Source organism: Ambystoma mexicanum, chromosome 6q, assembly GCF_040938575.1.
Source record: "Ambystoma mexicanum isolate Mex_15411 chromosome 6q, UKY_AmexF1_1, whole genome shotgun sequence".
Classification (NCBI taxonomy): Eukaryota; Metazoa; Chordata; class Amphibia; order Caudata; family Ambystomatidae; genus Ambystoma; species Ambystoma mexicanum.
This window is the reverse complement of record NC_090937.1, coordinates 477,120,939-477,193,027: the sequence shown is the minus strand read 5'-3', so window position 1 is coordinate 477,193,027 and position 72,089 is coordinate 477,120,939.

Sequence of the window (72,089 nt, the reverse complement as noted above, 5' to 3'; positions counted from 1 at the left end):
GCTAGATAGACAAACAACCACAGTCGTTGAATCTGGGATGCTCCGGCCAAAGGCTCTTGAGCTTCATTGGGCGAACACTGGTGCTGTTGATGTGGCTCGTAGATCCTCAATTGAGGTCGTGAACAAACTATTGGCTGACCTCACGCGTCTCAATAAGCAAAGGACACGGAATTGTGATACAGAATCAACGACTGATATTTCTACGACCACAGAACCCCCGCCATGTGTGCCTCCCGTAAGAAAGGCGTCTTCTCCAACTTCTGTATCACAGAATCTGCACAGTGTTCGCTGTCTTACTAAACACAGAAGATTGGAGGAAAGTATCTCACCAAACCTTCGATGCTCCCAAAACAAAAAAGCAAAAAGTTTGCATCAGAATGACCATTCTAATGCAAACCACTCGAGGGAAGTATTGCATTGCGAACAAAGCGAGAGTGAGATATCTGCGTCGGCAAATGAAGAAGATCCACAGCATGTGTCCTTTGACTCCTCACTTATGGAACGACCTTTTCCTAAGATAAGACGACGTGTCTCTCGCAAAAAAAGGCGCATGCGCTGTGGTGAGTCTGAACATGCTGCACCAAGAACTGCCCAACTTCCCCAAGACCTACAGGCGCTTATTATGTCATCTATGTGTATGTCTATTGCACCGTTCCTCAAAATGTATGAGCATCTCAATGACAATCTGAAAGAAATGGTCACCGCTGTACACATACTGACAACGAATACGTGCAGAATTGAGCAAGAGTCTCTCGCTTGCAAGGTGGCGCTGCATGAATTAAAGATGAAGACTGATGTTACTCTCTCAGCCCTGCTGGACAATGTAAAGAATGCTAACATAGACAAAAAACTACTAGCTGAGGTCGCCAAAGAAGCCCTGAACATATTTCGGAAAGACTCTGCTTTGAATGGATTCCAAACTGCCTCAAAGTGTAAGAAGGGCACCTCGGCCTCAGTTGCAGATTCTCTTTGGCCGTGCCCTAGTGTTGATCAAAATAAGTCTTCAAACATCTTGCCACTTGCTGATCCACTGTCACTAGTAAACAAAAACTTGGATCCCAAGAATCTCGTCGTCGGACAACAGCCCTTGGTAGCACCTCCACTGACTCAGGCTGTGTTGGTTGCTACAACTGGTAGTGTCGACGACACTTTGAGCACTAATATTCTGAAAAGGATCCCTCACTCTACAACAAAAACCAGCTTTGCGAAAGCTGTAACAGAAGCTCAAGATTCTTTGAATCCAGCTCTATCAAATCCCCAAACACCGTCAACTTCTACAAGCATCTCCGACCAGCTGATGGGGCCTGTGGCCCCAGAAAGAGTGCAGTTGGATGTTGTCGAAGTGCCGGCTGTGGTCTATGACATCTTCAAGAACCCTTCTGAAGCACTGAAAACTAAGAAAGACACTGTACTCGCTATAAGTGGTTCCACTAAGAAACCGAAAAATCTACCAACACGGAAGGTGAAGGGAGCTGCTACAAATTCACGAAAATTCTTACGGAACCTGAAAACTGTGAATTTCACAGTAACCAGCACTCTACCTAAAGAGAAGCTAACTGAAAGTAGCCTGACAGTAAAAGTCTCAAAGGAGTCTCCAATAGACTTAGAAGCCGCAAACATGTACATTAGTGATGTATCCGACTCACTACTGAATGTATCCACTTATGAAGATGTGGAGACAGTCAGCACTGCCTCTGATGTTTCTACGTTGCCAACATCTGGGTCGGCAACAGCGATTTCAGTGGCTGTTGGGGCTGCCCCGGTAAAGCCCACTGCAGCGAACACGGGGAAGATGGTCCGCGTAGAAACTGCGGAAATGGCGATTACTGATAAGCAATCCTTGCCTACAGCATCAGCTAAAGTGGTGCTTGCCTCATCTGTGGAGACAATGTTGAATCAAGCCGTGTCATTGAGCATGGCCCCGAACAACAGACAACTAGCTGTTACAACGGTGCCAGACAGTGTCACAAAACCCACTATTCCTGCAAAGGACAAAAGCCCAGCAAAAGTCTTGCGAGCCCCAGTCCAAAAAAGTCCAACGAGAGTTTGTCAACTTGTTGAATTACAATGTGCTACTACTACTGGAAACGTGGATCCCTACCCAAAATTTCTTACTCTGGCAGAGAAACGTAAACTATTAGAAGCTAAATGGAACATCTCTCGAGAGGCACAAGACCTGAGCGCACCCGTCCTTAATCAGAGAAGCAAGGCTCTGCTGCCTGATCTAAGCGCTTCCACTGTGCTCTCCTTAAAAAGCTCCTGTAGGGCCAATGTCTCAGAATGTATTGAGCCCGCCTGGCCCCGTAACTCAAACGAGCAGCTGTCCAGGCAGGGTTTTGTCAAAAGAAATGTCCGATCCAAAGGCAAAAAGTTGGGATCCATAAAGAGCAACTCTCAGCAAGGTCTTCACCGCCTTCTACTGGAGCGCATTGTATCCTCGGACGACTTAATTTTAAATCGTCACAATGTAATTTGGCTCTGCCATTTGATACCAAGTTTGAGAGCAATTGCATCCGAGGACCTCATAATTGTCGAATTTTTTGACGAAAAAAAAAATGACGCTGTAATCCTACATTTGCAGTCGAAGTTGAATGCTGATGCCCTACTAGACGCCGGTTCTGTCCTGATGTCATTAGGTTTCGATATATTAAGGGTTGACCCTAGTGTGTGGATGTCAACCACAAAAGAAGAGAACATCATGTCAACTGAGCTAGAAGCAAACTGCGATCATTTAAAGCCAGAAGTGAGGCCTTCTGTGCCAACAACAAATGCCCCTATATTGGACTTCCCAGTGATGGCAGACTGTGCAGTTTTTCACCGTGAAGACAAACCAATAAGGATCACAATTAGGGGATCACAGAATCCTCCAATGATTGACGGCGTAGTTGATGTCCTTCCTTCCAACAGTGTATCCGATTGGTCATGGCTATCTGCCTCCATAAACAAAGTATCTAACATCTAACGCCAAGACGCGGAGCCAAGAAGCAACTGCACTCTTGCTTCTTGGAACACTCGTGGATTCCGACATTTGTTCAATGTCCCGTGGGCAAAAAACTTGGATCTAATTTGCCTACAAGAGACATGGATAAGCAATGTACCGTTACTTGAAGGATTCGAAATTGTCTTTAATCCGTCTATATGCCAAGCTAAGGGCAGACCAATGGCTGGCCTCCTGACGGCTGTCAGGAAAGCATCGGGGTTCAGAATATCTGACACTATCAATGTGTCACCTTTCATCCAGTTAACGACTATATGTAGGCCCGAAAGAGTGAACTATAAGCCTGATAAACTATGCATCATTAATGTCTGTTGGAACCATCAAGCCAAAGAAGCTAATGCGTTCATAGACACAATATCAACAACAATTGATGAACTACTTGAAAAATCTTGCCCGTCCGATTTGATCCTATGTGGTGATCTAAACCTCCTATGTGTAAATGAAAAAAGACATTTAACGCCCAAAGCACCGCAATGGTGCACAGAAATGAAAGCTCGAGGAATGCATATGCTGAATGGACATACGGTGGGAGACATCCCGTCTAAGCCCACCTGGAGACGGTTAAATCAAACCTCAACTCTAGACTACATATTTGTCAGCGAAAACATTCATAAGAGAGTTCTGCGTTTGGACGTACTTGAAACGTCGCATAGTGATCATGAAATGGTACAGCTCACCCTTGAAAATTCGACCAAACCTGTAAGTATCTGCTGGCCACACGCTGTCGATACTGAGTCTAGTAGGATTCGTCTAAACCTCCTGGAAACTGAAGTGGAGTCGATAACAGCGACTTTCGTGAGAAACTCAAAAGGGCTTGAATATCAACATTTGTTGCAGAGTTTCACAGAACACAAAGACAAACTACGTCACTGTGAATTCAGACCAACACATAAATTCGATGTCCTTGTTTTGCAACAAAAAAGACTTATGAGACAAGAAATAAGGAAGCTCAAGGGGCCAATGAATGAAAACACAAAACAAAAAATAAGGAAGGTTAAACAAAACTATAAGATTTGGTTCAAGTCGCACGTAGCAATAATGTTGCAAAACGATGCCGAGCAGATGTTAGCCAAAATGGGAAGAAAGAAATCGGCGCAATTTTGGAAATTAATTAATAGCAACCTAGCGCCGCAAAATGCTATTCAGGCAACTGTTGTGACCGAAGACGCCTGGATCAAACATTATTCAACCTTGTTCACTAAAGGAGTCTCACTGACAAATTTTGTTTTGCCAATTATAACAAAATGGGATTTAGAGTTTGAGAAAACAGACATCCTCTTGATAATCAGAAGTGTTCATGAATCGAGAGCGCCAGGGCCTGACGGCTTAACAAACTATACGATTAAGCGTAATCCGGCCCTATGGACTGACTTCTGTGCAACTTTATTCAAGCGAATTGTCTTGGCTTGTGCTACACCCAGTTCGTGGAAGAGTGCTATTGTGGTCCCTATATTTAAGAAAGGGGACCGCACGAATCCAAAGAACTATAGACCTATAGCGCTCCTCGACGTCCTGGGGAAAGTATATGCCACATTACTCCAAAGAAAACTCTTGAAATGGGCCGCAGACTATAATCACATTGACCCGAGGCAAGCAGGGTTTGTAAAGGGTGTGGGTTGTGGACTAAATCTCCTAATACTAAACATTCTGAATATGGAGACCCTCAGACTCAACACCAAGCTGTACTTGGCAATGATAGATCTCTTGCAAGCGTTTGACAGCATAAACAAGGAGTTGCTGTGGGAAAAACTAACAAAATGGAACTGTCCACCGAGTCTCATTAGCGTAATCTGTGAATTGCACATGAAAACCTCCATCAGGATTCGGCTTGATATGTCTGGCACACTGTCTACCAAAATATATACATATAAAGGCGTAAAGCAAGGGTGTCCCTTGGCAGCTACCATTTTTAACTTGTTCATATCCGATATACAAGAGCTATTTTTGGATGTAAACTCGTTTCCCCAAAAATACAAGGTTCACCGATTGACTATTTGGTATATGCAGATGACCTTGTATTGATTGACCAGACTCCTGTTGGACTGCAACGTAAAATGTCATTGCTAGAGGCATACATATCATCAAACGGCTTGTCCATTAACAACCAAAAAAGTGAAATTCTGATTCTGGAAAATCTACAAGGTACCTGCAGTAGGGGTAAGAAACCCTCCTGGTTCATTGCTAAAAACAAGATCCAGCTTGTCAAATATTCAACATACTTGGGTATGCAAATTAGTGCGAGCCGGAACGATGCTCCTTGGGTCGAAGTTGCTAAACATAAATGCCGTCAGTTAGCATCACAAGCTTCCTTAATTAACAACAAAAAGTGGTGCCCATCTTGATCTATGGAGGAGAAAATGCCTTTGGGGCGTCTTGTGATCTCTGGAACACATTAGAGAACATCTTCTGGTCCCGCGTGCTGAAACTGCCAAAGGGCACCTCAACGGTTTGTATACGGTATGAACTGGGGTTGATTTCAATGCATGCAAGGGTTGCATGGAATCTCCTAAGCTTATACCGCAAAACGATAATGACAGAACCGGTTCCTCAGTTTGACATTTTGCACAAGTCAGTATCTGAAAAAGCAAACACCATCTTTGCAAAATGGACCCGGACGGCGCAAGACCTACTTGAAGACTTTAACATCACACGTGCTCTTCTACTTGACAACCCAGAGGCTGCAAAAAAAAAGTTGTGGAAATTGGATTGGATTCTAACTTGTGATCAAAGAACGTGTGCGTCCTCAATGGTTGAAGTACCTGGTGAGGCAAAAGCATATGACCATCGTGCAAATTACTTAATGTGCCTCCCGAATCAGCATGCAAGAGCACTGTATTTGCGCTTTAGACTAAATGTCTTTCCGACGAGAGATCGGATCGGACTAAGGTCAAAACAAGCTACTTTTAATTTTAACTGTTGATTCTGTAATGAAGCCAAGGAAACTCTAAAACATTTGATTGTGTCTTGCCAGTCCCTGGAGCAGCAAAGGAGCCGCTGCTTTGCCCCTGTGACTTATCTCCATCGCTTAAAGAGCGCAGATGAGTGGTGGCAAGTGCTCTGCGAAGGAGTAAATAGAGCAGCCTTATTTACCCTAGTTAACTTTCTACAAATCTTAAAAACCAGGCTAGAAGCAGAGTCATAACTAGGTATGGCACGAAATGTAAAGAAGCCTTGCTGATATGTCTCGACAGTATCGATTGTCGACGAGGATGGACTAGAGAAGAAGAGTCCCCTTTTATGAGTTGGAGTAACATGAGGAAGACATATGTGTGTTGGCTGTATATGTCTTGTATTGTGTCTTTTGTTTCTTTTTTAAAGGTTGAATAAACCAATAAAAAAAAAAAACTCTTTTTTCTTTCTTTTGCAGGTTCTCTGAATTTTGGAAAAGGAATTATGGTTGCGGAGGGCTGAGGAGTTACTCAGGATGAGAAAAAATGTTTCAAAATTAAGTTTGCTTATACGGAGCAACTGCAGCTTTCAGGGAAGCGCGTGGCAACAACTTTGAGGTGAAAACTTGAAGAACCTTCAGGTACGTAAAATGCTTAGTAAACGTCTTCTTTCTTTAAATATTAAATGTGTTTATTGTTAATATAAATACCTCTTGTCTTGTCTGCAGGTTTTCGGAAAGCTGAGGAAAATACCTTCAGAAGATGCGGTTCTGACTGAAGTTGCTGCGACTACAAATGAAAACTGTTGACTGAAGATGCTGCGGTTGTGAGTGAACCTTCTGAAGGAAGATGCTGCAACTACAAGCAAAGACTGCTGACTGAAGATGCTGCAGCGGTGAGTGAAACTTCTGACAGAAGATGCTGCGACTACGAGCGAAGACTGCTCACTAAAGATGCTGCGGCTGTGAGTGAAACATCTGATGGAAGCTAGTTGCTTCGGAGATAACCTTAGACAGGAAAGTCTTTTCTATTAACTTATTGAACTCTGTAGTTTGCAATAAAACTAATGTCTCTATTATCTCCTTTTACAGGTTCTGTTAGGAGAAATGCCGGCAGCGTTACCGGCTTTCAGCACACGTTCCAGCGGAGGCAGGGCTTAAATAGCTCCCTCTGCAATATGAACATAAAGAGCTGCAACTTATAAAAGGACTTTGCGGCGGCCATGTTAAGTGTATGGAATTATTGTAAAACACCTCAAAAGTCTATGGAAGTTTATGCTGAGAATGATGTAAATGCCATGTTTGCCAGGCTAACACCAACCTTTGACCTGCTGTTGTATCTAATGTTCTCTGCCTAGCCTGAAAGTCTGAATGAGGGCTATGCCCACTGTCTGGGATCATGACAAGCGCTTTGATTTAAGGCTCTATATAAAATATAAATCAAATACAAATACAAATACAAATTTGCCTCAGACACAAGGCTTAGATTGCTAGGGATACTAGATTTGAAGTCTCCTCACAAAATGGTAGGGGAAGCACAAAACACAGAATCAAACAATCCCTCTAGATCTTTCAAGATGGCAGCGTTTGGTGCGGTATAAGAGGAAACATAATGTATTTTTTCCCAGTTAAATCAGTGAGGGTCATCCTGCTCGCAACAATGTTAAGACAGTCACTATGAATCTCAGTGAGTATTAAGGGCTTCTTTACTCCCAAGGGCAGGCCACCCTTAGGTCTGCCTATTTTCCCTTTGATCGCATGCTTTTGAATAGTGACCCACCTATACAGAACTAAAGGCTCTACGAGCCAAGTCTCCTGCAGTGTGATTGCACTGAAACAATCTATGTGGTCTAGGAGGCCATCCTGTTCATATAAATGTCAGTGCCCCCTGGTGTTTCAACTGAGGAGTACAAAAGAATTGTTAGGAACCCTGCAATTTCCTCTGGCGGACAATCCCTGCCAACCATTCCCAATGATCATCATAATTAGTTGACACAGGCCCTCCACCCCCAGCTCCTGAGGGACCAAGCAAGAGCCCCCAAAAGCAGCTGGTGGAGAAGGTAGTAGATGTAATAGAACATGGGATTGGTTGCTATCTTCTCGAACACTAGTGGCTACCTTCTGCCATCCAAGCATGTCACCTCAACTGTCCACACTTGGAAGTTTTTTACAATTCAATACAATACATTCATAACCAGCCCTGAAGAAGAGTTGGAAATGATCAAAAACATAATCAACCATCTCATCAGAAAAGAAATATACTAAAGATGTATCAGATTCTATTTCCTCACATTGATATACAGTTTTAATGTTTTTACTCCCAATGGTACATAGCAGAATGATGGAGTGAAACAGTTCCAGTACCTGTGCACGGTTCAGATAATCTTGTCGATCTTTATGAAAGAGGCTTCTGATTTGCAAAGCCTTTTCTGTTTTTGCACGGACTGGCATGCAGGATCTGGCCGAAATGGAGCACACATTAGTTTGAAGCTCTGCCGTCCTGACAGATTTGCCCTAAGGGTCAGGAATGGGAGTCTTAAATGAAGAGGCAGTGGTCGAAGCAGCAGGGATTTTAAACAATTGTCTCAGATTGTACACGGGAACCAGTTCTCATTGGCTTTTACTGCCAATCGCTCCAGCCTTTTGTTTGTTTTGTCGTGCCCCTCCCCCTCTTTTTACCAACAGTGAGGGCTGAGGCAGGCATCAACAGCTCTTGAGTGTCAGACTTTGTCGCCTGGGTGTGCAAATCAACAGGAGCACTCGGAGGAGCACTCATGTTCTTAATAGAGTATGATGTTTGCACAGCACAGTTGTTTCCGGGGTGTTCCTTTAGAAGTAGCGCCTTTGTTTTGTTCTTCCTGCATGCTTTCGGGATGGCATCCTTGCTTATTGCGTCCTGTGCTCCGATCAAAGTCACATCTATATATGTCTCTTCTTGTGTTCTTGTGTTCTTTTTGAGATACCATTTTTGTTTATTGCAGCATGTTAGTCAGTATTTATCCCATTAACAGGGATGCCTTCTCTGTTGAAGACAGGGAAGACTTTCACAAGCCTGAACCACTATTACCAACTGAATTGGAGACAGTTGTGACCTTTTTGTTATTACTGTCTTCATCAGCATACCTCTTTGCCTGACATATAACTTTCCTTTTTTCTGTGTGTGCCAAGCAGCTAAGTCACCAACAAAAATGGAGTCCTCATTAGATGACAGTGGGACTGCAGATGTTTCTAGAGATTGGTTTGGGGTGCTGATGGGGTTCCATGTCATTTCAACGGGGGATGTTTTCTCGCATGTTTTTTTTTACCGCAATTTTTTTTGGAATAACCCATTGACATTTTTGGGGGGGTACCCCTCATCCCCCCATTTTCTAAAAAAATGAGATGGGATTTTCCCCAAAAAATCGCGGTAAAAAACCCTGCGAGAAAACATCCCGCGATGAAATGACATGGAACCCCATCAGGACGTCGTACCATTGATGGCTTGCATGCTGGCTGATTTGTTGACATCAGCCTCTACATATTGGCCCCGATTTTCGTTAAATTACTGGAATGACCACTTAAAATGGTCTCCAGTTTCTTTTCAGAGCTTGCCTATTTACCAAATGCAGAATCTTGTTGCTTGAAATGGGTCAAAATGTCATTGGATCGAGCGAGAAGTATGGCGAGTAGATTCTCTAAAACTCCAAACATAGAACCAGAGTCACAGCTGGTTGCACTATTTGCACTGGTCAAAGAGGAGTTGAATAAATTTGATGTATTGGAGAGCATTTCATCAAGTAGTTAACCAGCATTATCTGCAAACGCAGCCATAGTCTCATTAGGATTGAAGGACAAGTACAGTTCATCTAAAATAGTGGATGGATGCACTTCCACCAGATTATTAGTTGGAAGGCAGAGCCAGTGGCTGCAGCAATGAAGAAATCATAACCACGCCTTTTTGTCTGGATATTTCTGATGGTTTAAACCTTGCAGGCTGGTTGAACAACCTTAGTGTCAGTGGTTGCATAATTCACACCCTGACCAGCCTCAGCACCTTTCAGGGACCACAGAAGAGTCTCTCCACCTCCAAATCCCTTGTGCATAGAGCTGTTGTCACAGGATTAAGTAGATGGACCAGAACCCCCACCTAGAGCAATCGATACAGACTCAATGAGTTTTTTCCCAGGCATGGGACAGAAACCGAAAGCTTTGCCATCGCCTGGTTACTGAGGTCATACATACAGGGGTTTGTAGTATTGTCGGTTCTTAAGGGGGAGGCAGTGGTCTCTTTGTAGACCCAATAAAAATATGTTATTTTAATCAGAGACTTGAGAGGGAGTGCTACCCTCGTCTCGCTAAACTGGATGGTCTTGTCGCGGGCTTGATTTGGGAATACGATTGAAAGCTAAATCTACATTTGAAATATCCTCGATGATAGTGATGGACAAGTTATTAATACATGGCTTTCCCTCCTGAGGACTAGACAAATCAGACACTGGGCCTCATTACGAGTCCGGAGGTAACCGAGGCGGTAAAACTGCCTGGTTACTGCCGGACTCGTATTACCATTCCGCCTCTGTGATTCCCGGAATTACCGGGGCATTACAACCCCGGTGACCTGGGAATTCCAGAGGTGGAATGGTGTAAATCCCCATTCCTATTGAGTCCCATAGGACTTAATGGGAAAGGGGATCATGGAAACACCGGCACCATCTCGTGATGGTGCTGGTGTTTCCTCATCCGCCTGCAGGCGGGCAGTGTTAAACCTGCCAGGTCAGACCTCGCGGGATTGACGCCTCTGCCTGCAGGAGTCGTGATCACCTGGTATGGAAACAACAGTGGCAGCGGGTTTACCGCCACCGTTGTTTCCATACCGGGTGAGTTGTAATGATGCCCACAGTCTCTCCCAGATGTTTGGCAGTATATTGTTTTCATTGGACAATAAACAAGTAGGGGTGGAAGCCATTAAGTTAATAGGGTTTGCTGTGGTTGTAGATTTGGCCAGTGCGGCAGCAGTGTTACTGTGTGTGCCCATGGGCTTGAGAGTTGTTGCAGCCCCCTCCTGCTTTCTGCTTTGTTATTTTGCAGTTGAGCCTCCAGTAGTGAGTGGAATATTATCCTCACCTCAGTGAGGTGGTCCTTGTTACGACATTATGATTTTACAGCAGGGCAAGCTTTCAAGCTTTGAACCTCGAACACAGAACACAAAACACTCTGCTCACCAGGGTTTTTTAGAAATGAAATGACCGCCATCTTGTTTTTCTCTCGATGCAAGAGATTACCACGATTATAGCCAAAGATAACGGGATAAGAAAAGTAGTTAAAAATCTGTTTGCAGGATTAAGTAATTCCAAATGACATTAGTCTAGAGGTGGGGAGGTTGCTGGAGGACAACAAGCAACATTTAGAAGTTATAGGAGGTCCAGGAATTGAGTTTGCAACACAAAGCTTTCTGTAGTCGAGGCTATAGCCTCGAATAGCCGACATCTCAAAGCAAACTGTGTCACAGAAACAGGGTGTGGGAAACAGAGATGGGAGGGGAGGTGAGGAGGCCATCTAGGGAGTGGGGAGAGCTGGCACAGATGAGGGGTCACTTGGTGAGGGCATGGGAGGGCAGGAAACCATTTGTTTTTGGCCATTTTCCTGATAATCACATTTTTTTGGAGGAAATAACGGACTACATATAGCCGCGGGTATGAGTGGTCCTGTGCTGGCGGCTATAGATTTTGGGGTGTTTGTGTTTTATTTCGTTTTAAAAGTTATTTTATAGGTATTGTGACATTGGGGGTGAAACATCACTGGTCCTGGCCAAAGGCCATGGTCAGTGACAAGGTAGGTATTTGGGAGTCTTATTTATTTTGACTCTGTGTTTCCAGACTTTCTTACATTTGAGACTTTGGAGAAAAAAGGAAGAAAACTGTAAAAAAAGAAAACTCAATACAAAAAGGAGTATGGTTCTTAAAATGGAAAATCTTAGAAGAAAATTATAGTAAAGTGAAAGGAGTACTGTTTGTGTACATATTATTTTAGGTTAAAAAATGGATAGACATACTTAAGAAGATTTTGAAAACTCTTTCACTGATTTCTCAGGTCTTTTTTTTGTTACTTAACATGAAACAGTGGAACTTCAGAAGCAGTATCTTCTTTTATCCATTCCTTTATCCCTTTGTTCTTCCTATAGCTTTGTCCTTTGTCTTGTGCTTTGTAGTTTGTCAGTTTTTATTTTAGCTTATTTTTTTTAAAGTTCTTTGATATTAAGTGGCAGACTCCTCTTTGTGTTATGTATTTTTACAGTTTTTATTTTTCCTCCACGGTCCTGCATTGAAAAGGACTATGGCTAGCAGTAATGATGCGGTGGTGTGTGTAGCTTCAGCTTTAACGCTATGGAAGAAGCAAAGTGCACATCAAAATGGAGCTGACAGTTTGCAATATTTTTTCACTCCATTCTTTAGAAGGAAAAAACACACACAAATGCACAAAAATGTAAATAAAATAAATCTTCTTTCATTTAACTTTTTGTTATATGTATGCATCGCAGTGTTTTTCCCTTTCCAGTTCCTACCTCTTTTTTCCTTATCCCCAAAACGGTCCTTTTCAGGGCCAACTTTTCATTTATAAAAATAGACAATAAAAACACATACTGTATATATGGATCAAAAAACTTTAATTTATCCTTTCAATAGAGAGTGTGTCAACAAAAATTACATATCCTTATGTAGTTCATTTTAGTAGTGGTTAACCCATTTGGAAGCTGTGGGTAACACCCCCCAAGTTGTTGCCACATTGAGCCACACAAGCGTCCTTGGTAGCCATGGCTATAAAACAGTTTAAAAAAAATTAAAAACATATCTACATATAAATGTGGGCTGAAGCCTTGTAAAGATTTATTTTAGGATATACTGAGTGTAGTGTTTGTACACATTAACTGCAACACTTTAACAACTTTCTAATCATCAACAATACATATACATGTAAATACAAAATAATTAAAACAGTAAATATGCAAACAACATTTTTTAATAACAGGTTTATTTGGGGGGAATTTGGTTGCACGCATTCTTTTCATTTTACTTTCTACACACGGTGCATCGTTTTCATTAGCCCAATTGTTTGTATTATTAATCTCAACTATGTATGGAATAACAAAACCATTTAAAAATTCAAAGAAAAAACATTAATTGCAGGGACGTTAAGGTGAGTAATACATTGTAAAGAAAACCTTGACATTCAAGGAAAATACATTAGTTGCAGGGTCGTTAAGGTGAGTAATACATTGTAAAGAAAACTTTGACATTCAAGAAAAAACATTAGTTGCAGGGACGTTAAGGTGAGTAATACATTGTAAAGAAAACCTTGACATTCAAGGAAAATACATTAGTTGCAGGGTCGTTAAGGTGAGTAATACATTGTAAAGAAAACTTTGACATTCAAGAAAAAAATTGCATATAACTGATTACATCTATAATGTAATTACACATAACATAATTTATAAGTTAAAATATTTAAATATATATATATATATATATATATATATATATATATATATATATATATATATATATATATATATATATATATATATATTACACAGCCACAGTAGTGGCTGTGTAGTTATGGTTAAGTTGCTGTTTCCATAGGAAGAGCCCTTTTTGGGTGGCTTATAACTTTGCTCTCCCTGGACGAATCCTCACCAAACTTTGTTTGCAAAGTTTGGTGAGGTTTGGTCCAGGGGAGGCAAAGTTATAAGGGGGGTCCCAAAACTTCTTTTTTTCCCATAAACTGAATGGGGAAAAAACTATGCTGACGCCTACAGCCCAAACCACTGGACGGATTTTCACCAAATTTGGACCAGGAGCAGCGGCTTGGTCCCGAAACCGTGCTTTTGCAAATTTGGTGAAAATCCGTCCATTAGATTTTTTTTAAAATGACCAAAAAGTAGGTCACAAAAAATTAGTGATATCTATGTTCGGTCCGTGCACACACTTCCCTGTTCGTTCCGCGGACAGGGTCCCAATTGGCTGGTCGATGCACGTCGTGTCCGCGGACATTGGACGTGTTCGCTGATTGGGTGGTTGAGAGCGTGTGGTGCGTCAGAATTTCTGGGCACGCCCGCCATCTTATATTCACGGACATCCGCAGATGGCACAGTGAAACTTGGTGGAAAAATACTATTTAGTCAAGTGTGTTGGCGTGTAAGACTGTTTGGGGAGGGCGGGGCAGTAAGAGATGGGTTAAATGTTGTATTTATTTAGGTGGCAGGCACCCCTGTTGTGTTAGTTCTGACCGCAGACAATACGGGTGTCCTGAAATGTTCGCAAATAAACAAAATGGGGGTGTCCTGAGTACGCTATGCCTGTCCGTATTGTCCGTGGGCAAGTTGAAACTGTTCTAAGAACACATCAAGTGTCCTGGGATGTTCGTCAATAAACAAAATGGGGCGGTCCTGAGTACGCTATGCCTGTCCGTATTGTCTGTGGGCAAGTTGAAATTGTTCTAAGAACACATCAAGTGTCCTGGGATGTTCATAAATAAAGAAAATGGGGGTGTTCTGAGGACGCTACGCCTATCAGTATTGTTCGCAAGCAAGTTGAAACTGTCCTAAGAACACACGCAGTGTCCTAAAATGTTCGTAATTAAACAAAATGGGGGTGTCCTGAGGAGGCTGTCCGTATTGTTCGTGGGCAAGTTGAAATTGTTCTAAGAACACATCAAGTGTCCTGGGATGTTCGTAAATAAACAAAATGGGGGTGTTCTGAGGTCCTAAGAACCATATGGCCATGCACCCAAGACTCTAGGCCCTGACCACAACCACTGCAGCATATCACACCCATAGTGGCTTATAAGTTTGGCACCCAAGAACAAATTTATAAGCAACAAAGTTATAAGCTAGTATGGGTGTGATATGCTGTGGTGGTTGTGGGCAGGGCCTATAGTCTTGGGTGCATGGCCAAAGGTCATGCACCCAAGAATATATTTATTAGCACTGAAGTTATAAGCCACTATGGGAGTGATATGATGTAGTGGTTGTGGCCAGGGCCTAGAGTCTTGGGTGCATGGACAAGACCAAATTTATAAGCACTGAAGTTATAAGCTACTATGGGTGTGATATGCTTCGGTGGTTGTGGCCAGGGCCTAGAGTCTTGGGTGCATGGCCAAGACCAAATCTATAAGCGCCGAGGTTATAAGCCACTATGGGTGTGATTTGCTGCAATGTTTGTACTTATTAAAATATACTTACTGTTTGGTTTAGTAACTGGAGTACATATATTTCTGTTTAATTTCTGTGATAAAAGAAAAGATCATGTTAGTATTGGTAGTTTGTAACTACTTATAACTTTGAATAATCGACATTTTTTTTATTTTTTTGACCCTCGTGTTTAGTAGATTACAAACCAGTGTACTGTGCAATTTGCTCAGTTTCTGTGTTTGTTGTTAAAATCATTGGGTCTGTGGGAAAAAAAATCCATGTTGGATTAAAAAAAAACTTTTTTTGTTATGCTACAGTCTATTTGTTTGTTTGTTTTCAGTGTTCACTTGTTGTTTCTGGCTAATTTTCTATATGTTGGCTTGTTGCAGATTTTTGGAGCAGTTAGATACCTATTGGCATATTCTAATTGTGTATTTTTTGTTATAATGAAGTGGTATTTGTTTATCTGCTTGGTTATTGAAATTCTTGGGGCAGTAATATACCAGTTGGCGTATTCTAACTGTCTATTTTTTGTTATAATGTAGTGGTATTGATTTATTGGTTTGGTTATTGAAAATCTTGGGGCAGTTAGATACCAGTTGGCATATTCTAACTGTTTATTTTTTTATATCATTTAGTTGTATTCATTTATCTGTTTACTTGTTGTAGAATCCTGGGCCAGTTAGATACCTATCGGCATATTCTAACTGTCTATTTTTTGTTATAATAAAGTGATATTGATTTATCTGTTTGGATATTGTAAAATCTTGGGGCAGTTAGATACCAGTTGGTGTATTCTAACTGTTTATTTTTTTATATGATTTAGTGGTATTCATTTATCTGTTTAGTTGTTGTAGAATCTTGGGGCAGTTACATACTTGTTGGCATATTCTAACAGTTTATACTTTTTTAATTGAAGTTTTGTTAATGTTTAAGTACAGGTTAGGCAATACATTTTGGTTTTAAGAGGATTAAATAAGCGTGTGTAACATTTGCTGGTAATCTCTGGTTTAGAGTAATGGTACTATCATTACATTCGAACCATCCACATTTTCTTTTTTATATCTGCAGTATAGTGACCTGAATTGGATGTGGCTCCTGTGTGCTAGATTATACCTATTGTTGTGAAGGTTTTCTTAGCAGGTGATACTTGACCATGTGTGAATTCAGTCAGCTTGCAGTTGTTTGTCGTACCATCTGCATTGTAGCGTAGAGGCATTAGTATTACGTATTTACTATGTGTTTGTATTAGTAAGGTGGAGCGATTATCCGAATTGCAGGTAATACATAATCTACCATGGTTTGCATTTTGTACAAGTTGCTGAAATGTAACGGATTCACAATCTGGTATGGATACATACACAAAGCGCTCATTGGGGATTTGTTCCTGTGTCACATTGTTGCAGAGAGTGCATGTATGTTTCCACATGTATGAAATCTGGAAGATTTCATTTATAGGTATGATTTGTTTTCCAGAACTTGTAGTAGGTACATTAGAAATTATTGTGGATCTTCCTGTGAGTTTATAGTGAATTTCACCATTCCAGCACAGTAGTCCAAATGTTGTCTTATTCCATGGACACTATACGTGTTGTCAGGATTGTTTGTTGCATTTCTATGAAGTACTAAAATTTGCAAACACAATTGGTCTGTATTGTGTAAGTAAATGTTGTCAACAATTGGTGGTAATTGAAATAGAATATTCATTGCTACATTTGCGTAGCCACTTACACCAGTTATATTTGAAAATTTAAATGGACCAGATAAGTCTGTGTCCAAGTCATTTTTTCGGAATGTGTGTTGTTTCTTTGAAGAAGTACTTGAGTTACTTTGAGTAATAGGTTCTTCTTTGGTTGTGGTAATTGATGAAGTATTAGTTTCCTTTACTCTCTTTGGAGGATTTGCAGTGACATCCTGTTGCATTTCTGTTTGATTTAGTTTTATTTTACAACGTTTTACTTTTTGTGGAACAGGATATGTTTTTAGATGGGGGTGTATAGTGAATGAAGTCTATTGTATTCTAAAATGAAAGGAATATCAGCGTTTACTTTACTTGAAAAAAAGTTGATTAGAAATAGACCGTCAAGTCTACCTAAGCGTTAAAGTGCTACGTAGCTCATGCCTTCTATAAAGACTGTGTTATCAATATCTATCAATGCTTTGTCTAGGGTAAGACCTTGTGATTTATGAATGGTGACTGTGTATGCAAGAGTTAGAGAAAATTGTTCTCTGCGTACATACATGTCTTTGAAGAGAAGGAATCGAGCTGTTGAGAGTCCTATCCTTTTCACTTCTGAAAGTTTGTCATAGAAAATATTGACAAACTGAATGTTGTTGTCACTTGGGTATGTTTGAAAGCCAACAACTGTACCCAGTGCTCCGTTAACTAGTCCTTGATCCACGTCAAGGTTACTTTTAAGCATTACTCTACAGTTTAAGGATAATTTAAATATTTTTCCAACCCAGCTGTGTTGGAGATTGAATTTTCTAAACTATTTGGTCTTGTTGTGGCTTGCTCACACATGGGTAGTGTCATACCATGTACATCTAGTTTGTCTGTGGCTGTTTCATTAAATTTGGAACAGCTTGCTAGAGTTGGCATTAAGGCCATACAATTGTATTTGTGTGTGCTAATTGTTCCATAACATCCGTAGCACATGCATTATCGCCATAAAGTGCATGAATGTGCCCGGTTTTCAATATTGGTTGTGCTTCTTGAGATAGTATACCAACTCTAATACTTTTTAAGATGTTGGCATAAGTGAGATCTGCAGATTGCTGCATGTTTTCTGTTAATTCTCTGTATTGGAAATGTTGCCAAAGGTTGACATTACCTATGCTGCCAACAGTTTTACGGCAGAGTTTGTGTCCTAAGGTTTTAAAAACAGGCTCACCTTTCACTGGTGTCAATTGAAGATGATCTCCGAAAACAATAATGTGTTTTTCTCCAAAGAGCTCTTCGTAGTTTGTTTTGAGTACTTCTTGTAATCTGAGGTGAATCAAAGCCAACATTAGGTTGGAGACCATGCTCACTTCATCTATTAGTAGCATTTTCATTTGTTTTAATACTCTGCGTAGTTACATTGCAGCTTCTGTAGAAAGTTTGTAATAGTCTGATTTGTTTTGGTGTTCTACTGGCAGGAGTAGTAATCAGTGTGAAGTGACACCGACTATGTTGTAAGCATATAAACCTGCAGGGGCAATGACAACAGCTGACAGTTTGTTGTTTGTCAATTGTTATTGTTGAAGGAATTTGCTGATGATTTTGATTAAGAATTTTTTGCCAGAACCAGCTTCACCACTGACGTACAGTAGTATAGGTTTGTAATTTTGGCAGGTGCATTCTTTATTTTCATGCTATTCACCATGTGCAATTTCTTTTGTTACTTCTTGAAAAATGCTGTGCTGCTCATTGTTTAGTTTTGATTGTAGTATAGTGAAGTCTTCTTTATCTTCATACTGACACATGGTGTTTTCTACTTCTGTCATAGCTAATTCTGCCTCATTTGCTATTAGTGGCTGTCCCAGTGGTTCTTGGCTTCCTGTTACAGAAGGTTGACTACTCTCAGGAGTGTCCTTATCTAGTTGGGCCTGGAGTTCTTCTTCGTGTTGCTGTTCATTGTGCAAAAATGTTTTGTAGTGTGTAAAGTTTACATCGGTTATAGTGCTTTCATTTGCTTTGAAAGAATCTTTGTAGGAGTTATAGTTATCTAGTATTTCTTCTTCTTTTCTCCATGGTTTAAAGAGTTGTAGCAGGGACATGTAATTTAGTTCTTTATGTTGAGGAGTCTTTAATGACAATTTCATATGATTAATTAAACTTGGTTTGGTGAGTTTTACTAAGCTGCCTTCACAATTTGTCACTCTGTATCTACCTTTTGTTTCATCAGGTTTTATATTATTTTTGTATATGAAGTTTTGGGCTATATGGTATAGACATATGGTTTCCAAAGTGGTACTTCTGTTTTGGGTAGTATGTGTCCCGCAAATTGTTTTTCAAAATGTCTTGGCTTTTGGGATCATTTTTGGCTATTGTTTCTATGTCGTCATATGATTTGAGAACTCTTTTTCTAGATTTAGCAGGACCAAGACTTAGCCATACTATATTTTCAGATTTTCCATACAAAGCAGTGACCGGTTAAATGATCTGCTGCTTCATAAGAGCCACATTCCCTATGGGAGAGCATTTTCATGCCCAAGCTGTACAATTTCTGAGACAGTGTTTTGTCTGATGAAAGGTCATTGCAGAGATCTTGAAGCTCTGTTTTTTCTATGTTGGTTAAGTATGCTGTAACATATTGTGCAACTGCAGTGGAATTGTCTGCAATGTACTGCACATCTATGTTTGCATTTCATAAGAGGGCAATGATTGCATTTTAATCATTGATATATTTTTCTTCTTCTGTTCTTTTTATGTAATATGTATTTTTAGGTGATTTACCTTTAACACTATGGGCCTCATTACAACTCAGGCGTTAAGGGTTAACGCCGTCGTTAACCCTTAATGCCTGATTCCAATTTTAATGGCTGCTTTTAGTAGCCGTTAAAATCCATGGCGCTAAACCGCCTTGGTGCTAATTACGGCACAGTAATTTACGGTGCCGTAATTAGCGCCTTCCCCACTCCCATTATGCCCTATGGGGCAAAAATGGGAATGGGGAAGGGTAAATGGGAAATGGGGATTTACCGCCCCACTCACCTTGGAATGGGGCGGTAAATCCGCCATCCACCATGGTGTAAACGTAGTTTACACCATGGTGGTAAAGTTGGTGTACTTACCGCCTGGGTTGTAATGACCCCATATGTCTAACTGAAGACATGAAGTTGTTCACTTGACCTGTTTTTGTAACTGGTCTAGGGAAACCAAAGCGGCATTTGGTGTAGTATTTCCCTTTCTTTTTGTATTTGTGACGACAATATTTTGGCATCATTGTCTTGACCAAATGTAGGAGCATCTTTAATCCATAAAAGCATGTGGATATGTGGTGCTCCTCTGGCTTGGTATTCTTTTCTCCAAAACAAGTGTTGCACTTCTCCGAGGGGAGGAACAGTTTTATTACAAATAAAGTGTAGCATAGCAATGAAGCGATGATGAAAATATCTTGAAACATTAACAGGATCTAGAGAACAAAGTTCTCCAGGTGTTAGTATAGCTATGTTTGTTTTGTTTTTGTTTGATATGCCTAGGAAATCATGTAAATCTTCCCATGCATATTCTGCACAACTTAATGTAACAAACCAAGTGGGTGGGCCAAGGTTTCTCATCATACAACAGACATCTCCATGACATCGGAACCAGTACTCTTTAGTACCACGCATGTTTGCTAATAGATTTGTAATACTTGATTGTAAAACCTCATCATTTTTTTCTTGCACGTTTTGTAATAATTGTGTAGCTGACATATTTTGAAAGTGGGTTCCTGATTTTAATGTGTGTGCAACTCCGTAACATAGAGTTGCTAGTTCACTTTCAAAGAGTAGGTGGAATATGTATTCCCCATTTTGTCTAAATCTGGGATCTTCAGAATACATCCGTAACGAGCAGTATTCTGATGCTGTTATTTGAATAGGTCTATCATCGTACCTTCCTCCTTTGCCAGTAGGAAAGAGTAGAGGAAAATCATGTGCTTCTATTCGTTTTTCCCATATGCTGATTGGTGATCCTCTTGTTTGTCGCATTTGGTACATTTCTAGGGCATCTACTACGGTGTCATTAGAGTGCAATGGATGAATGGTATAATGGTCTAAAGTATTGGATACTGTAGCAGGATGTAGAAGCTCAAATTGACCAATTTCTGGTAACTCTTGAATTATTTCAGTGGTTTCCTTCAAGTTTTCTTCAATATTAATTTCTTTGTAGTATTCATTATTATCTTTTAGATATTGCAAGGCTTGTCTAACTTTATGTAAGTCTACCAGTTGTTGCCAAATGTTTTTGTATTTTGTAGGTACACCATTTACTAAGATAATTAAAGATTGCTCCATTGGACGTTGCACTCCCAGAGTGTGCACATTTTGTTTTAGATCTAATGGTAAATACACTACTTTGCCACGAATGCCTTTCACCAATTCAGAGGGAGGTAATTTTGCTGTTTTTGGTTGAAGGCTTATTATTGCTTGAAAGGGGTGCACTGTTTGAATTATGATGCTCTCATGTACATTGAGTTGTTGTAGGGGTTTTGGTAGTGGGAATAATTCCAAATTATTTGTGATAGCACGTGAAGGAGTTTGGTTGTTGTCAAGTTTTATAGTGCAGTAACTGCAAAGTATTAAGGGGTCAGTTATTTCTTATTTGTTTTCTGCTATAAGGCAGAGAGCTAATTCAAACCATTTAGAATCATCATTGTCTTCTATTTTGTATGTTAGGTCTACAGTTTTTGTGTTACTTTTATAAAAAGTTCTGCGGCAACATACACACACATGGTTTGGCACTTCAGCAGATGTACTTTTAAATTTCAGTATTTCTTTTTTGTATGTGTGTAGTAGAAGGTTGCCATGCGTAGAAATGTTGCTAGTCTGTTGTAAAGCTATTGCATTTTGAAAGTGGCTTTCACTTCCAAAATATTTTTTCTGCATATAGTCAATTTCTTCAAGTAGGTCTTTGGCTGTACCATGCAGAATAATGTTATTTAAATTGGCTTGTGCTAAAGCAGGGCTTTTAGCACAGTACATTTTATAGACTAGATTTCTTATAGTTGAATGATGTGTTGATATCATTTTGATATGATGGAAGGTGGTTTTGCAAATAGGTCCTGAAATGCAGGCTAATGAATGTCCTTGTAGTCCTGTGTACTTGCGCACTGGATAGGTATCCATATTTTGCAGTAGTTTCATTTTGATTTTGTCTTTGCCTTTCACATACTGATTGAGGAATTGGCGTAAAGAATTGAAAGAATTTTTGGGAATGTTACACATTGACGTGCATGGCCATTTGTATACTAGACGTTCTGGTTCAGTTGAATGGAGAGGTAATTCTAAGTTTTCTGGGGATATTTTTATAAGCAGTATTTCTTGTTCCATTATGGTATTATTAACTTTTTCATAACCTCGTCCACTGCTATGTATGGCAATTGTATTTGTTTGCTTTTGTTTGTAGGCTTCTTCATTGAAATATGGTTCTGTGCTTGTGGTGTGACTCCACTCACCTCCACAGATATTTAAGAAGTAATTTTTGTTGACATTTCGTTTATTGAGAAGTCTTTTTTGTAATGTATTCATTAGTTTTGTTAGTGGTTTCATTTTGTTTCACAATAAAATAAACAACTTTCTTTTGAGAAGGATTGCACTGTCTATCAAAGCTTCTAAAATTAATTTTCTATGGTAGGTTTTAAGGGTTGTGCATGAGTTCTCTCCTGTTTTTATAAGATTTTGAAGGACTCTGTAGCGGAACATTTTTGCTAAAATACTTTTTTTGGTATGCTTACTTGGCACTATATCAAGATTTATAGGAACAATTTTAGCAGTAGTGGAAGCTGAATTCTTGTTAATCTTTTTCTGTTTCGTTTTACATTTTGATAGAGGAGGCAAAGTTTCTGTACTTGAAGCTTGTTTTGTTTCGCTAAATGACTGTATTAGCTGTTTTGTTTGAACTTCTTGTACAAATTCTGCTAGAGATGGATGCTTATTTTGGACACTTCTATTTTCATTTGCTCTACTTCTGCGTTGCTTTCTACGGACTTGATTTTTGGTAGGCATTTTTTAGGGTCTGTTGAAAAAAGAAAGAAGGTATGTGTTGGGGTGTTCTGCAATGTATGTGTTCTGTGTGCATGAGTGTTTGAGTATGATGATAAAGATGTATGTGATGGTGTGTGATTTGTTCATTGGGCGACTACAACTAGTTGGGATGGGTTATTCTTGAATTTATGTGCTACTAAACTGGGGTTCAGATGACAGTAGAAAGTAAGCTAGTGGTGAGGAGAAGCACAAATAGTAAATCTAATGGTATAGAATTAAAACAGTTCTTTGTTCTATAATATTAAAATTCTAGGGGCTGAGTTATGTCATTTGTGCATCGAAAAAATGGGGATTTGTGCACCATTCTGCCTGCAAATCCCTGTTTAACAAATGGGGATTTGTGGACAGAATGGTGCACAATCTCTGTTTTTAGGCGCAGAAATACCATGAATGAACCCCACGGTGTGTCTGAGTAATAGTAAAAATATTATGGTGGTATTTAACTTACTTATTTTGTGGAATTAGCAGATTTCTTGTGAGGTGTTGTTTGTACTTCAGATTCTGCTGCTGCTTTTCAGGAGAGTGGTCTTCATTGCAATTGTAAAGGAAAGAAATTATTAATTTTGTGTGTTTATAGCACTGATGTTAATTTAGACATTGATTTTTATGTGTTTGTACAAGTATTCTTGTTTGATATCTGAACATAGTGTGTGCATGCAATTTCGTTTGACTATGTGCAGTCTTTATATTTTACTTTAAATATGTTAGTTCAACATGCTTTGCAAATGTGTGTGTAAAAAGAAATTAAATAGCAGATAGGTTTGGAAGTGACAGTTGATTATAGCAAATGGGAAAAATGACAGTAAGTTCATTTTATAGGTTATACAGGTTAAAAGACTGTTAATCTGTTTATATGCATTTATAAGAATTTTACATGTACTATACAGAAAATATGCATACCTGTACTTTGTGTTCATGCATATGGATATGCATGCAGCTGCAAGTAGAAATCTTGGAGACTTGTACAGTAGTTCTTGTAGTAGGTGCTTTCCAATGATATGACACTTGTACTCAGAGTGATTAACAGCACATTTGAAGTGCTGATCTATGATGATGGAGTTAGATGTAGAGGTCTTGGATGTGATTGGTGGATGGTTGTGTGACTGCTTAGCTGTATCCAATGAGGGAATGGCACAGAGAGTGAAGTGGAAATGGTAGAAGGGCTGTCCATGTTACGATATGTCCACGGACATCGCATGTTACATATGGGGATTTTGGGGTGAGGAGGCATGCAAATGAGAAAGAGCAGAGCAAGGGATTAGTCAGTAAAGTTTAGTGGGTGTGCTGTGTCAGGAGAGAGTTTGTCAGAAAGTATTTTTCCTGAGAGAAGAACAGATAGCTATGGCTGTGTGTTTCAGAAAACAGATTGTCTGGATTTTGGGAAACTCGTGGATACATTGGTTGAAGGTGCATGCAGAAAGCTGTGGAGTAGCTGTAGATCTTGGATTCCCACATGTGGAAGTGCACTGGCATGGAGTGTGTGGAATGAAGTGGCTGGACTTGCTACCTCTCTGTGCTACTTTGGAGACAGAGCATCATCCAGACATAATGATAATTCATTGTGGAGGGAATAGTTTAGGACATGTGTCTGGAATTTCTTTGCAATTTGCAATGAAAGAAGGACTTGGGAAGGTCATGGACATGTTTCCAAATTCTCAAGTAATTTTTTCTCGGATTGAGACAAATGTGGCTGCGTTCTTCTTTATTTGGTCCACAAATGGAGAAAGCGAGGCACAATGTCAATAAGGCTGTTTGTGCCTTTCTAAGAGACGTTGGCATGTCCTCTTTTCACAATGAAAATATTATGTTTCGTAGCACATACATTTTTCGCAGAGATGGAGTCCATCTTACTTATGCTGGCAATCAGATTTTTCTGAGAAATGTACAAAATGCATTGCAACCTTTTTTGGAATTTTAGCCATCCATTTTGCAGTAGGTGTTGACCATTTCAAGTTTTTCAAACACAAACAAACACCCCCAAAAGGCTCTTTTCAGAGCCACCACTTCCTCCCAGAGAAAAGTGCAATGGTTATGATAGGGCAGAACCCCAAAATTGTAGATGTCGCGAACTGTCCGTGGACCTCTAAAAAATACACAGGGCCCTGCTCCATTTATTTGCCACTTCTATTTTTAAACTGTGAAAGGCGGCTCTGAAAAGAGCCTTTTTTTATTTTTGTTGTTTTATATTTTTTGGGGGTTTTTAAACACGACACACTAGGAGAGGAGGCGAAAGGAGCGTAAGGGGGACACCAATCATGGGGATAAGAACGGGCGGGTGGAGAGATGAAGATGTAGGGTGGGCTTTACTTAAGTAGTGGGCAGGTCTTCTCGTGCTCTGAGACCGTAGTCTCAAAAGCACTACAAAGTCTCTCCCCCCTGCAGAGTACTGTGTCACAGTACATACACACAACTGTGACCCTCAAAAGGTAAGGGTCATCAGCATTGCGAATGGCCTGTGAGGCAGCTGGAGGGATACGCTCTCCCACAGGAGTGTTCCTTGTGGTGACAGGATCAGAAACGGAGGATGTAGTAGAGGATCTCAACCTACTACGCTCCCTGCAATGTACAACCTTGTGAATGGCCCCACCGTGGAATGACCTTAGGTGTCGCTTCATAGTTGTCGTACCAAAGCTGTACGAACCAAGCCTCCCGCGACTGAACACCATTTTGCACTCGTTGCAGGTGACTTTGTTCGCACATGCCTTGGGTACGTTACCATGAATGGTAAATAACCGCCACACCCAAGAGTCACAGCGAGTGCTGGTAGTAGGGACTTCCACTACCCCATCCTCTTCATCCTCTTCATCCTCCCCTGCATCCTCACTCCTGTTCCCCTTTACAGACCCTTGGGGAGGTGGTGGTGGTGGAGGGGGTGGGGGTGGTGCTGAGGCAGATGTAGCACCGGGTGGCAGTAGTGGAGCCATGGATGCCATTAGGTTTCAGAAATAAATCTGGAAAATTGGCAGCAAAAATGCACTGTGTTCCGTAAGATAGCCAGAAACACAATGAGGATGAGCTCTGGGGTGTGGCCTTTTATAGGGGCCCTGGTGCGTGCTTCGCGGACACCTGCGCTGTCCGCGGACAGATTGAACACCAAAAAAAGGCTCAAGAAGTCCCAAAAAGTATGTAGAAAGCCAGGATTATTGTCTGGAACTTGTGCTGTGATGATTGCCTGAAAAGGTCGTTTTAAATTGTTTGGGGACACGAACAGTGTCCTCAGTCAGAACACATGCTCAGCATGGGCGCGGTCACATGATGGCGTCGCGAACATGTCCGCAAAGGGAAAGGGTGTCCGCAGGACACCAAATGCACTGAAACTGTTTTGCGCATGCGCGTTGGTGTTCTACGGACACTGTTTGGGTCCTGCAACTAATTAAAAGTGCGACACAAGTGAAACTAACAGTTACGGACAGGCGTTTGTTCTTAGAACAGTTTCAACCCGCCTATGAACAGCAAAAAAAGGCTCAAAAAGTCCCAAAAAGTATGTAGAAAGTCAGGATTATTGTCTGGAACTTATTGTCTGGAACTTGTGCTATGGTGATTTATTATAATAAAATATTTGTGGATTGCCTGAAAAGGTAGTTTTAAATTGTTTGGGGACACGAACAGTGTCCGCAGTCAGAACACATGCTCAGCATGGGCGCGGTCACATGATGGCATCGCGAACATGTCCGCAAAGGGAAAGGGTGTCCGTAGGACACCAAATGCACTGAAACTGTTTTGTGCATGCGCGTTGGTGTTCTACGGACACTGTTCGGGTCCTGCAACTAATTAAAAGTGCGACACAAGTGAAACGAACAGTTACGGACAGGCGTTTGTTCTTAGAACAGTTTCAACCCGCCTACGGACAATACCGACAGGTATAGCGTCCTCAGGACACCCCCATTTTGTTTATTTACGAACATCCCAGGACACTTGATGAGTTCTTAGCACAATTTCAACTTGCCCACGAACAATACGGACAGCGTCCTCAGGACTCCCCCATTTTGTTTATTTACAAACATTTCAGAACACTGCATGTGTTCTTAGAACTGTTTCAACTCACCTGCGAACAATACGGACAGGCATAGTGTCCTGAGGACACCCCCATTTTGTTTATTTACGAACATCCCGGGACACTTGATGCGTTCTTAGAACAGTTTCAACCTGCCTACGAACAGTACGGACAGGTATAGCGTCCTCAGGACACCCCGATTTTGTTTATTTACTAACTTTTCAGGACACCGCATATGTTCTCAGAACACCAAAACTGGCTTTTTAAAAAAAAAACACAAAGGACTAAATTAACACACACATAACATTTATTTTTCATTATATTATATATATGTACAATTTATGATAGAGAAGGGGTAGCAGAAACGGACACAAACACAGGGGATTTGGGGTTTTCAAGAGGATTGATAGGAGAAGATGAAGGGATGGGAATCTCAGCAAAACGTTTTTTTTTTATGTGGTGAGGGTTTGGGGATAATTGACTGGGATATGGAGAGGGGGGACAGGTACATGTTGCACAATGGTATCTAATTTTTTCTTTTATATGGTCCTCCACAAAATCTTTCAAAAGGTGGAAATTTGTCATGAGCTTGTTAATTTTTTCTTCCATGCGCTGGAGAGTTTGTTCTAAAGTATCTTGTTGTGTATTGTTTTCATTGTTTGTATGGTCTGTTAAAAAAACAATATATATATATATATATATATATATATATATATATAAATATATATATATATATATATATATATATGTCAAGTGTACATAAAGTAATGCTTATTAATTTGGTTATATAGAGAAGTGTCTACCATTAGTTTCACTATCTTCAGACATTTCACCATGTGGGAAATTCTCCTCAAGCCATTCTAAAGTATTTGACATTTCTGTGAGGAAAAAAATATATATATTACTTTTATTGTATTTACAATTTAAATTTTAGAAATATATAAAAAAAAGTTTACTTACTAGATTGTGGTAAGTTGTCTTCTCACTTTTCTGTACATCTGCTGCTGCTCCTAGTTGTGCAGTTTATGTGAGGTAATTATGTTAGAAACATACCTTTCTTGTTTTGGTATATTCCATTTTACTATATATGGTATGTAATGGATGTTTGATGTGTTAGATATATAAGTTCTAATTCTTATTTATTACTATATATAATGTGTTTGTGTGTTGGTTTTTCAACTTGTACAGTGTTCATATGGTATGATATAACAATTTAAGATACCCCTGAGTTTTTGGGTAGTATTGGTGTTGTCCGCGTCTGTCCACGGACATTAGCGCAGTCCGCGGACATCAAAATCACTAGCTAGGGGTTCAGTATGTTCTATGTTACATGTATATAAAGTAAGGGAATCCTAGTAAACATCTATCAAATTGACACTATGAATATGTATATTCAGTAAAATAAAATTTGATAAAGGGGGTTATGGTCAAGTTATGCTAATAAAAACCTATGAAATTCAGTAAAAAAACTTTGTTAAAGGGACGTTATGGTTAAATTGCGCTACTGAAAAGCTATGAAATTCAGTAAAAAATATTTTTTAAACCGACGTTATGGTTCCAAGTAAAACCGAAAAACCCCTGAAATTCGCCAGTTATGGTAAGCTAAGCAACCATAACTTGCGCTACCACTGTGCACTGCTAAGACTAACACCCAGGACATCAAAGAAGTACAGTTGTTTTAATCTGGTAATATTGAGCAGTAAAATAATAAATGCAAGCCAATTAGAATCTTGACTATTGTTAAACTTGAAATTAGTAGCTAACAGTACAAGACTCACTACACACATATGTTAGTACAAACAATATATATGAAGAGTCACAATTCATAAAAATTTGGGGCACATGCAGGGAAACTCAAGTAAGGAGGAAAGAAACAACATCACCAGAAAATGACAATAACATTTATTATCATGAATACTAATTAATTGGGTGTTTGAAGCGTGCTTATTCCCCATGTATGTGCACCATGAGCTGAGGCCAAAGCCTAAGGAAAGTACCTTAACAACATAGGACAAGATTAATGTCTATATATAAAGCACCTTTTCCAGTGAAAAAAAAGAACTGGCCTAGATATGTCAGTTAACAAAAACAAGTGGCCCGATATGTTATGTCATCAGTGATGTCATCAATGACATTTGTGAGGTCATCTTTGATGTCCTGGGTGTTAGTCTTAGCAGTGCACCGTGGTGGCATGAGTTATGGTTGCTTAGCTTACCATAACTGGTGAATTCCTAGGGGGTTTTTGATTTTACTTGTAACCATCCCTTTATCACAGTTTTTTCACTGAATGTCATCGGTTTTTATTAGTGCAAATTAGCCATAATGTCCCTATAACAACGCTTTTTCACCGAATCTCATAGCTTGTTATTAGTGCAACTTAACCATAACGTCCATATAAAAAAATTTTTTCACTGAATTGCATAGGTTTTATTAGTGCAACTTAACCATAACGTTCCTTTAACAAAGCGTTTTCACTGAATTTCACTGAGGTTTTTAACAGTGCACCACAATTTGCTGAACGTTTCTCATATCATACTCCACCCCAATGTAGCAGCTTTAGAGTCTGCAAACAGTACAAAGGTCTGCAGACAGCAGGTAGCATCAACAAAACCCAGAAGCACAGGTGACAACACAACCAAAACATACACATAAACCAAACTTAATAATATTTACTACACCCAAATATACAATTTTGTACAATTCAACATTTAGAAATGAAAACATTTTTTGTTCATTTGGTGCACAATATAATGGAATGTACCAAGCACACACCATAACTGTACACCTCATATTATCAGTTTAGTGCAACTCTTCATGCACACTGAGATACACTAGTGTACTTATTTCTTTAATATTACCATTCAATATATAAACATTTCTCATAAGCAATTATCACAATTTTTTATTTTGACAGAAATGGCAAATGTACTTGAGTGGCTAGATGAAAACTTTCCAAAAGAACAACTGAGTGATGACGAAATTTCTAATGGTAAACAATAAATCTTTCAATAGAAACAAATAATGTAACTTGTACAGATTTTATTGAAATAATAATGTATTCTTTTCTGATAGTAAATAAGTCACATGAAGAAACTACACTGCAGATTAATTATGGAGTATCCCAAAAATCAGAAAGACAATCCCAATCTCCAACTGTACACAATCAAATCATGAACTTGTCTGCAAAATTGGATGAACTTATCAACAACTTTAAAGAACTTCTAATTCATGGTAAAAATCATGTTATTAGAAATCCTGATTATCACTGCCCTACTTGTACCTGTTCCCCTTACCCCCAGCAATCACTCCAATCAAATACAGATAACATAAATCAAAGATGATTTGCGGAAACATCTCTCCCTCCCTCCCTCCCCTGATCATAAATGTATACAAACTCCAAATTCTCCCATTTATGTTTCCCATTCCGATACCCCATCCCTTTCATAAATACATTTATGTTTTATACTAAGGAATATCTTGTATATTATTGTGTCATAATGTTTTTATTTAAAATTACAATTGATAGTCAGCAGACTATACAAATGTTCGGGTCCGCATACGCAATGAGTGATGTTCATGGATGTCATGCCTAGTCTGGAAATGTCTAGTCTTGCATGACACACTTTTAATTAGTCCACGAACATTCGTGCTCAATCACGGATGTCAATGCGCCTGAACCTGGCAACTCCTGCTGCCGTGGTCCGTGGATGTCACAGCGGTATCATGAATGTCATCATGTGACCGCGCCCATGCCGCATGATGAAGTGTCTGCAAACGGTGTCTGTACACCGCAGACTTATTGAAACTGCATTTTCAGCCAATCTAGGAAAGTTCAACTCAAAACGTTGCCATTCCCAACTTCCTATCAACATTCTTAACACTTCTAGCTACTTTCTATAACTTTTTATGTCTTTTTTGTTCGCTGACGATCGCGACAGGTCTGACGGCAACAGAGACGTCCTAGGAAAGCATCATGTGACTGTGACCCTACAATGTGATGATGTGTCCGCAAACACTGTCCGTGCTTCACATACATTTTGAAACTGCATTTTCAACCAATCTAGTAAGTTTGAAGTTGAAAGCCTGCCCTTCCAGAGCTCCTAAACCCATTCACAGTTGGTCTCTCAACTTTCTGCAGCATTCCAAGGCCTCTTTTGGACTCGGTAGTCCGCAGACAGTAGAGAAGTCTGTGGATGGTTCCTCTGAAGGGACCCACCGATTACTTTTAGTCATTCTCAATCTGGCAATCCAGGAGAGAGCACCTGCAGAAAGACCTTCTTGCACACTATTAGCAAGCCTGCTGTTTACCTTCAAATGGCATCACTCGTGGAAATCCCTCATCCCAGGGGCCACCTCCACCACCAGCGGGAGGACCTAGACAGGGGAACAGGTGCTCTGATGTAAAGGGGGAAAAGAGGAGACGGAAGATGTGTACCTACCACAAGCACTCAGAAAGAATCATGGGTGTGGTCTTTTTTTACAACTGTTGGAGGGGTACCAAAGGCTCGGATGCCCCTGTTAAATGCACTGAGTGTGGAGTCGCACTCAGTCATGGGCAACATGGGCAGTACTCCGTCGTTACCACCTCCATGGACCACCACACCCACTCAAACAACCTGGGTGCCCTGAAAAAGGCTGTTCCTTTCTGAGGGAGTAGGCTGTCCTCCTTTACCCCATCTTCCTCAACCACTCCAGCCACCACTGTGTCCACTCCTGTGGGGCAAAGGATACCGCCGGCTGCCTTGCAGGCCATAAAAGAGGCTGTTGATCCATACCTTTCTGTGACACACCACTCTGCAGGTGGGAGCAGTTTCAAAGTGCTTTCGAGGCTGCGGTCTTTGAGCATGAGAAACAATGCCCCACCTTAGATTTAAGGCAGGCCCAATATCTTCCCCTGTCCACTTGCCCGTCTGTATCTGTGGCTGGTGCCCCATCCACCTTACCTCCTCCACCTTACCTCCTTGCCGCTCCTGTAAAAGAAATACAAAATAATAAAAATTATATATATTGAATTTGGAGCCACCTTTCACAGCTAAAAAACAGAAGTAAAAAAACATAATCTTATGGACTCCATCTGCTTTACATTTTTCAGTGAAGTAGTTACACTCAATAAGATCATCCAACATTACCATTAACATTTTGTGGAATGCTTATTGAAATAATGGACTGTTATAAACTGGCCAATTTTTTCTGCTTTTACTTTTTATTTACCATAGCTTCTAACAAATATTTCAATATATATTGTAGGTGTTCACATAAACTGCTTCAATGCATTCTGAACATTGAAACGAAAGATCTGATTTCCAACATCAGTCAAATGAACGCCATCTCCATCACTTCGAAACATATTCACACCATAAAACTAGGTATTTTCATTGTGGAAAGATGTCATTCCAACATCCTGTAAAAAAACAAATACAGCTTTATTTAGATTTTGCCTGTTTTTGTTTTTTTTTTCGATTTGTGAACAAAACAAGTTAGAAAACTTTCCACATTTGCCTTTGAGTATTATCTTCGAAACTGGAAAAAGTTCCATTAACCTTGTAAATGTATCCTTCATGGACAACTGTAAGGATATTGCAGTAATATAACCCAAACTGCCTCTACAGTGAAATATAATGATGTCTGGATGCTTCAAAGTAACCATACCCTCACAAAACGGTAGGAATTCCGCCCACTTCAATCCTCGAATTCCAAAGCAAGAAACTTTAAATTCTTCTAATCCAAGATTCACAGATAATCCACACTGATCAGAGTGCACCTTTAAACCAATGAATGCAAGAATCTCCCACCATTCAGACACTATGCTTCTTAATAGCCATAGCCATCTTCACTGCACACAACAAATAAAACACTTTCTACCCTGTGTTCCTGAACACAACAATCACAAAACCTGATTGGCTAATCCCCTGGTGTCCATGGACGTTCATGACTGTCTGTGGTGGCTGTGGTCTCTGCAGTCCTATTTCCATGCCAGGCATTCTTAGAAGACCTTGATGGAATGTGCAGGTCTGCAGACTATCGCAAATATCTGTGGACATCATAGCACAGGGCAGCCCTCTTACCCTTTTTACCCTTTGTTGGCAACTGTCAAACAGTCACACATTCACCCAACAATCACATGCAAAAACTCTCCATGTAACCCTGTCACCTCACTTCAATGCTTCAGATGTACATTTCAACTCAGAGAGTACATGTCTCCTGTTACTCGCAAACCTCCTGCATCAAAAACTACTGCGAAACTCTCCAAGATTACAATGTGCATATTCAGCAACAAAACATAGTACAAGTATGCTGATATTTTTTTAAGTCATTGATTTTAAACACTGATATATATATATATATATATATATATATATAGTTATGGTTAAGTTGCTGTTTCCATAGGAAGAGCACTTTTTGGGCGGCTTATAACTCCGCTCCCCCTGGATGAATCCTCACCAAAAAAAGTATATGAGCCACTCTGAATTGTTTTGCAAAGTTTGGAGATGATAGGGCCGGGGGGGCAAAGTTATAGGTGGGGTGCCAAAACATCTTTTTTACCCATAGACTGAATGGGGGAAAAACTTTGCGCATGGCTACAGGTGACAAAATCTGCGGCCGGTACAGGGGCTTGGTCCAGAAAGCGTACCTTTATAAATTTGGTCACCATCCGTGCATTATGTTTCTTTATAATTATCAAAAAGTGGGTCTGAAATAATTAGTGATATCTATGTTCGCTCCACGGTCACACTTCGCTGTTCAGTTGATGAACAAGATACCGATTGGCTAAGGGGCTGGCGTCATGACCGCGGACACGCAACGTCTCTGCCCATTGGCTGCTGCAAGACGTGTTCTGCGTCGGACGGTTTGGATGCGCACGACATCTTGGATCCGCGGAAAGCAGAGCAACAACCAGCGTACACATGCTTTTTTCATGACACTATTTTGTTGTATCACAGAGCATTGGGAACGGTTCAGACAGTAAGACATGGGTGATCAATGCATTTGTTCTTCGGTCGTCATGATGTAATTTCTATGGATACCTTGTACGCACAGTAAATGTGGGGTGTAATACCGATAGCACTTCAGTCCATGTAGTTGGCAGGAAATTTGTAACACTTCAGTCCATGTAGTGGACAGGAAATTTGTAACTGTTGAAAGCACACGCGTATTGGTAGGCAACATTGAAATTGACAACATGCCGTAAATGCATTACTTTTTTCCAATGGCTATTATTATATTCATTAATACGCTGCCATGGGTGGCACATTCTATGGATGTTGTGGCCAGGGGCTACAGTCTTAAGATATGGGTGATCAATGCATTTGTTCTGGGGTCGGGCATCATTATGTAATTTCTAATGACGTATGTTCTATGGCCTCCTTGTACGCACAGAAAATGAGGGGTCCAATAAGGCCAGTATTTCAACCCGTGCAGTGCACGAGGGAGTTGTTACATTTGTAAGGACACGTGTGGTGTTAGGGAACATTGAAATTGACAACATGCCGTGAATGCATTATTTTTTCCAATGGCTATTATTATATTCATTAGTACGTCGCCATGGGTGGCACATGCTACAGTGGTTGTGGCCAGGGCCTAGAGTCTTGAATTCATGGCCGTCGGCTGAAGGCCGAAGGCCTTACTTCCAAGACTGTAGGCCCTGGCCACAACCACCACCACATGTGCCACCCATGCATACACCTGTAGTGTTGCATTTTGATTGGAAAGTTGTGGGAAGTGCGTGCAGTGTTGGGTGCATGGCCAAAGGCCATGCACCCAAGAACAAAGTGGTAAAGTATTAGACGTGGAAGACACTGCACACCCATCCCATGTAAGATCCACAGACATACAGCTAGGAGTGAAGCCTCTGGGCAGACGTACTGAAGGAGAACACACCTACAGAATAAACCCCACTACCGCACATCACTGAGGTGGTTGTGGGGAGACCCTGCACTCTTGTTATATCTTGTTTCCTCCATCTTTCCTATTAATGTTTTCTTTGTTGCCTTCCTGCCGATTTTTAACAACGTTGGATACCTATAGGCGTATTCTACCTGTCCATTTGTTTCCAACAATGTGATAATCATTTATTTACTACCATGGACTGCCCAGGAGATAGCCAACACCAAAGTGGGCTTCCATGCACTGGCAGGCATGCCCAATTGTGTTGGTGCACTCGACTGCACCCATGTGGAATTGGTAGTCCCCCATGCCATAGAGGCGGTGTACCGCAACCGCAAGCAATACCACTCCATCAATGTGCAAATGGTATGTGACTCCAGCAAGATCATCACACATTGCTGCGCCCGATTTCCCGGATCAACATATGATGCCATGGTACTGCGTAACTCCACGCTACCCCGTCACATGGAGCGACATGCTGGACCACGTGCCTGGCTGCTTGGTGAATAGCACAACTGTCCTATGGCAGTGCTTTGGGATACTGATGTGTGGGGATGCATAAGGGGGGGCATACTGCACCTGGGTGCCAATAGCCGGTGATTGGAGAATGCATGCAGAGCTAAACACTCCTGACCATGATTACACCCTGCATCATCTATTGAACGCCATCCAGACTATCACACCTCATGACGGTATAGATTGCATCTAGGTAACATTTTTGCATGCATACAGGGACATGTGCATGCCCACACCAAATAGCTGCCGCCATGACTGTGCTCCCTGAAGGTGGCAGTTCAGAGTGACACACACACCTATTTGTATCTGCTTGCAGGTGATGGAGGATATCCCTTGAGGCCATGGCTGCTCACCCCTGTGCGGAACCCGCAGAACAGCCATGAAGAGGAGTACAATCGTGTGCACACCCGTACCCGTGTTGTGATTGAGCAAACCTTTGGCACTCCTATATAGGCCTGAGAAGGTGGCAAAGATCACCATGGCCTGTGTCATGCTGCACAACATGTGCGTCCCGGGAAATGTACCACTGCCACCTGACATTGACATGCATGGGCCGGGTGAGGATGATGAGGATGGAGACGGAGGTGAAGTAGCCCCCCCTGCCAGTACGTGATGCACGGAATGGCCATGCTGTACGCTAAGCACTAATTCACAAATACTTCTGAAACACACAGACTATGATAGACATGTGTCAGTGACACACTGGCTCCATGTGTACATGCACACTTGTATTGTTTGGAGTTCGCCACTGAACACCATTACACATTAAAAGTACATGCACAAAATGAAGAATGTCCAGCCATTGAATTTTTGGCGCACAACAGGTGTATTTTTCAAACAGGCAACAATGTGAACACTCCCCCAAAATCCTCAGTGGACTCCCCAACCCACCCTACAAACCCCAAATAACCCCAGTGAACTCCCCAACCCACCCTACAAACCCCAAATAACCCCAGTGAACTCCCCAACCCACCCTACAAACCCCAAATAACCCCAGTGAACTCCCCAACCCACTCTACAAACCCCAGATGTCCCCAAATATACTCTGAAGTTTGTTCCCTTCACCAACGTCCATGTGTCCAAAGGCCATTGTCTGGCCACCCTACTTCTTGGCCTTCTTGGCATCTGGGGGTGGCATGTCCGAGTCCCGTGCACTCCTCCGGGTCATCTGCACGGGGCTTGAGTGGGCAGAGGTTGAAGGGGTCGTAGCAGTGGACAAGTCAGAGGCTGGTCCCACACCTGCTCCAAGGCTTGGCCGCTGCATTTGGAGCAGGGTGGACATCAGGATTTGCGTCACTGCCCCCAGACAGTCCCTCATGAGCGTTGCGGACGCGTTAACGGCCGCAGTGTTTGCAGCGATGGCTGCTGTGGTCTCCCCAATGGCATTAGCGATGTCCCTCCTGGAGTCCTCCCCATCGGCAATATACTGCCGCATTAGATCTAGCATCGACTCCTGTCGTGCCTCCACCCTCGACAGGCGAGCCTCAAAGGTGTCGTTGGTAGTGGGAGTGCTGGTGGCAGGGGTGGTAGTAGCCGGGGTGGTGGTAGCTGGGGTGGTTGATGGCGCTTGCGTGGGACCCACATCCAGGGTGCTGTCCTCCTCGAAGGTGCACATGTCGGAGTCTCCGAGGTCGGAGTCTTGGAGATAGGGATCGTCACTGCCGTCGGCCTCCAAATGGGGTGGGGAGGTGGTCATGGGGCTTGGGGTGGATGTAGTGGACACGACTGTGACACCATGGGTGTCCACATTAGCATCTGAAACGTCTGTGGTGGTTGGCGGTGCAGGTACAGGAACACCTCCCACTGTTGTGGGTGGCTGCTGCTGGTCTCCATGTGTGCAGCCCACACTGGCTGCAGGTGTACCTTCCTGGGTTTCAGCCCGGTCTGGCACAGTGCCTGTTGGTCTGGCCTGTTTCTTAGGCTGGGGGGTGGTGGTGGCAGTGGCCCTTCTCCTTTGCCGTGATGTTGATGCCCTTGCACCCCTGTCCTGCCTGTCATCTTCGTAATCAGTGCCTGGGGGATAGAAGAGATGCAGGTCATCAATGATGGTGTCACATGCCAGCGACATTCTATTGTGCTGTGAAATCTCCATACATTCATGCATCCGTTTATTACAGGGGTGTGGCATTTGGTGTTCTGAGGGGGCATGTAGGCTATGAATGAATGGCAGGTGGCATGCCATTGATATAGTGTCTGTGTGTTGGGTTACATGGGCACGGTCGAGTTATGTTACTCGTGTATTGGTATTGGGATTGGCACTCAGCATGCATTTGTGTGTGGCAGGGTGTGGCACGCATTCTTGACTGGATATGTAGATGTGGGTCTGGGACATGCATTGCTCCACGTCACTTGTGCCACGTCATTTTTCGCCCTACAGGGATGTGCTGGGTCACTCACCTCCTTCTGTGGATGATGCAGCGCCCATCTCCATCTCTCCGAATCCCTCTATTGACTCTGGATCAATGAAAGAGCTGGCAGTCTCATCCCATGGCATCAGCTTTGCTGGTGAGTGTGGCCCCCCGCCTGTCGTCATGGCCGCACTCCTGTTGACTGCCAGGATGTTCCTCACCCTCAGGCGGAGGTCATCCCACCGCTTGTGACAGTCGCGCACTGTACGTGGGGTGGTCCCAACAGCCGACACCCTCTGGGCAACCTCCTGCCAGATGTGCTTCTTTTTCATCTGGGCAGCATGTTTCATGTCGTTTGACCTGATGATGTCTGCATGCTGGGCCAGAGTGTCTGCCAGCATATTGAGCTCAGCGTCAGAGAAACGCTGTTTCCGCTTCCGGGGGTCTTCTTCCTGGTTGCCTTGGACATCCTGAGTGTTTTCTGATGCTGCACAACACGAAAGGACTGCTGATTGGGGAGGATGGCAATGGATTGTGTTTTTAAAGATGGCCGCCACCCCATTTCCGGTTCCTGCGCGATGAGGTAATTTCCGGTTCCGTTTTTGCGAACACAGTATTTACATGGTGGTATTACCGTGCCGGTATTTAGGGGTTGCTCTGAGGCGGTGCCGGTATCGGCGGGTCCCGCGATGCCGCTATCGGGGGGTTGGAGGGCCTTTAGCGGCATGCCGGTATTTCCATTACCGGCCTGGGGGTTACCGGCCTTACCGGCTCGCGCACTCATAATCACCCGCTATTAGCGGGTTCATATGAGCACAGACTCGCTCTTACCGGCATGCCGGTAATGACCCCGATTTTACTGGCCAAATCATAATGAGGCCCAATGGTGTTTTCTACTTCTGCCATAGCTACTTCAGCCTCATTTGCTATTAGTGGTTGTCCTAATGGTTCTTGACTTCCTGTTACAGAAGGTTGACTACTGTCGGAAGAGCCTTTATCTAGTTGGGCCTGAAGTTCTTCTTCATGTTACTGCTCATTAGGTAACATTGTTTTGTACTGCGTAAAGTTCACATCGGTGATAGTGCTTTCATTTGCTTTGAAAGCAACTTCATAGCGCTCATAATTATCTAGTATGTCTTCCTCTTTTCTCCATCATTTGAAAAGTTGTAACAGAGACGTGTAATATAGTTCTTTCTGTTGCAGAGTTTTTAATGACAATTTCACATGATTAATTAAGCTTTGTTAAGTTTCACTAAGCTCCCTTCACACTTCAGTCACTCTATATCTATGTTTGCTTTCATCGGGTTTTACATTATTTTTGTATGCAAAGTTTTGAGCTATGTGGTATAGACGCATGCTTTCCAGAGTGGTATTCCTGTCCGGATAGTATCTGTCCAGTAAATTGTTTTTTAGAATGTCTTGGCTGTTGGGATCATTTCTGGCAATTGTTTCTATGTCCTCATATGATTTTGCACTCCCTTTCTAGATTTTGCAGGACCAAGACTGAGCCATACTATGTTGTCTGATTTTCCATACAAAGCAGTGCCGGTTAAACGATCTGCTGCTTCATAGGCCCCACATTCTCTATGAGAGAGCATTTTTATGTCTAGGCTGTACAATTTCTGTGATAATGTTTTGTCTGATGCTAGGTCATCCCAGAAGTCTTGAAGCTCTGTTTTTTTCTGCTTTTGTAGGATGTAACATATGGTGCAACAGCAGTTGAATTGTCTGCAATCTATTGCACATCTATGTTTGCATTCCATAATAGGGCAATGATTTCATTGTAATCATTGATATATTTTGATTCTTCCCTTCTTTTTATGTAATACGTGTTTTTAGGTGATTTACCTTTAACACTATGTCGAACTGAAGACATGAAGTTGTTTACTTCACCTGTTTCTGTAACTGGTCTAGGGAAACCAAAGCATCATTTGGTGCAGTATTTATCTTTGTTTTTGTATTTGCGGCGACAACATTTGCCACATTTGTGTCTTTGAAATTGTAAAATCTGCCCATGCAGCTCACTATGTGTCTGTTGTGAAGGGATTTCACATGTGACATGTTTTTGGATAAACTGCAAAACAGTGCTATCACTGTCGTGCCCAAATTTCGGTGCACCTTTGATCCATAACAGCATGTGATTATGTGGTGCTCCTCTCATTTGATATTCTTTTCTCCAAAAGAAGTGTTGGACTTCTCCAAGGGGAGGAACAGTTTTATTGCAAATAAAGTGTAGCATTGCAATGAAACGATGATGGAAATATCTTGAGTATTAACTGGATCTAGAGAGCAAAGTTCTCCAGGTGTTAACATATCTATGTTATTTTTGCTGCTGTTTGCTATTCGTAGGAACTCATGTAAATCTTCCCATGCACATTCTGCACAACTTAGCGTAACAAACCAAGTTGGTGGTCCAAGGTTTCTGATCATGCAATGCACGTCTCTGTGCCTTCTGAACCAGTATTCCTTTGTACCACGCATGTTTGCAAACAAATTTGTTATACTTGATTGTAAAACCTCATCTTTTTCTTGTATTTTTTGTATTAACTGCCTAGCTGACATATTTTGAAAGTGCGTTCCAGCTTTAAGAATGTGTGCAACTCCATAACATAGTGTTGCTAATTCAATTTCATAGAGTAGGTGGAATATGTATTCCACATTTTGTTTAAATCTGGGATCTTGCGAATACATTCGCAATGAGTGTTATTCTGATGCCCCAATCTGAGTGGGTCTATCATCGTATCTTCCACCTTTGTCAGTAGGAAATAGCAGTGGAAAAGCATGTGCTTCTATACTTTTTTCCCAAATACTCATTGGTGACCCTTTGGTTTGTCGTATTTGGTAAGTTTCTAGTGCATCATCTATGCTTTCATTGGAATGCAATGGATGAATTGTGTAATGGTCCAAAAGAGTGGATACTGTAGCTGGATCCAGAAGTTCGAATTGTCCAGTTTCTGATGGCTCTTGAATTATTTCAGTTGTTTCCCTTAAGCTTTCATCAATATTTATTTCCTTGTAGTACTCATTATTGTCTTTTAGATATTGCAATGCGGGTCTAACTTTCTGTAAATCCACTAATTATTTCCACATTTTTTTTTCCTTTGTTGGTACTCCATTTACCAAGACTATTGAAGAATGCTCTATTGACCGTTCCACTCCTAGAGTGTGTACAATTTCCGTTAGATCTTATGGCAAGTAAACTACTTTGCCACAAATGCCTTTCACCAATTCAGAGAAAGGTAATTGTACTGTTTTTGGATGAAGGCGTATAATTGCTTGAAATGGGTGAACTGTTTGAATTATTATGCTCTCATACAAATTGAGCTTTTGTAGGATTTTTGGTAATGGAAACAATTCCAAATTATATATAATAGCACATGAAGGAGTGTGGTTGTTGTCTAATTTTGCAGTACAGTAACTGCAACATATTAGGCGTTCAGTTATTTCATATTTGTTTTCAGCTAAAAGGTACAAAGCTAATTCCAACCATTTAGAGTCTTCATTGTTTGCTATTTTGTATGCTATGTCCACATTTTTTATGTTTCTTTTGTAAAACGTTCTGCGGCAACACACACACACATGGTTTGGTACTTCAGCCAATGACCTTTTAAATTTTACTATTTCTTTTCTGTATGTGTGTAATAGAAGGTTGCTATGTGCAGAACTGTCGCTACTATGTTCTAAAACTGTTGCATTGTCTACGTGGCTCTCACTTCCAAAATACTTTTTCTGAATATGGTCCATTTCTTCTTGTAAGTATTTGGGTATACCATGCAGAAAAGTGGTATTTAAATTGCCTAAATCTGAAGCTGGACTTTTTGCATAGTATATTTTATACACTAAATTTCTTACATTGGAATGATGTACTGATATTGTTTTGATATCATGGAAGGTACTTTTGCAAATAGGCCCAGAAATGCAGGCTAATGAATGTCCTTTTAGTTCTGTGTCTTTCCGCACTGCACAAATATCCATATTTTGCAGCACTTTCATTTTACTTTTGTCTTTACCTTTTACATATTGATCGAGGAACTAATGTAAAGATTTGAAAGCTTTGTTTGGAATGGCACACATTGATGTATACTGGACGGTGTGGTTCTGCTGAATCGAGAGGTAATTTTGAGTTTTCAGGAGATTGTTTTGTAAGCAGTGTTTCTTAGTCCATGATGGTAGTATTGATTTTCTCATACCCTCGTTCACTGCTATGGATGGCAATTGTGTTTGTTTGATTTTATATTTATGCTTCTTCATTAAAATGCAAAAAGTCTAACTCTAGAACTGCAAAATTTAAATATCATTAGCCTACTTGGCACAGCCAAAGAACTAATTTCAAGAAATAGGGCACATCCAAGGTAAATATTTTGGAACTGAAGTTGACTTAGAAAATTCAGTAACTTTAGAAAACATTAGTGTAAACTTCACAAACACAAACTTTGTTACAAACACAACCAAAAAAGAAATAGCAACGTTTCAAAACACATCTGCTGAAATATCAGACAAAGTATGCATCTGTTGTCGCAGAACATTTTATAAAAAGGGAACAATAATAGTAGGTATGGCCTACAAAATAGAGGACAATGAGGAATCCCAATGGTTCCAATTAGCTTTATATCTAACAGCAGAAAATAAATACAAAGTTTGACAATAACCAAATGACATCACGTGCTATCACTAAAAACTTAGAAAGCTTACCACTTCCAAAAGCTCTACAGCACCTTAACTTGTATGAGAGCATTATAATCCAAACATTACACCCATTTCAAACTATAATATGCCTTCAACCGAAAACTGCCAAATTGCTCCACCCGAATTACTAAAAGGCATTGATGCCGAAGTAGAATATTTGCCATTAGATCTTAAAGAAAATGTAGCAAATCTAGGAGCATGGCAGCCAATAGTTCAAACAGTGATTGCACTAGTTAATGGTGTTCCAACCAAAGACTAAAATATTTTTGCAACAACTAGTCGACGTAAATAAAGTTAGACAAGCCCTACAATATCTCAAAGAAAACAATGAATACTACAGAGATATAAACATAGAGGAAAACCTAAGAGAAACCATCAAATAATATAAGATTAACCACAAACTGGCTAATTTGAATGTGTAGATCCTGTTACTGCAGCCAACGTTATAGACCAGAATACAACCACAAAATTCCAAAGACACCAAACAAGATGCATTAGAAATGTATCAAATGAATCAAGCCAAAGGATCCCCAATGAGCATATGGGAGAAAAGTGTATAAGCATGTTCTTTTCCTCTACTCTTTCCTACAAGAAAAGGAGAAGCTATAATGAAAGATTTAGTGAATCATACTATTGCTCCTTCCAAATGTATTCTGAAGACCGCAGATTCAGACAAAATGTAGAATACATTTTCCATCTCCTCTTCCAAAGTGAACTAGCAACTCTATGTTATGGAGTTGCACACACATTAAAAACAGGCTATAATTTCTTAAACATGTCCACTACATACCTGCTTCAAAAGATAAAAGACAAGATGAAGTTTTGCAGTCAAGTACCACAAATCTCTTGGCAAACATGAATGGTACAAAACAATACTGTTTCCATTGTCACGCTGATGTACGTTGTATGCTTAGGAACCTAGGCCCGCCCACATTGTGTTATTACTTTAATTTGTGCATAATACACATGGGATGACTTGCATGACTTCTTTCGCATTGCAAACAAAAATAAAGATGGAATAGACATAAAAACACAAGGAAAACTCTGTTCCCTTGACCCTGTCATTGTGTCAAAGTATTTTCACCATCACTTAATTGCCATGCTAAACTTCATCTGTAATAAAACTACCCCACCACTCGGTAAAGTGGAACACTTCTTTTCGACAAAAGAATATCATTCTAGAGGAGCATCACATATCCACATGCTTTTGTGTATAAAAGATGTTCCCAAATTTGGCCACAACTCTGATGCCACTGTTTTACAATGTATTGAAAAATACATTTACTTTGACATCCCTTCAGAAACCACACATAGTAAACTATGTACACAAATCCTATGCTTCCAAAAACATAATTGTGGCAAATACTGCCGAATTCAATATAAAAACAGAGGTAAATGCTAAAACAAATGTCGCTTTGGATTCCCTACACACAAAAGGACAAGTAAATAGCTTCATATATTCTGTTAGACACAGTGTAAAAGGGAAATCCCCTAAAAGCAGATACAATATTTAAAGGCATAAAGCATCCAAGTACATCACTGATTACAAATCAATCATTGCCCTCTCGTGGAATGCAAATATAGACATACAATACATACAATACATTGCAGACAATTCCACTGCATTTTCAAGATATGTCACAGCCTATCTTACCAAAGCTGAGATGACAGAGCTAAAAGACCTATGGGATGACATATCATCTGACAAAACACTGTCACAAAAACTGTACAGCTTTGGTAGAAAAATGCTCTACCATAGAGAATGTGGATGCTACTAAGATGCAGACCGTTTAACAGGTACACCCTCTCCTTGTGTCACCCCTCCCCTATTGCCACCCTTTCCCTCTCTTTCACTCTCTCTCTTCATCAATACACCTTCTCCTTCTCCCTCCACTCTTTCCTCCTCTGTCATGCTCATTACCAGACTCCTCTCTCCTCGTCCTCACTACACTTCCTCCTTCCCCCTCCGTCCCCCTGCCTCACTATCCTTCTTTCCTTTCCCCTCTTCCTCATGTCCATCCCACTGCTTTACCCCCTCCCCCACCCATCCCACTCCCTTCCTACCATTCCCCATTGACCGTATCTTCCCCTCTATTGTCCAACCCTCCAGTTTTATCAACATTGCTCTCTGGAATGCTAGATCTATCTGCAATAAGACTGCAACCGTTTTGGACATGTTCTTCAGACTCAACCTTCCTTTCCTCTGTTTAACTGAAACTTGGATCCCTCCTCACAAATCTACTGCCCCTGCATCTCTTACCACCCCTTCCTCCTCCTTCTCTCATGTCCCACGTTCCTCTGGTCATGGTCGTGGCATTGGTCCCCTCTTCCACCCTAAATACCTTTTTTCCACCTCCTCTCTGCCTCTTCCCACCTTCCCTTCCTTTGAATACCTATACAATTCCTTTACTTCCCCTCACCCTATCGCCTTTCTTATTATGTACCAACCTCCTGGTCCCATTTCCTCCTTCTACGATGACCTCAACCACCTCCTCTCTCGTAACTCTCCCTCCCCCTCTCTCCTCACTGTACTCGGCGGCTTCAACCTTCACTTTCCTACTTCCCCTCAACCCTCACCTCTTCTTTCCATCCTTGACTCCTACCTCCTCTCTCCTCTCCCTTCTTCTCCTACTCATTCTTCTGGTTCCACTCTTGATCTCATTTTTAATTCAACCTATTCCTCCTTTTCCGTCTCTACCTTACCCAACTATCTCTCTGACCATGCCTTACTCTCCTTCTCTGTCACTCCCCTCACCCTCCTACTGCTTCTGTATCTTCCTGAGAAGACACCTGCTCCTCCTCTCTCCCTTCCCTTTCTGACTTCTCTTCTCTCTCGGCCAATGATGCCCTAACTTCTCTATCCTCTATTTCTTCCACTCTTGATCAACTATACCCCCTCTCTTCCTTTTGTCCCACTCACAAACCCTCCCATCCCTGGCTTTCCCCTCACCTTCTGTCTATGTGTCGTCTCCTCCACCGCCTCGAGTGATGCTGGCTCAAATTTCCCACTTTATCTAATCAAACCTCCTATTTCTCTTACCACTCTCTCTATGACTCCTGCCTTAGCTCTGCTAAACGTTCCTACTTTTCTAACCTCCTCCAACTCCAAGCCTCTCATCCTCACCGTATCTTTCAAACCCTCTCTCGTCTTCTTTCCCCGCCCACCCATGACCCCTCAGCTACATCCCCCTCTCTCCTTCTGACTTCGCTGATTTCGTCTCTTCTAAAATTGTCTCTCTTCACTGAAACATTAGCTCCTCTCCCTCTCACTCCTTCCCTCCCTCTTCCCCCCACTCCCCTTGAGCTTACATGTCTGACTTCTCACCTGTCACCCCTTCTGACGTCTCCCTCCTCCTATCCAAATCCCATCCTACTGCAACCCCTTCTGATCCTCTCCCCAACCTCCTTATTCCAAAATTGTACCCCCTTATTATTCCTTATCTAACCTCCTTTTTCAATATCTCTCTCTCCTCTATTTTCCCGTCCGCTTTCAAGCATGCCACTATCATCCTCATTCTGCAGAACCTTCTGCTGATCCCCTTCTTCCCTCAAACGTCCGCCCAATCTCGCTTCTCCCTTTCCTTTCTAAAATGTTTGAACACCTAGTCTACTCCCAGCTCTCTGCTTTTGTTGCCAACCTTTCTCTCCTTCCCTCCTCTCAATCTGGCTCCTGCCCTAAACACTCCCCTGAAACTGCTCTCACTTATGTTCTCAGTTCCCTCCTCAATGCTCAATACTCTAAGCAATTCTCGGTCCTCATTCTCCTTGACCTCTCTGCTGCCTTTGATACCGTCGATCACCCCTTACTTCTCAATACTCTTTCCTCTTTTGGATTCACAGGTTCTGTTCTCAACTGGCTATCCTCTTACCTTTCCTCCCGCTCTTTTGCTGTCTCTTGCACACCTCCTCTACTCTCTCCCTAGACTACGGTGTACTCCAAGGCTCTGTTCTTGGCCCTTTTCTATTCTCTCTTTACATCTCTATCATTGCCCCTATCATCTCCTCTTTCAGAATTTCTCACCATTTCTATGCTGATGACACCCAGCTCTGTCCTTTCCTTCTCTTCCCTCACTCCTGATCTACACCTTAATCTCTCTTCCTGTCTTACTGCTATAAAAAACTGTATGGCATCCCAGTTTCTCTCTCTCAACACTGATAAGACTGAAGTCCTATTCTTTCCCTCCAACACTCTTCCCCTCCCTCTCTTCCTCCTTTTATTCACTTTCCCCACTCTAATCTTCCCATCTCTGACCACGCTCGCAATCTAGGCATTCACTTTGACTCCTCCCTTTCCTTTTCCCACCATATCTTTCTTACCTCTCGCGCCTGTCGCTACCACCTTTTTAACATTCGTAAAGTGCACTCCTCTCTCACCTTCCATGCCACTAAACTTTTAATCTCCTCCCTCATCTTCTTCACCTCTTCTTTTGCTCTTCTATCCTTTTTGGACTCCCTGCCTCTCATCTCGCCCCCTCAAGTCCCTCTACCACTCTGCTATCTGTACCCTTTGTCTCCTTGCTCCTCATGACTCCATTTCCTCCTAGCTTTCTTACCTTGACTGGCTTCCCTTTCATTCCCAACTTAAATTTAATTTCCTCTGTCTTGTCTTTAAATCTCTTCACAACCTTGCACCCCCACATCTCTCCTCTCTCTTATCATTCTACACCCCTTCCCACTCCCTCCTTTCTGCCAACCTCTTCCTACTTTCTGCTCCCCCACCCCCATGTGCCTCTTCTCGCTTTCGCTCCTTTCAGCTCCTAGCCCCCCTACATTGAAACTCCCTACCTCTCTCTATCCGCTCCAGCCCCATCTTTTCCTCCTTCCGTGCTTCCTTGAAATCTCTTCTAATCCATTCCCCATCCTGAAACCTCTCTTCCTCTCTCCCCCTACTTACTTCTCCTACCTACTTCCTGTCCTCTTACGCTCACCTGTTGTTTATCTTTACAGGCAAATTGCTCTATACACGGTTTTGTTGGTTTGACTCATGTTTTATAAATTGCTTCTACTGTTATAATCTTCTATGTATCTTGTTATAATGTGACGCGCTTTGGAGTAAAGCGCTATATAAACACAATAAATACATTACAATTCAATATGGGTAATCTGAACACATTGTCTGGCTAAACCTTGGTCCAGATTCATCACGAAAAAGGGTACTAAAATCTTACCAAGTGATAGAAACAATAGACACATATGATCCCAACAGCCAGGACATTTAAAAAAAAAACTATTTAATTTACAAATACTAGCCAGACAGAATCACTGCTTTGGAAAACATGTGTATGTATGACATAGACATAGCCCAAAACGACTCCTACAAAAACAATGTCACGCCAGATGAGACAACTGGCAAATGTTCAGTCTCAATGTGTGAAGAAAGCCTAGTAAAACTTATGAAACACAGCCTAAATAATCATATAAAGTTACCATTAAAATCTGCTTAACATTTTTATTACATGGCCCTACTACAACTTTTCAAACCTTGAAGAAAAGAAGAAGAATTATTCGGTGAACATGACTCATTTGAAACTGTATTCAATGCAAATGAAAGCAGTGTAACAAATGCCAAATTTAAACAAAACAAACAAATGTTGGACAATGAACGCCAACAAGAAGAAGAATTTGAACTTGTACTATATAAAGACACTCCTGAAGGCAGTCAACCTTTTCTTACAGGAAGCCAAGAACCACTTGGAGAACCACTCAATCTGATTGAAGCAGAAATAGCCATGCCTGAGGTAGAAAATACCATGTATCATTCTAAACAATCTGAAGAAGACTTGTCAGTTCTCAAATCACAGGTAATTGATGAACAACTCACCACTTATCTAGAAGTCACTGAAGACATTGATCATGGTTTTAAACTTGAAACAAAAACTTGTAGCTGTACAAATTATAATCCTCTGCTCCTGTATGTAAGTGGTGACGCTGGTTCTAGCAAAACATTCTTAAAATAATCAGTGCATTTCTACAAGACTTAACAAATAACCTTTCAGCTGTTGTAACAGTGCCAATAGGTCTAGCTGCATACAACCTAAGAGGTGTAACTGCTCCTACCGGTAGAACCAAAACAAATTAGAATACTAAAAATTATCAGCAGACGCTGCTGATGAAGTATGCAGAATTCTGAAACAAATGAAAGTCCTTCTGATAGATGAAGTAAGCATGGTTTCCAAACTCATTTTGGCTTTAATTCATCTCAGAATGCAACAAGTCCTTAAAATCAACTACGTAGAACTGTTTGGAGGAAAACACGTTATTGTTTTCAGAGACCTCCAACAGTTAACACTAGTAAAGTTTCAATCTATTTTCAAAACATTAGAACACAAACAATGCCGTAAAACACTCAGCAACATTGGAAATGTAAATCTCTGGCAATATTTTTGCTACAGAAAACGTACACAAAACATGTGTCAGTCTTCAGATCTAACCTATGCTAACATTATAAAAAACATTAGAATTGGTCTGCTTACTAAAGATGCAAAATCCATCATGAAAACTAGACTAATCCATGAGCTATTTTTGCAAAAGACATCAGCCCCTGATGTCATGGAACAATTAATTCTACAAATTATAAAATATAACCCATATTGCATATCAGTACCACAGAAAAAAACTAGAAGTGCATGGCATAACACTCTCTATGTGTCAACAAGCAACAGTATGACTAAATAGCTTAGAAAAATGTATCTCCAACATAGCTAGATTAGAAAAACTATTAACTCTGTGTCTAAACTGCAGAGTAATTCTAAAATGTAACCTTGACGTAGAACAATGTTTAGTCAATGGAGCAAATGGTTACAGTTGGGCTACACCAACCGTTATATAACTACTTTGTAAATACCCGTCATTATAATACACTTCAAATATGCCATCACGGTAATGCTTGCCCCACACATCAATACTACTACAATACTACTTGTAATATCCAATATAGTTAGAATACGCCAACACCAAACTTAAAATCTACAAACATAAGAAATAATTACTTTAAGGTAACAACATAATAAATTGTATTAATACATTTAAAAATCTGATATTAAATTCAAATATCATAGTAACCTTACCTCACCCACACACTTAAAAGCATACACTATTACCATAAAAGTATAACAGTTTCACACCTAAACACCTAAAAACAAGTTATTGTATAAGATGTAACATTAATCAAAAGTACATTAAAAGTAAACCTATAACATGTAAGTCCCCACTTCAGCCTCACACTTACTTGTGGGCCCTTGTACAAAGAGACCAAATAGATTTTAAATCTGTGTACCCTGCACGTTCGAAGACATGTTTTAAAAGGTACCCCATGATTCCACCCGTTAAAGAGTTCAGGTCAATTCTTGGGCATTGCAGACTTCCAAAGAGGCCAGTGAGCTCATCCCCACAATGTTTTGAAAATCAAACTAACACTCATCCAGTCTTCACAGACACCATCATGCACTTTTCAATTTAATGATGTCAGCTACCTTTGGCCAAAACCCATATCACCAATCAATCAAAAGATTTAAATCTTTTAATTCTTTCACTTTTCCAAATCTATATTCTAGATCTTTTTTGGGAGATACAAGTCACACACATTTGTTTTAATTGATGTGTCCTTCGTACTGCACAAAGCACTAAAAAAGTTCACTTGTGCCTGAAAACATAAGGGCGTCTTAGAGATCAAAATCACATCATTGTCGAAGAGAAGTAAACCTATGTTCTCTCTGCCACGATAAAGGCCATATGCTCCCACATAATTCAGCAATTCTGCTGAACTGCTTACAGCAACCTTCTGTGCTGGTTCTAAGCACACTCTCATGTTGTGAGAGTTGGCCTAAGTACAGTTTGTTTCAACTTTATGAGTGTCCAGCCCTGAAGACGGACCAGGTTCCAAAATGCATTGGCTACTTTTGGACACTCATGGATTCAAACTGCCTTTTATTAAGGAATAAAAGAGACACTAAATTATTTTACAGGGACCAATGAACTATGATTTAAGGATCACCTGAATGTATAAGAAGCAATAAAGTTCTTATAAGTTTTCAAATATGGTTACAACTTGCGAGAGGGAGGGATAACTTGGCATTATTCAGGTTAAAGAATAATGCCAAGTTTTCTCAGGCAGCCATTGAGTGAACTACCTCCTACTTGAAGGGAAGGCAAGTTACGGTAGCAAGTGATAATGCAGAAGCTAAACCCATTACTCTTATGTACTGTGTTCCACAGGGAGCCTGTGTGTCGCCCTGCTTTTACAATATCTTTATGATCCCCTTTTTTCAGATGCTGGAAAATGAAGGGATCATATGCGCTAATTACGCGGACGACACTCAGTGTGTCATTCCCATCTCAGGATCTCATTTGGAGGACGAAATATTTATTAACAAAATCTATCAAAAGATTCAGCACTGGATGGTGGCTAATGGTTTAGCCATTAACAACTCTAAAACCAAGCTCTTATTAGTTGGGTCAGAGACCAAACTTGAGAAACTTGAACACAACTACAAGAATTTTGATATAGATAATTGCAACATTAGTGTTATGAGTAAGGTGAAGACCATGGGAATCTATTTAGATAAAAATTTGAACATGAAGGCCCAGGTCAACAGCCTGATCTCATCGGCCTCATACTTTATTAAACTATTGCGCGGTCTCAGACCGTTTATATGAGAAAAAACTCAGAAACATTGGCAAGGTCAATCATAGGCTCCAAAATGTATTATTGTTGTAGCCTTTTGGTGGGCCTGCTGCTATCAGACTTTCACCATCTCCAGGTTATTCAGAATGGGCCAGTGAGAGTTGTTAAATGTCTCTCGAAAAGCGATCATGTGACAGAAGCAAGAAGAAGTCTCCATTGGCTGCCCATTCAGTCCGGAGTCTCCTTTAGGCTGCTTTCCATCACTCACAAATGTCCGCATATCTGAAAGAAGTCACATTTTAAAGCAAAGCACAAGACATCTTAGGTCAGATGACTCTAATCTTCTTACTATCCCCTGATGTAAAACTAAGAAGTCCAGGGACTGCTTTTGCATCAGCGGCCCTGCAGGCATTGAACACTTTAATGCCTTCCTTGAGAATTATTGAATCTACAGAGGTCTTCAAGAAAAAGTTGAAAACATTCCTTTTCTCCTAACTTCATCTCTCTCCGTAATCTTGTTATGAAGACCCTTGGAGCCCACATTCCGGCCTGTCGCTGGGCTAGCATCTGTAGCCCACTCTGTTTTTTGCGTTTGTTTGTTGAGCCCCCTTAGGCCTGTGGGTACCTGGTGCACTTTATAAATCCCGAAACATAAACATAAACAGATGAAACAGGATCAAATTGTCCCTCTGTTCGAGCAGAGTTGAGATGAAGAAAATTAGAATTTCATCTGGGACTGGATGACAAGAAGACAGGCAGAGGGAATAGAATGAAATGAAAAAGAGAAGGGAGAAAATGAAAGGTAGACATGAGACTCATCCACATAAAAATAGAAAGAGAGATTAAAAGAGGCACAACGAGAGCGAAATAGTATATTGAGAAATAAGAAGGCAGCAAAGGACAGAGGCCTTGGGAACTCCAAAATCAAGAGGGAGTGTCCGTCCAAGATACCAGCCAAGGAAACAGAATACTGCTGATTGTTTAAATAAAACCAACACCAATGAAAAACAGAGCCAGAAAATCCTAGAGATGAAAGAGTAGACAAAACAGTCAGGTGATCGACTGCATCAAAAGCTGCAGACAGATACAGAAAAACTAATTTGGAGGATCATTTAGAATGATGTGTAGAAAGAAACAAATTAGAAATGCAGAGTGAACGGTAAAAACTCAGATTGATACAGTGTAGTGGAGGGTGGATAGAGAGTGTGTTCTGCTGTGGCTCTGGGCCATTACCGTATTGCCTGCTGTTGGAGACCTGGAGTCTTTCTTTTCTGGACATTATTCCAGGCGAAGTCTGTGGCCTCCACTGATAAAATCATAATCCCCGTAAGGAGTACAGCGCAAATTGTGGAGAGAGAGTGTGGTCTGCTGTGGGACCGTGGGTCTGTTTGCCTCATGTACTGTGCTGAGGCTCTAAGAGGTACTGACAAACCTTTGAATAAACTGTAAGCCGTAAGTGGTGCGAGTGTGTGTTTCATTTCTTGAAGTATTTTTGCTTGTAACTATTAAGCTTCACTCTGCTTTCAGACATGAGGCTCCCTGCAACAGGTGCTAGTCAGCATGCAATTTGAGATGCAGACAAGCTGACATATTGAATTCAGCTGTGATACATACTTATTACTCCCTTGCAGTGGCGGCTGGTGACTTTGAAAGGTGGTGGGGCAGAACTGTTGCGGGACAAATATGTAAGCGAGCGAGCCCGACCCACGTAAAGCAGAGTGCGTGGCGGTTTGCCCCCCAGGAAATTTTGGGAGTTATGGCTTCCAAAATGTACAATTTACTGCCTAACCAACTAAAAGAATTAGGGTTCCGGTATTAATAATGATACTTTATTATCCATTGGCGACAAAGATAAGGCTAATAGCTGCTGATTATAACGAGACGGCCATCCAGCAGCAGGGAGCTTAAACACTAACTGCCCACTGAAAAGCTCTAAACTCTCCTTTGCCAGCAAGGGGATGATCTGGAGGAACCAGTGTTAGAAGGCAATGAAGTGGTAATACCTCTGTGTCTCCCGTGGATAGAGAAAACGCAGCTAGTAATGCAGGCACTGCAAAGGGCACATTTAAAGCCGGAGAAATAAAAATAACGTTCAAATAAATTGAGAAATATATATATTGCAGTGTTTCAAGATCACAGACTGGCAACATGGGGGCAGTTGATGGGGGACCCTCCTGAGGCTCAGGCACCTTTTATTTGAAAAGGTTGAAAGGCCCCAACACCGTCCCTGGGTGCACCAAGACTAAAGTTATGGGGATGGGAGGTGTGAGGGAGCTGACCCATCAAATGTTGGCAGAGAGACTAGATTCAGAGATTGTGGGAGAGTGGCAAACTTACTTGTGTGGGGTCTTCTAACTTCTTTACACTTTGAATGAGGCTATTCTGGTGCAGCTTCAATGTTACAAGCAATTAAGTCTCTCCTTGTCTGAAACTGCACAAGAACTGCTGTGAGAATGAGCTGTCTTGTCCTCCAACCCTACCCATAAATCGCTCCCCTGACATGCAGGTGCTAACACTTCACGATTTCAATTGCCCAAAAATGTATGCATAGGAATGCATTTTCTAACAATGAAATGCTCTACATTAGTAGTTGCTGGGCTTTTGTTAATTGTGCAGCCACAGGCCCCGCATATTGTCTTTGTCCTTCCCTGCCACCGCTCTGCATGTCACTCGGGTCAAGTATGGAAAGGAGGGCAAAGCTCCTGCTGTCAGTGTGTCGCAAGCACCCCCCTTATATGGAGGCAGGAATGCGTTCGTATAAACCTTTACTGCTCTACAGTAAAATGATAACGTTTCTCCAGAATGGGCACGCCGATGGCAAGCCATGCCTCTAACAGTCCCTAAGTGTGCAGATTTGCTTGCAATGCCAGGCTGCCTGCCTGCACACACCAGCGCAACTACTGTAGGTAGCTCTGTCAGGGAGAGGGTATTGATTGGGAGCACTGCAAGTGTGGCCCATCAGGGGCTTCACTGATGGAAATGGTGCAGGGGTGCCCATGACCGACAGCACAGATAGGCAATGCTGCTGTCTGAGGCAGAGCATGAAAGGGGCACCACAGCCTTTGTGAATGATAAAAGAGGGTCATTGCTCTGTGAGTCTGTGTGTGTGTTGGGGACAGAGTGGCAGGGTGCGGGATAGCTTTATTCCTCACTTTGCCTTCCATTCCCAAGTGGAGACGCCAGTAGTCCTGTAGTTGCCCCAGGATGGGGCCCTATAATACTATCATGGAGGCTCGCAGTCATTCTTTGAAAAGGAGTTTCTTTTTCGGTGTGGCTACTCAGGCAACAGCAGTGCTGTGACATAAGACACACAATAGACAGTTATATCAGCCGTTCCCGTCTATCCACGTGCACTTGTCTGAGACACTCTGCTCCCATCTCTGGGACAGCACGGGGGAAATTAGCTAGGGCAACCATTGCATCTGGGTGTGGCGGCAGTGCAAACATCCCGCACAACTGCCCTGATTGCAGCCTTTCAAGTCCCGACTCCTGCCTTGTCTGCCCAGTGCCCTTCTTACCTGGTGGCCCGCCCGCTACCACCAAGGCGGGGGCCGCCTGGGCCTACTTTGTTCAGCCCCCCGGTCCGTGCCGTGGATGCCCAACTTGGGGCGAGCGTTGGTGGTAGCGGGCCCCGCTACCACCAAGGCTCGCCTTAAGTAAGTTGACGGCAGAAGGCAGTCACTCAGCTCGGCAGCACTGAACGACGTGTAGGCCTAGCCTAAGCCTACACGTCGTTCAGTGTTGAGTGACTGGGCCTGCCTGCTGGGCCCTGTAGTGGAAAGTGGTCCACATAGTTTGGGCCCGGCAGGGGGGACTCACTCCCGACTCCGAGTCTCCGAGTCCCCGGCCCGGGCCGAAACTAACAGAGAAGTTCTCTGTTAGTTTGGGCCAGGGCCGGGGACTCGGAGACTCGGAGTCGGGACTCGGGAGTGAAAAAACAAGTTACAACAAACTAACGCTGCGCAGTGCGCACAAATTACTTACAGCGGGTCCGCGGCATCGCTGCTGGGCTGGTGTGGCCTGGTGCTGCAGCAGCACTCCTCTCCGGTGTGCTGATGTTCGGCCGGCGTCGGGGGAATCCGGATTCGAAAAGAAAGGGTCGGGTGTGAAGGCGGCGCAGGCGCACGCACACACCCTGCGCCGCCAGTAGATACAGTATGTCATTGGCTGTTTGCCAGCCAATGACATACTGTATCCATGGCAGGGGAGGGAGGGATTAATAATATAAGTGCGCTGTTTGCGCACTAGCGGGCCACCCCTGAAGCGCCCCGCCAGGCCTCTAATTAAAGGGGCTACGTAGAGTGCGTGGAGCTACGAGCTCCACGCACTCAACTATAAAAAAAAAAATACTAAATTGGGACGCGCCCCGCTGCCGGGTCGGGCGGCTATACACACACTGCACACTGATTGTTTCCTTGCCACAGCGCCCCCGCGCTGTTGGCAAAGGAAATGCAGCAGCATCTAGGCTAAAAGAGATTAAATCAGAGAAGTTCTCTGATTGAATCTCTTTTAGCTTCTCTCTCTTTTTCTGGGGGGGCGGCGCCCGGCCGCCCTATTATATCAGCCGCCACTGCCCCTTGTGCCTGGAGACCTTTTGTTATGTTTTACAGCTTGCAAGTAGGGTAATTGACTATCTCCCAGTACTGTATTAGCTCCAGTTTCATCATTTGTCATTGCTTTCATATATGTACATTAAATTGGCATGCGGCGTGGTGTAGCAGTGAAACAATTAAATTGCAGTAGGCTTGGAAAAACAAACAATTGCGCTTGTATATATGTCTAGATACAGCTCAGTGGTTGCTGTGCTAAGAAGTAAAGAGAGCCAGCAGGTGGAAGTTATGGAAGAACAAAGCAGGCAGCAGGGCACACTAATGTAAGGCATACAGTTTGGATGTAGAAACCTTAATTCTGCAATTCATGGCAAATTGACGGACATTGTGAGTGCTGCTACGGATGTGCAAGAAGCTTCAACATCCAGTTCTGGCCAGGGAGCCATGTGCTCAACTCTCGGCGTTATGCCGATGTTGTGGAAACCGGCATTTGTGTAGCTAAAATTGCACCCAGTGATTTATTTGTGCTGGGGGTAATGCTATAAAATCTCAGCCGGCCTCAATTGCAGACATTGGAGTAACAGCATATGTTGGGGTTTTGGAACTGAATTTCATTTCAGATGTTCAATTTTGGCCCCAGCAATTTCTCATGAACTTGGAAAGCGTGAAAGACGCTCTTTAGATTTTAAAACAAACAAACGGATTTTGCCTGAAGAAACCCCTCAGTCCCAGGAACTCATTGAGCTGATGATACATCACCTGGATTTACCAGACACACCAGTATAGGTGCAACTAGCCCCGCCTGTTCACTATAACATAAATGTTTCAAAGGGGTTGGGGCTGGGGGATTTGTACAAAACCTGATTACTTCAAGGCTCTGTGAGGGGTTACTGGGTCGTTTGCTATACAGGGCCATTTCTCCCCAGATCCAAAATTAAATGATGAAAGTGGCACTGGCAACTACCAGGCTCCTGCTGATGCAGAGGACCATATTTTGGACGCAATGTTATTCCCTGTACTATCATGATTACTGAATACAATGGACAGAGGCTATGATGTACTTAATTCTGAGATGCCCAAAGTCTACATGGTTTTAAAGGACCTATGTGCCAAAATTAATTTCTTAAAGGCTTTTATTACTGCAGCTAGCCAGGAGTTAAGGAGTACATTTTGTTAGAAAAAGGAAACTAACAGGTATAACACTCCAGGGGGGTTATCAAATGTTCCTTTGATGGAACCTTGGATCACTGCCTGGGCCCTCAGGTCCATTTGATTGGAACATGGCCCCCCAACCAGAAGATATTTTTCCACCTGAATTTGGTTCTATACCTGGTATTGGAGATCAGGTGGAGGTTGAAGAGTTGAATTCTGAAATACCTCTGCTAACGGTATCTATTTTGGGAATTCTAAATCCAGAGGAAGAGGAACATTTGGCTGTGCGCGCATTGTATAGTAGTATGGTACTGCATAAGGGTCCAGGTCATGCCGCAAAGGTTTAAATAAGGCTGTGAATTTGAAAAACTGCAAGGCGGGTGGCATGGCTTGGCAGCTCAGAAAATGTCTGCAAGCCCTGGAGGCATTGGACCCCACACCAACAAGATTGAAATTGCGACGGTACCTGTGTCTGCAGGCAGTGATTACTTCCAGTCATGTGCCTCTGTATCCTCCGTGATCATACTCGTGACAGAACCGGGGTTGACAGGGCTCTGCGTGCGACTCTCTAATGACAGTGTGGGAGCATGCAGGAGTGCCCTGGGAGACGTCAGAGGCTGTGGAAGTGTGCCGAGAGCAGCTGCCATAGTGACAGGAGGTCCTCGGATCGCGGATCGCGCCGAATGTGTGCAGAGTAAGGCGGCATAACTGCGCATTGGAAAAAGCTGCCGATAGGGACCAGAGGACAATAATTGGCAGAACCGTGTGTACAGTAACGGCCACAGGGGAAAAGGAGGCTTGGAAGCAGTGCCTTCAGGCAATAAGCTGATCAGAGCAGTTGTCAGGGGAGGCCTTCTTCAGTATTCATTACATGAACATCATTGAAATCCCGGCGGCCATCTTGGAAGGGTGTGCAGTGTATGGGGAGCATACAAGCCTTGGCTTGACACAGGTTGTGGTGGCAGCTCAATGGACAATATTGAGGCAAAACTTGTTTAGCAGATGCACGATAGCTGTGCATTCAGGCAATAGGGCCAGTAAGTACCTGCAGGTGGGCCTGCCTGGAGAGTGCTAGAAGTGTGCAGTGCACCTTCATCAACCTAGTCTCTTCCTTCATAGTGGAGGCTGAAAAGTCATGGCATTGCAGAAACCTGTACATGCAAATGGGGGAAGTCCCCACTAGCAAGGACATTGCCACAGAACACCTCAGACTCACAGCAGAGTGACCTTGTGCTGATCCTGGGGGAATTGGCTAATAAACTAACAATGGTAGCAGTGGACAGCAGGATGCTGGAGATGTAGAGGGTGGTGAAATCCTTGAGAGTAGAGATGGCTCGAATGCAAGAGGCGAAGGAAAGGATTTCAATGCTGGAAGACCATATGGAGGGCCTTGAATACCTTCTCGGGAGAGTTTGTGAGCTGGAGGTGATTGTCAATGACTTCGAGTACAGAAATCACAGTAACAACATTGGGGTGTTTGGCATTCTGGAGGGCATGTAAGGGACAGGCACAATAAACTGGTTGGAACAGTGGTTGCACTCCTTCCTTAACATCTATTTTACCCCAACATTGGAGATCCAAAGGGCTCATATGGTGCAACCTCAGGATCCAAAACGTGGGTCAGATCCAAGACCCATTATCGTTTGCCTCCTCCGCCATGCTCAAGTTCTGCAGATCCTGGATGAAGTGAAACAAGCAAGTGGGAAGTTACAGGTGCATCACCAGCCAGTTTCTATTGTACAGGACTTTTCAAGCACACAATGGTGAAAAGGAGACACACCCTGGACTACTGTATGGTGTTGCGAAGGCATGAACTTAGATTCGGACTGTACCCCCTCGCCCTGGCGAGAATGCAGATCTCTAATGCGGAAGGGCCCGTCAAATTCTTCGATGACCCATCCATTCTGGATGTTTAGGACATGAAAGTCAGTTACTCTCCAAGCATCACTGGGCTGTCCAGAGTAGGATGGGGTCAGCAGTTGGAGATGGGGCAGCTATCAGGAGTGGTTTTACATCTCTCACACTTCAAGTTCCGGAAAGACCCCCCATAGAGGCCTGATCCGGGTCTATGGATATCATCCCTGGGGAAAGGGATGGGAAGGGAAGGTTGGGCAAGAAAGGGATAAGTCCCGCTCTCCATTGAAATCCAATTGCTCGTGTTTGTTGGAAAGGAGTCAATTCTTCACCTTGCTTTAGTCTTGTTATTCTGAATTCAGAAAATAATAATACATAACAACGATACCCATTAAATTAAGCACTTGGGTTATCTATGTTACTGAGAGTTGTAATTGGTGAAAATGACAGATAGCAATTTTTGTTTTACCGTTTATTTCCCAACGTCAGGATTGCATCTATGTTTGTACATCCTGAAGTATGATTTGGATTGCCTTTGAATTGCTTTCTTGACATTTGTTGGTTTTTCAAAATCCGAATTGGTTTGATGGCAAATATGTGTCAGGGAAAGGATCCTGAAAGGTAAAAGAGGGAAATAGCTTAGGAATCATGATGGCGTGACCGGGCTGCTACATGTGGGCAGATACGGACTTACACCAATGGCATAGGTTGGCTGGGGCAGACACAATAGTATCGATGTGTTGACAATAGTTCAAAAGGGATGCAAATATGCATGCAGTATTCGTCAGAATTCATAACGTTTTTAAAGAAATCATTGTAGAGCCGTCTCATGGCTTTAAGAACACTCCTCACGAAAAGGAGCTGGGAGCAGGGGCGGCAGTTATCTCAATGGTGGTGCGCGGACCAGTTGTTAAAAAATCTGCCTAATTGCAGAAATGTACTAGTACATTGGCCGATGCTTACCTTGCTGTGAGTGTTCACGGTAGCTCGGGGCGTGCAGCAATCAGTCTGCTTACACCGTAGTGCAGACGGAACGTCTGACGTGCCTACGTCTTGTAGAGACGTAGCCTGCTTACAATTGGGTAGACACTACCTGTTTGGGGCGTGTGCTTGCCACTGATTGGGTGTTCATATTACTTCCTGGAATTGCATAAAAATGTAACCAAGGTTACATGAAAACACTTTTCCTTTGTTTCTGTAATTCCTGCCGTATTTGAAGAGGAAAATTAATCTTTTTCTTCATTCCGGGTGTATTGAAAAAAGAAAAATAAATATTTTTCTTCAATGCAGGAAGGTATAAACAGAATGTCTATTTTGTCAATGTGTATGCAGCCATCCTTGTTATTACATGTGGCTGTTAAGCTGGACAGGTTCATATTCCTGCAGTACATGCCGCTCATAGTCTTTAAGAAGAAAGATTAATCTTTTTCTTGCCAGTGAATTTAAACAGGATGTCTGTTTAGCGGTGTATATATCTATATATATATATACAGCCAACCATGTTATCGCATGTAGCTATTGGTTTACATATGCGGTGAGTGCCGGTCGTAGCCCAATGAACATCTGAAATCTTGTGTATGAATTGATCAACGTGAAATAAACAGCTGATGTCAATGTGTGAATGATTTGACTCAGTTTTCAAATTATTACTTGGAAGCAACTGCAACTTGATTACCAAGGAAGTACCTGGTGATATGGTAAAGGTCTTAATGCCGCTGCACTTTATCAGAGGTTTAAAAGCTTAGAGGGGTGGAATGAATTCCTCATTAAGCCCTTTGGTATGAGTTTCCAAACGGTCAATCCATCGTGCTTCTTTCTCAAGCAAGTACCTGGATATGTTGGGTGAGTTTTTTACTACATCTAACACCCACCACAAGATGTCCTTGGCTGAGTGTTTAGATGTCAGGTAATGGTTAACAAGAGGTGCCGTAGTCATTTTGCACCTGATGCAGGACCGGTGTTCAGCTATTCGGATATGAATAGCTTGAGTGGTTTGTCTCACGTATCTAAGCCCACATGGGCACTCGATACAATGAACCACTTGTTTGGTCTTGCAGTTTGATAGGGTTGGCAGGGTCCAAGTGCGTTCACCAATTTGAAAATCTTTAATTTTCTTTGTGAAGGCGCATGCAGAACATGCACCGCAAGGGTAATGGCCTTTTATGGATCGTAGATCCCAAAGGCCCATCTTTGGTGACTGTTTTTGATAACTGGAATGTACCAGTTTGTCCCCTATATTTGTTGCTCTTTTCAGAGCAAAACAGGGGTGAGGCTCATCCGGGAGGTTTAGTTTCACAGTGTCCCAATGTTTAAGAATGATTTTCTTTATCCTGAAGGTATCAGATCCATGTGTGAGAACACATGTTATCTTGCTGTTGTGTCCAATGCCTGGGTTTTTGTTGTTAATAAAGACTCACGGTCCGTGAATCGAGCCCATTTGTGTGAGCCGCTGATTCGTTTTTTGGGGTACCCTCTTTCTTTCAGTCTTGTGTCTAATTCATCTGCCATTTCATGAAAATCTGAGAGGTTGGTGCAATTTCTTCTTATGCACAAATATCGCCCATAAGGAAGATTGTCCTTAAAGTGGCGAGGGTGATTGCTGTTATAATGTAGGAGTGTATTCCTTGCACTCTCTTTTCGATGGAGGCAACATTTATGTTTTCCAACCTCATGTTTGATTATTAGATCAAGGAAGATAATGTGTGCAGGGCGTATGCAAGGGCTTTCAACCCTGTATGATAAATACTGAACGGGATGCACAGCAAGTGATGTACTGAATAGCGGGATTTACAAGGGTTAGACACAACAGGAATCTTGTAAGATAGGTCACCCAAAGGGAATGCCCATTGAGCGTTGTGATTTGATTGCACTGCAGTGCCTGTAGTATCTGGTATCTGTTTCCATACCTGCATTTAGGATGTTTATCCTTTTCTTGCATTTGCATCTCTTTTCCTTTTCTCTCTTCTTCAGTCCTGTTTCTCTCTCTGTCTTCTCTGTCTTTCCAGCTGGGTCCCTTCCATGAGGATTGCAGCCTTTTATTGTTTCTTTTTATTTTTCCTTTTCTTTCTCTACTCCCTTTTTCTTTGTATCTCTATTGTCTAACTTTGTGGGGATTGAAGGAGCTACTTTTAACGTGAGGAAGACTAAGGGCCTCATTTCGAGATTAGAGGTAGTCATGGCGCTATTTGCGCCATGACTGCCTCCAATAACGGTACCTGCACTGGTCCTGTTCAATGGGGACTTACCGGTCTAGTCCGACCTTTGCGGGACCGGTAAGTCCCCATTGATAAAACCATTCCCCATTCCCATTTGAGCCCCCATAGGGCTCAATGGGAAGGAGGGAGTAGCTAATAACGGTACCGCTACTTGCGGTACCATTATTGGCTCTGATTTCCCTTAGCCGGTCCCGTCCATAACGCCTGGTCAGACCAGGCGTTAAAGGTGGGGCCCGCTAAGGGAACTCGTAGTAGGGCGGTAAGCGATTACCAGCACCGGTCTCCTTACCGGTGCCCGTAATCCCTTACCGCCCCACTCGGAATGAGGCCCAAATTCTTTATTTTCATACAATGGGCTTCATTCCGAGATTGGAGGGAGTCATGGCGCTATTTGCGCCATGACTGCCACCAATAACGGTACCGGCACCGGTCTCGTTCAATGGGGACTTACCGGTGTAGTCCGACCTTTGCGGGACAGGTAAATCCACATTGAGAAAACATTCCCCATTCCCATTGAGGCCCCATAGGGCTCAATGGGAATGGGGAAGTAGCTAATAACAGTACCGCAATTTGCGGTACCGTTATTAGCTCTGAAGTCCCTTAGCGGGTCCCGTCCATAACACCTGGTAAAACCAGGTGTTGAAGGAGGGACCCGCTAAGGGAACAAGTAGTAGGGCGGTAAGGGATTACCACCACCGCTCTCCTTAACGGTGCCCGGTATCCCTTACCGCCCTACTCGTAATGAGGCCCGATGTGTTTGGTTACCTAATTGATTGTTTTGTTTGCAAAATGTTACAATTGTATGTTATAATATTGTGTGCATTTGCTTTAAGATTTACAGCTCTGTCTGAAGTATAGGTATGATCTTGGTAAGTTTCCCAAATAAAAATATTGAAACAAAAAATAAACAACCTGTGCCTGAAATGAAATCTGAGAAAAATATATGGGACTGGTTAAACGTTCTTTGGCTAGTGATTAATTTACAGCTAAAGAACTGGGTCCGGATAGGTCTGCAGCAAAAGAGTTGCATAAACTAAGTGACCATACTAGTGCATTCTCCCAGTTTGTATTTATGGGTTGGTTATTTGGATGTCCTGGGGAAAGGCTGTTGAATCGGCAGTGTATTATGTCTTTGCATTTTGAAATTCCAGCTTTGCACTTCGTTAATTTACATGACTTATTGAAAGCAGAATTTGTTGAAAAACTCTGTTGATGTGGTTAAGATTAATTGTCTTTCACAAATGGTGAAAAATTATATACTTACTGAATATCAGCATGCCTTGTACTAGGGTATGAATTCTTTAACGATCTGGGTATATTTGTTTCTAGCCACTGTGACTCACACTCTAGGGTCAGGTACTGTCCACATGGATAGACAAATTAAGATAAACCTAAAGGTTGCTACTGCCTGCACAGATCAGGTTAGCACTGACAGGCGAAGGAATTTTAAAAGATTGGTACGTTTTGATTGAGCTGCCATTGTTGATACCCTACATGATGGAATACGGGTTGATGAGTGTGGCATATGATGGCCCTGGGTGACACTTGTGTCATGTAAATCTAGAGGCTACTCTCATTTAGTGAAGAACAGTGTAATCTTGGAGAGTTTAACTGATATTTGTCTCCAGGAAACTCTGCGGATGGAAGCGCTTTTAGGTCGTTTTTATAAAATCAATAAAAGGGACAAAGGGTCGCCCATTCGGTGATCTGTTGACGGGTGTTAGAAGTGCCCAAGGTTTCCTTGCGAAACAGAAACATTGTTTAAGAAATTAGATTTTATTAGCTTCATTAGAATTGACAGAGCCAAACTCACATGTGATGTAAAATGTTTGTTACGTAATGTATATTTTAATCCTGATAATGATTTGATTGACACATTTTTAACTGATATTTCGTGTTCATGCTTGCTGAAATTCACAACGATGGTGCCAGTATCATTGTCACTGGAGGTTTTAATGCAGAATGCATGGATCCACAATAGTATCTTAAAAATACAGCTAGGTTAACAGTCTCCAAGAAGACCTGCAAAAGAGGTATAAGAATAAGGCAGAATTTAGAGGCTTGGGGACTGTTTCCCCATAATGGTCATCTATAGGGGGATCCCTGAGATACACTTGGCATAATAGCTGGGGCAGATCTGCCTTCTGCCGTGGACTATATTTTTGCATTAGCTGATTTAACACTTAGGTGGTTGAGGGTTTGTTATCCATCCTATGACCCTGAGTGATCACTGTATATTGAAACACACAATTCTGTTAATTAGGATGGCGATTAGAGGCCTGGGCAATTTAAACGTATTGATTAGGCCAAGAGACCACACAGTGATCTGGTGACCTAAGGTGACTCCAGCATTCAAAGAGTTAGTTTCTACCCAGTTAGAATCCAATGCTGGGCAGATGTGTAGCCCTTTTACTTTTCAGTCCACCGTTTAGTCTCTTATTGGATGCTTAATAATTGCAAAGGGTCTATTGAATGGTGTTGATGAATGTCACCATATATACAATTTTGATTGGAGCGTTAAAGAACGCAAGTGAGAAATGTATGTGAACCATACAACTTTGAAAAAGGTTAGGCTTTTGCCGGTGATGGAGATTCGAAAGTTGAAATGTCTGATGCATAACAGGATGCTACACTGTTTATGCAGTAGGGATGCTAATTCCTTTTGGCACCTGTTTAAATCACATGGTAACGAGTTCTCCCTCTAGTCTCAACCTATATTAGAAGAGATATAGATAGACCATTTATGTAAAGGAGAAGGTCCACGATATAGTAATACAAACGGGTTTGAATTGGGTCGAGATGGTCCATTTAGATATGGACCATATCTCTACATTAATCTCATTGCGAGAAAATGAATTCTCTGGGACCAGACTACCTGTTGAATTGGACCCTGAAGTGAGATGTGAATTTGTGGACCAAGGTCTTACTGTATTTATTTGAAAACATTTGAAAATCCCAAATAATACCATCTTCTTGGAAAGTGGCAGTGTTGATTGTTATCTTTAAGAGGATACATGAAGATTGCACGTGTGAAGAGAACCTCAGAAAATGCAAGACATTTTATAACTGTACATGATGCACCAATGCAAGTAGACTAAGTGATCTTAAAGGCTACCTATACGTAGTGAATATACTGCAGCCGGTGCCGCCATTATATATAATTCTGGACATCGGTGGCACATATATAGTAAGCTCTGATCCGTGAAAAAAAGAAGGCTCGGAGGGCTGTGTCGCAGCAAGAAAACAGCTGAAGATCTAAGAAAGGCCTGCAATAGCTGTCTGGCCTGGTGTCAAAGGATGGAGCGGCCAAGAACAGGTTATCTTTCCTTGAAGAACAGTGAACGTGAGACACTGAATCAGCCCTTGTTAAGCTGCAACTAAGAACATCATGAGTGCCAAGTTTATTCATTCAAGACAATTAAATGCTTAAAAACTGGCCAAAATATGGTCTCTTGTCACATGAGTCAAGGATGGAAATAGGCATTGGGCGTACAAACCTGGACTGCGATAAGAGTGTGCTATACGCCCTTTTATTCTCAAGAGCAGTGATACTTTGCAAAGACAAGTTCAAAGACAATCTAAATGGTAGAAGGAATGAGCGATAAGAGATGTTGGGCTAATTGCTTGGGGTGACACGGTCAAGTCCACCCGCTGGCACCTGGGCTGGCAGCTTAGGTGCTGCTAGTGAGCTGAATGTTGCACAAGGGTACATGCGTGCCAACCACTTGTAGAAGGCCTTATAACAAAGGGCCTTATAGTTTGATAGCCAGTGGTGTATCGTGTATCTAGTAACTGATGAAGATGACTTGCACTATATGTGGGCATCAGTTGTCCACCTGACTGTAGAGACCCAATCACAACCCGATCCCTTAAAGAAAGTATACTTAGAGGTTCCCCTTAAGCCAAAAACAACTCCCCATAGGTTTTTATTAGTTTGCCACATAGTATGACATCACTTATGATGAATTTGTGTTATATAAATATGTTTTTTAGGCAAAATGATTGAGAGCACCATCGAACATTTGTTGATGTCTGTTGTAACTCCCTGTTTTAGATAATTGAAAATAAAACAGTCGGAGGAGACTTTTTGCCAACTTCCTGAGTCAGTCTTATTATTTGGTGTAAGAGTTATTCTGCATCCCCATCCTTGTAGGATGTGTTACTGATTTAAATGGGCCACCCATGGGTTCAGTTGTAGTGTTTTTAAAGCTGTCCTTGTTTGCACATTAATCGTGCATTTTTCACAAGGTCATTTTGGTCAAATATGTTTTCTAAATGGGGCGTTCTCCTCCCAATCCCTCATTCAACACACAACCCACCACCTCACCCTGCCACCCACCACACCCAATCACATACCCCCAAACACACAACATACATATATGTATATATATATTATAGGGCCGTGGTTGCCAACATATAGTTAAGGTAAAACTGACTTACATTGGAAATTGAAAACATGAATTTCTAATAAGCTTTGACTCGTGTTACGGATTTCCCTTAAAGTTTGCAAAAACATAGTTTGCATACTCCCCCTTCCCCCCCCCCCCATCTCGCCACCCCTGGATGGGAAGGTTTCACAAAAATTCTTTGAAAAATAAAAATGATTAAGAAAACAAAAAACATAGTTTCAGCCTAGTCCCCATTCAATTTCACATAGCTAAAAGAGGTCTAATTTTGCCAGACTGCACATCCCAAACCGCTGGACAGATTTGGACCAGGTCTGAAACAGCTTGGGTACAAAGCAATCCTTTTGTGGTATGGTGTTGATCTGTCCAGTACGTTTTAAAATATTTGGTGGTCTCTTGTCCACAATAGATAGCTAAATCATGGTTGCAATTCCAAGAAACAGGGTGTTTATAAATGAAACAGCCACAATCTTTTATTTTGAAAAAACATGCAAATACCAATAGTCTACAGGGGTGTGGGCAAGAGGATATCAAGTGAAATTTTGGAGTTGGAGAGGGGCTAGGGACCAATTTTGCAACATGAGGCTCAAACATTTGTCACATACTCTCGGCTATAACCTAGGGGGAATGGGAGAGGGCTTGGGAGGTGAAGACACCATTAGGGAGTGGGGAGAGCTGGCATGGATGCGGAGGGTCTCAGTGAAGGCCTGAAGGGAAGCATTTTCTTCACTGATTTTCCCAATAGCCATGGCTATTTCAAAACACAAACAAGTAGTTACATTGGTTGCTGGCATACACGTGGGTATAGAGCATTGTATCGGCTATAACCTGGGGTATACCTGTGGCTAGCCAACATTTAAACTGAAAGTGCTTGACAGAACAAGTTTGATAGACAGAATGGGAAAGGGCAGGGGAGGTGAGGAGGCCATCAGTGTAGTGGGGGGAGCTGGCATAGTTGTGGGGGGGCTCTTGTTGAGGGCCTGAGAGAGCAGGAAAACATTGTTTCCACCTTCTTTCCGATACTTGAGGCTATGACAGAACAGAAACAAATAGTTTCATTGGTTGTTGGCATCCACAGGGTTATTCAGCATCTCACCAGGCGTAAGTAGTCACATTAATGCAGCATGTCAGTTGATTGGATGTTATTTTACACGTGGGTATTAAACCATACATTTCTGTGCAATAATCATATTATTCCATGGATGTTAAACCACAAAATTTTACATGTATTTCTGATCCCATGCCCTCACCTGTACCCTTTTGTCATTTGAACTTGGAAAGGTTGGCAATGTGTGTTTATGAGTGTGTAAAAAATGTACGTGTATCCGTGGCTACAAGAGGTCATTTATAGACGCCGGTGGAATAGCTGCGTTTATAAAAGATAGATACTTGTTTTGGTGTTTGCAATTGGTTGGTGTTACTGTTGCAATTGTGTACTTTCCTGTGATAGGTTGCAGTGAAAATGTGGTGGCCATTTTAGTAGTTTGCCTACTATAGTCCTCTTTTTGTGCCATTGACTTTAGAACGTATTATAGGCACTATGTTGTAGACTTTTGCTCTTCTGATTGCAGAACTTGCACTGTGCACATGCTGAGTCTGTGGCTGATGTGAAAGTAAGTAGCAGTAAATACATATGAAAACGTTCATTTGTAGTGTGGTGTGTGTAAGCTATATTAAGTAATTGTTGTTTTGTTGCTGAAGATTACAAATTAGATTTTTTATTAAGATAATATGCTGTGCTACATGGCCATTCTTTTTGAAGGGATAACATTTTAGATAGTGTCAGTAAATATTTACAGGTTTATTTGCAGTGGAAATTCTGAGACTGCATTTGTCCTGTGATTCAGAGCCTGCTGTATAAAAAATTATTGGGGACCCATTTGCAGATATCTATTTGGAGATTCAAGAAGATCTAAATGTTCAACTCTTTCCCTTTTTCTGTGCGTATTACTTTTCAATAAAAAACAAGGTTGATCTGAGATTAAATGTTTATTTGATTGCATTTGTAACTTTCTTTGGAATAAAATGTGATCACACCAACATGGTTTTGCATTGCACTTTTTCAATTTCTTATCATGAATGGTGCTCCTCCACCAGTAATTTAAACGGCAACTGTCTGCAGTTTTTTTTCGTGCTGCACATTTTTTTGCAGGGCTGGGGTGTGGTTCCAGAAACCAAATGACTTGATCACTACTACTGCTGCGGTCAAGCATGGTGGACAATGTCTGGCTAAGGAGGAAAATGTAATACAATTGAAAAATAGTTTAAAAAAAGAAAATAACTAACTGAAATAATGAATTGACAAGTTCCTGTGAGGTTAATGGTTTATTTGCTTGCACATGTCCTAAACTTTCTCTGCAATAAAATGGAACCACATGAGAACATCCTCCCAGTGGAGCTGAACTAAGTGTTGATTGAGGACGGATGTCCCCAAGCTCTGCAATGCCACGTTATAAGGTCCACTGCGTAGAACCTTCTTGCAGAACTTGCACTTCAAGTTTTCGATCTCACCTTGCCATGTACATCTTAGACAGTGTATGGGGGGTGCCGGCATCCAGATGACATTGTCGCTGCTACTGCTGTGGTGAGGCATGGTGGACAATGTCTGACCTTGGAAGAAAATGTAATAAAATGAAAAATGCATGACAAAAAGGACTATGGCAATAAAAATAAACATATTTTTATAAAAAAAAGAAAATAACTATTTACAATAATGCAGAGTTTGTCATGGTGGTTGTTGGTGTAGAGGTTGACGCCACAGCAGCTGTTGGATGCCGTACAGAGTTAGGCTCATGTGCTTTTATTTTGTGTTGCTCATAGTCCTTGCGATAGTCGTCATTGATGTTGTCCCAAATATAACAAATGACAGGACCAAGCAAAGAGGTTGACAACTTCGTCTGAGGTTAAAGGTTTGTCTGCTTGCACATGTCCTAAACTATCTCTGCAATAAAATCTTTGACAGTGTATGGCTTTTTTCAGTCCACCTTGGATTTTTTCGCAGTGACCCAATGATTGTTATATGTGAAGACAACAACAGTGCACTACGCATATGAGGGTCAAAAGAATGTAACATATGTGTACTAATGTAACTACTTGTATTTCATCAAGTATGCTCACTAACTAATTATATTGGTTTTTTTTACAGACAGAAAAGCGCAAATGATACCCTTCTCAACACATCTAAGTGTCCATACCTAATATAATGATTAAAACAATTTGTAAACCCAATAACCACATTATTCAATTTACAATGTTCATATTCATTACATAATCACTGTACACATATTATTGTGGCCATGGCTAGTGTCCAGATGATTGGGGGTATGGCCTCCAGCTGTGCCTACTGTATGTAACCATTCCATGGGCACAACTATATGACCATCTATAGCCAGAACTATATTGGTGACAGCTCATGGTCCACAAGCTGTGTGTCAGTATCTGTCGGTGAAAAGCACCTCTGCTCAACTGCCTTTCACTTCTGTAGCTTCCTAAATTCCATCCATCGCCAGTCAACCTCATCCCATCCTGCCTGCACACGATCTGCAGGACTGCAAGGTAATGTGCTTTTAATGCCACAACTGGATCATGGTGGGAGATGCCACCCTAGATGGTTGGGGACTAGCCATTTCAGAACAGCAGGCCACCTGCTGCCACTAGGAATATATTTCTTTTTTGAGTGGCAATGTTTTTAGCCCCTTTTTAAAAAGAAGTAAAACTTAAAAAACTCAGACATCAAAAAATGCAAAGAAAAATAAATGTTCCCTTTTTTACCCACTGTTACATGTGTGAATCCTAATGTTTTTCCCTTCCGAGTACCACCCTCCACAGACAGTATAAATGGATCAGTAACACTTATATGATCCATTTTATGTGTTTTCTGTCAAAAAAGCTTTTTTACATTGTTTTGATGCAAAGCTGCAGTTATAATATACACATTGCTGTGTAGTGGCAGCTATGAACAGAAAGTAAAACAAAAACTGGTATTTTCTTTCTCCATAAACATTACACATACTTTTTATACCCTCCTCTAGCACCCCACTCCCAAAAATAAGCTGCCCTCCTCCCCATGATGTGAACTACCCTTCTTGTTCAAGCACAGTTTGTTTTTCTGTTATAAAGTTTAAATATGCATATTGCCTGTGCTTGTAGACATGGGTACACTTCTTTGAGGTAGCCATGGCTACAAATGGTGTAGCTTAATACACGCTGCTACCGACAAGCAAATGGGACGTTGTGTGTTTTGGCGGTTGGTGTAGCCATGGGTATAATGACAGTAATGGCAGTAGCTACGGCTACAATGAATGTCTATGGGCCCTGGGAGCCTATTCCATAGTGCCTCTCATAGACGCAGTTATGAAGAAAAAAATACATTATTACATATATGTGTGTGGTAGGTTCTATTTTAAGATATATTTTGCAAAGTTACAGTCACACTTTAATGATTTTCTCTTCATCAACAACATATATAACTGTAAACAATGTTTAAAAGTTAAATACGTATGTTTTGGGGGAAGTGGTTTCTTTTAGTGTTTACACATGATACATTTTGTTCATCAGCCCAATTGTCTTTACTATCTACTTTTTTGTTTCAAGTATTTTATGTTCTTTTTCAATGATTCTATTTCATTTTGAAGATATTTTCCTTCAGAATTTTCCGTTAGTATTTCCTCTTCTGAGAGATAATGTTCTTCTAACCATTTCTTGTAGTTTTCCATTGTAGAGCCAGTGTAAAAAACACTGTCACCTCACTTGTTAGAATGAACAATGGAAGAACATTTCCTGATTAAAGAAGGTGTGATTCTCTGCATTTATTTTCTGATTGCGTCTTTATTGTTTCTATGGTGTCAAGTTGCCAATGGGACAATACGTACCTTAGCTGCTCTTCAGCTATTGAACCTATAGGACAATGTCATTAATTGAGAGACGTTTATATGTACCAATTAAAATGGGCATTCTATATCCTCATAATCTTGAGAGTTTTTCTATATAGGAAGATGGTATTTCCTGAGAGAGAGCTGTGTTTTTAGCAGATTGTGGAATTAAAGAGGCTATAGATATTGTTTTTGCTGGGCATTTCAGAAATGGAGGCACTTTCAGAAAGAGATTGTGTCAATTCATTATGTGGAGTGTCTCAGTCTTGAGGCTCTTGCGTAGAGGTAGCACAAACTCCTGCTTCCCCATGAGGTCTTGACGTCTGCATTTTAACAGGACACAGAACAGACATGACCATTCTGGGGAAACAGGGTTAGGGTCCGCAGGATTGAATGGTTAGAGGGAATTAGAGTAAATGGAAAGAGTATTAGGGAGAGTTTGCAGATAGATAGTTTTATTATTGGGGTAATATCACAGCCGAGGAGGTTACCAGGGTTGTCTGCTCTATCAACACCTCCTCCAAACAGGTCTCCCGTTGCTCCTCCAGACCGATCAAAGACAACATTGTCTCTCTTGCCCCCTCTCGTGCTGATTTTTGCAACCACTCTCTTGCCACTGGATCCTTCCCCCCTCCCTCAAGCATTCCTTGTCCAGCTAACTATCACCCTATTTCTATGACACCCTTCCTTGAGAAACTCCTGGAGAAGATTTCCTTTCCCCAATTTACCTCACACAGTGAACTTGTAGGCAGTCTCCACGACCATCAATCTGGATTCCGAGTACCCAGAGGCACGGAAACTGCTCTTCTGAACACCCGTGAAGAACTGCTTGCATCACTTGATTCCAACTCTCCAGCTGCCTCATTCTACTTGCTCTCTCCTCTGCCTTTGACACAGTCAACTACTCTATCCTCATAAAATGACTCCATGATTCCCTGTGCTTGTAGCCATGGGTACACTTCTTTGAGGTAGCTGTGGCTACAAATGCTTTATATGCACACTGCTACCAACATGCAAATGGGATGTTGTGTGTTTTGGTGGTTGGTGTAGCCATGGGTATAATGACAGAGGCTACAACCCGACTCTTATTAATGGAGTCGCAGGAAAAGTCAGAAATATCAACCGAGAAACATTACTGGTACCTAAACCGATGAAATCTGGAGAACCACTGGTATATGTCACCACCTACTCAGAGCACAAGAGTG